The sequence below is a fragment of the Pleuronectes platessa genome, chromosome 19, assembly GCF_947347685.1.
Source record: "Pleuronectes platessa chromosome 19, fPlePla1.1, whole genome shotgun sequence".
Taxonomy (NCBI): Eukaryota; Metazoa; Chordata; class Actinopteri; order Pleuronectiformes; family Pleuronectidae; genus Pleuronectes; species Pleuronectes platessa.
The window spans coordinates 15,998,567-16,070,655 of NC_070644.1; the positions used below are offsets into that span (position 1 = coordinate 15,998,567).

The following is a 72,089-nucleotide window of genomic DNA, read 5'->3' on the forward strand; positions in this document are numbered from 1 at the left end:
TTGTTTGGCAGAATCACAAATATTTGCATCATTATTACCGCATGGAGGTCGTGTTTTCATCAGAGTTTGCTGGATTATGTTAAATCGACCAAACCAATTTACATTCAATTTTGTGGACCACATATGTGTTCAAATTAATGGGCGGATCCAGTCATTTATTTTTTACTTCCTTTGCAATGTTGTTGTTTTATTTAAACATGCGCCAGGTAGTGTAGTTTGCATCTGCAGTCTCTCAACATAGAGAACATATTGTAACATGAAAACATTTCCCAGTTGGTACAACTCTCTCCTCTCTTCTGTCTGTGCAGGACCAGAGCTTTTTGCAAATGAAAGAGAGGAAAAGTAATTCCATCTAAATCTCATATCAGGAACTGGTCCCATCAAGTTTTCTCAAGTTTCCTATTCATTCCCAATAATTTTTGGCCACATCAGAGAAAACAATTGACAGTGGCGTCTTCCATGCCACCATCTGTCCTGTCACATTCGTAGAAGAGAATACTGCTACAGAGGTAAACTTAAAAAGAGGTAGAACTGGGAAGGCTGAAAAATGTCCCCCCCCCCCACATTGATCTATGTTTAACTGTCTAAAAATAAAACTGGAAATGAAACATAATTATTTAAACCAGACGGTGGGAGACAACTTGATCACCACTCAGCAAATGTAGAACTTCTCTCCATCCATCTCTAGAATCAAATTAATAAAAAGCCACTTCTGCAAGGTGTCTGTTTTTTAAGGTCACGTCTTTCAGCACAGTCAGAGATTCTCTTCTCTAAAAACATTTAGTTTGCATTTTCAAATCTCGCTGCTCTTCAACAGTCGGAGAAAGTGCCAATCCAACCCATTCGTCTTTACCTCACTGCTCCATCACCCACTCGTATCTTTTCTCCTCCCAAATGCTGAAATAATCTTCCAAACTAAGGATTATAAAAAAATAGGTGCCCTGTATTATCTAAAAACCATTTCCCGGCCTACAGAAATGTACTGTGTACCTGGCCGTGAACTGATTCATGGATTTAGGCCTCAGAGGCAAGGGCATCAACTCAGGAAAATACAGATTCTTACTTTATAGCTCTTTTTATAATAGAAGTTTTAAAGTCCATTCCATTCCTTCCATTTAAAACTGCTCAATGGCGCATACGGCAGTAATATATTGCGTTTTAATGTTCCCTGAAAGTCTGTAATAAACCACAAAAAATCAACTTATTCTCCAGGAGTTCTTTCTGTACATTCTCATTTATCATCTGTGTGGAAATAGTTGTTTTTAAAACCAGAACACTTGAGGAAAACAGTCTGCTCACTGAATTAGGAGTTTTATAAGTGGAGAGGCTGATTAGGACTTTGTCCTTCTGAGCTGACGCAGGATTGTCCCATGTCCTGCAAGTCTGACATTGTCCACTTGGCCTTCTATACAAGTTGTTGTCTGTCCTGGGAAATGTTTCATTCAATCAATCAATCATTCAAATTGTATTTTCTTAACACCTTTCATGTAAACAAATCGAATTCATTAAAGAGCTTTAGAGGGGGCTGATAAAAATTTAGGATGATAAAAATGAATTACAGATCTAGAGAGACTAATACATACCGTAGCAAATAGCAATAGAACACGCAACAATAAAAGAAGGTTAAGAAAACAATCTGTTAAAGTTAATGACAAAATAAAGCACTACATAAAAGCCAGACTAAGTAGTCAGGTTTTTAATATACATTAAAAAAAATATCAAACATCTTCAGCATATAAAATACAATACAAATACAATTTGCAATGATGATTTATTGTCAACATGCAAAACAATATGCATGTTTGTGTGTGTGTGTGTGTGTGTGTGTGTGTGTGTGTGTGTGTGTGTGTGTGTCATGTCAATAATAATACAAATACTATTAATTGGGCTAAATAGTTAAGATCGGAGGTTCAGATTATGTAAAAAACTGAAAATAGTCGTGGCTTCCATGCAAAAGAAGAAAAGGGAAGAGGATGTTTTTTGAATTAACCCAAAGTTTAATTTATGATATTCAACATTACCTTTGTGCATCAGCTCTTTCTGAACCAGCTTCATCTCCCACTGGGGACATGGAGATGCTTTAAACCAAAATACAACGTGTTCGAACCTCAACACAACAATATCCTGAAAGAAGATTTATTTATTTTATTTTATTTTATTTATTTACTTTAATAAACCGGGGTCACCTCTTCAGTCCAGTTTCAACAGCACATTGCAAGTTCGATTCCTTCCAGCACATTCGACAAATATGAAAACGTGGCAAAAACACTACTCATGTAGAAATTCTCCGGTTAAAACAAATAATTAAATTTAAATATTTGCATGATTTGAATCTAAATCTTACATCCTGTGGTTTAAATAAACGTGCGTTTAACTGTGAGGAATCTGTCGTAACTGCTAACGGGTAAACACAGCTGCATCCACACGCTTTCCAACATGGCGGCCGCTGGCACGTAGAAGCTTGTTTTGCAGGACAACCCGACGGATTATCGTAATTTAAGGAGCACCTGCGAGCCGCTGGGTTTCCAGGAGCATCGCCGCCGCCTCCCGGAGGACCCTGCACTTCAACATACGTGGTTTCCACGAGTCTCCCGGGGAGATGTATCGTCGCGGAGCCGCCAAGAAGGACCCCAACAACAAGCCTGCGAAGAAGGACGTGAGTGACAGTGAGAAATACGCCGACCTCTTGGTGTTCGGCTACGCCTGCAAAGTGTTCCGGGACGACGAGCGGGCTCTGTACCACGAGCATGGAAAGCAGCTCATCCCGTGGATGGGGGAAAAGAGCATCACGATTGATAGGTCGGTTGAACAAACGTAGACCGAAAACATTCATGCTAACCATCTCTCCCCTTGTCCCGTTAGCATGTCTCACAATGCAAAACAAGGGGACCACTTGGGAGTTTTTCTTGTCTTGCAGAAGCTTGGGATGAAAGAGAAACAAACACACACACACACAAACAAAACTGTCAACCTGTCGACGAATGTTTGATTTCCCTTGTTCTGCTGATTTGTCTTTTTTGGACGTCTTTGAATCACAACACGTGGGAGTTTTGAAGTTTTCTGGCACAACATGCGATGATGCAAAACCTTAGCATCAGCCATGATGCTGAGCTGTCACTGGGACCCTTAAGGGCCAGTTTATTAGGAACAATAGCTTTAAACTAACCAATCCTGATTCTAAGGTTGGATTAGTTTGAGTTAGCTGCCTCTCAAACTGGCAACTTTGGTTTTTAAATTGATATTAAAATGTCATAATAAATCAATCCTTGGCAGCTTTGAGGTGGGCTTTGCATCTTGGCATGTTGGAGAATTTCCTCTGGAGACACATTTTACACTTTAATTCTAAGACAATAAAGAATTTGTTGCAACAAAGATGACCAATATTCCAAGTTGAACCAAAAAATATTAACCCGTGTTCAAATCAGACCCTCTGGGATTTCATCGAGCTGCACTGAAGTCCACGAGGCCAGAGCAAATTCTAACCAAGACTAAAGTCACTGCTGTTTAAGGTGATTCAAAATATCACGGTGCTAATATAAAATTAGTAACTTAAGGTTTAAACGTGCTTTCACCCTTTCTGCAAAGAATGCAGAAGTTGATGGGGTAATTCTTGTCAAATCATCAAACTTTCGGAGCCACACTCTCACAGATATTAACAAAGATGGACATTCTGATTTGGTAATATGAGAAACATTTGGAACCAAAACTTTGTGTCAGAACTTTTGCAATAGTTGGGACAGCATACTGCTCAGACTGATGGAGCTGGGATAAAGCTTGACCTTCTCTAAGGGAGATTTGACCAGTTTAAGTTACAGAGTCTCTCCCCCCCCCCCCCCCCCTTTAAAATCTCCCTTAAATGCAATCTGACACATATGATATTTAGTTTCCATATCTCATATGACCAAACCAGAATGCCAAATTTAATTAATATCTGTGAGTGCGCCCCAAAAGTGTAATGATTCAACCAGGAGGGGGGGTAATGTAACACCCCTGCAGAACATTTAACACATTCTTCAAACCTCAGATTGGTGCCTCTGTCCTTTTTGAATCACCTTCATCCGCAGTGGCCCCAACTTGTGTTTTATTTGTACAGCTTGTGTATGTGTGTCTTTATCACATAACCCAGTTCTTTCCCCAGCAAGGTAGGCTAAGGGGTCCTGCCAAACCCCGAATGCCAACCACAGCACCCCATTTCTTTGTCTTCCTGAAGAAACGGCATCTGGGAAGTGGCGTAGAGGGACGAACCCTGGAAAATGTCGTCCATTTGGGTTCTTACGGATAGGTATTTATGTGCTCGGGTTTGTGTGTATGTAACTATCTTTGCAGATGTAGAAGTAATCATGAGTGGTACAGGGGAGGGGGTTGAACCCTGTAAGGTAAGAAGCCAGTTGCTTTTGTTTGTTTTTCTTTCTAAGGTTCATGGTTTGTAAGACCAGCAGAACTTTTGTTAGGTATCCTAAGTTCGCTATTGACTTAATCAGTACGTTGAGACATTTTCATAACTTCAAGTATTTTACATCGTGAGAGACTAGAGGTAGAACATTTTAGATGTTGTAACTTTTGGGTTGTAGGTTTCCTTTCATTGGTAAGTAGGTCCATGTTGTGTTAAACAAAAAAAAGTTTGTTGAATTCGCTCTCTCTAATCCTTTTTATCATCCAACAGATACGATGGGCGTGGTCACTTACATGATCTTTCAGAGTACGACAGCGGCTCATGGAATACGTCCTACCAGCTGTCGGAGGAGGAGGCCAGGATCGAGGCGCACTGCGATGAGGAGAGGTACCTGGCTCTGCGCACGGACCTGATGGAAGAAGAGGCCAGGCAAGGTGGGCTAACTTCATAAAACATACACACGTAAATTTCCCCATGGTTGAACATGCAGCAGGACCCACAAGTAATGAATCACTCACTTAAAGTCTGCTGTAATCAACATAAGTAAATCTCGGTTGATTGATGTGATATCTACTCATCATCCAGTATTTGTTGGTTGCCCTGGGCGGGAATCATGAATTTAACTACATTCACCACAGTATACTGAGAACACTATGTTGTACTCTCTTTATCCTGATTTGATTATAAAGAAACAACAAAGCCTCAAGCGTTAAAAACATAATTGATGGACAAGGTTGTTGTCACAGATTATTTGTTCCTTTCACTGCCAGGAAAAATGATTTAATACTGGAAAGCTGTTGATGTAGTGCTCTTCTCCTTACGAAGGTTTACTACAACCCCATTAATTTCTCTAAGGAGACATGGTTCTTCACACTTAATGAAAGTAAACAGCGAGCCAGCCAAAGGGGAAGTATTTCAAACAGGACATGGGATGATTTTTTTACCCACACACATGACTTGCAACCTGTACGACAACAGTAAAGGATTCAAAAGCAGGTAAAAAAAAAAGTAAAGGGAAAATGTGTCTTTTTTTAAATTGCAGATTTTCTTTAGTCTGCAGAAAAAGGACTTTAAGGTAGAACATTTTTATTGGTGCATGTTAGTAAACAGTGATAGGTCACTGCTCTCTCACGGACATAATGACACTTAAGAATAGGTCGACAATCGTGTTCCACTGACAGATATTGATTCCCATCAGCAGCAGTCCTAAACCTTGTGTTTTACTGACACTGCAGGCGGCTGTCACTTTGTTGGAGCCAAGGTTACAGGGCAAGTTACACCTAAACATAAAGGCTACCAACCAGTGGCATGACTGCTGTCAAACGGAAATCCTCTCACAACTTTGACACTTTGTTGAGTTTTCTACGGAGTTTATTACCTTTTTTATTACTGATATCACATTATACTAATTACTTGATTCCCTCGAGTCATAATTTCAGTCCGTGTCAGTGATGTCTTACTGTTTGAGGCTGTCACTGTTTGAATTATTGTCCATATCACTTTTTTATTATCAGGCGTGTGTCCTCGTTTAACACTTGGGCCAATATGACAATCCCGTCAGTGCAAATAGAAAAGCGACAACTTTTCAGCTCTTTAATCTTGGCATCGTAAAATCAGATTTTCCTGAGTGATATCTCCTTTTTTTGAGGCATTTTCTCTATTCTATCTCCATCTCTTTAAAAATGAACTGGCTTTGACTCTGGGATCAAGAGCTGGCATTCGTAAGGAAATCACTTTCCACTCATCGAATGTATTTGCATCTCAGTCATTTCACATTGTAATGAAACCGGCTGTTTTGATGACAAAGCACCCTTCTGAATGATAGACTTAATGACTGTAATGGAATTAATAGCCAGATTTTTAAGTGAAATATGATGTCTTGTGCCAAAACTGACTGCACAGAATGCGTCAGCTAATGAAGTGTCACACACACACACACATACTCATCCCCCAGACTAGTTTGTCCTTGAATTTGAAAGGCCGACCTCATTCACTGAGGGTATTACCCATCTGTCCAGTGAGAGATCAGTGGGGAAGCACTGGAAATATTGAGAATTATAGAGGAATGTTTGCCCTTGCTTCTTTAACAAAGATACATTTTCGTTGTCGTTTGACATGAGTTTCAGTTTAGGGATTGGGGCCAAGTAACTACTATTACTATATCATTTTTATTGAAAACTTGTAAATCTAGGACTCAACCAGTCTGTGAATAGTTTGTGGAGTCTGATTAGAATAATCAATCGGTAGTAAAATCCTGTCTGCTGCTTGTATTTTTGTTTTCCACAGAGGAGGAGTACAAACGTCTGAGTGAGGCTCTGGCTGATGAAGGCACCTACACTGCAGTGGCTTTCAAATACAGCGCTGACTACTACGATCCCTCTCAGCCCACGGTGGAGGAGGAAGCTAACAAGGATGCTGGTGAGAATTCACTTCATTTACACACATTTGAGTGTGTCACTCCATTGGATAGAAATGAAAATGCACGAACAGGATGGCAAAACACACAGCACAACCTCTCAACCCCTCTCCTATCCTCTCCTTAAAAAAAATCAGCAGTTGTCATATTCCAGCAGTGGTCTAACGCCGCTGTTAGATGCTTGTATGGGAAAACTGAAATCTGGATTCATTGACATACCCCTTGTGTCTCTTGACACATTGCTTGTGGTGGGCTCTGTGTCATGTCCAAGTTTTCGCTGTTTGAATTTTTTTTCGCTGCTGCAGACTGCCGTGAAGAACGCAGCAGGTCTGTCTAATCCATTTCTCCTTTTTTTTTAACTATTCTTATCCAAGCAGCCATCTGCAGATACATATCCACCAGGGGGTTGCTGACGCTGAGTTTTTTGCCTGTAGAGCTCACAGGGAACATGTGAACTGTATGTGAAGTTAAACACAACATTAGTTGAACATCAAGGTTTTTCAGGACAGTAATAACAAACTCCGATTTGAGGCCCTAAAAACATTTAGCTCATTTTAGCCATGAGTGGAACGAGGTATGAAATTTAGACGGGTAATCATCTGTGAACATCAGTGTCAACTTTGGTCGTCGGTCATCAGTCATCCATATCTGACTAGACACAAAACAAAAAACACAAACTTGTACTTCCATCACTGTGAGGACGCTAATTGACATTCTATTTTCCCAAGCTTCTGACCCTAACTTTAACTATCCCAACTCAATGCCTACCCCAACGTTTACCTGACCTCTAACCAAATGATATCCCATACAACCCACAGTTAACCCTGGATAAGCTCTGTGCAGAAATGTATCAGATGGTGCGGACTGGCCAAAATGTCTGTGCTTTCACCACCATAAGGTCCAAGTCAAACTGGTCCTCACAAAAATACAATTACACACACAGACACACACACAGACACACACACACACAGACACACACACAGACACACACACAGACACACACACACAGACACAGACACACACACACACACACATTAAATATTTGATGTGGACTTTGCTGGAAGTACTTGGTCCCAGACACTAGCCTAACTGTTAAGCAGACTAGATGCCTCTCTCTGGGGAGGTTGTAGAATTGAGTCAAGTGTATGAATACATTTGCTAAAGCTCCCAAATGCCAGAGAAAAAAAGTCAGCAACGTCTCACCTCACAGTGGCCATTAACATTTTAAGCAATTTGACTTAAATCCTTTTTTTGCCAATTGTCTTTTGTCTCGCCCTTCACTTCATTAAAGACTGAAATGATCACAATACAAATTAATTGAACAGTATAAAACCGCCACCATGAAATGCAAATGAGGGCCATGGTGGAGAGTTTTAGGTCTGATGGATACAGAGACAAATTATCACAATATAAAACAACTATTCATCACTATTATTTGTTCATGAGTAAAAAGCAAGCTGGTTAATTCCACTATGATTTGTATTCAACTTTGTCGAAACCTCCACACTAATTGTGACTAATTAATTTCATATTATACCCGTTAATAAGGAACTGAATTTGATCATGCAGTATATTTATTACCTGAAATAATTTATATCTGCACACTTCACCTTCAATGAAGTAACCAAAATTCATAAAGTTGCTGCGTTACATTATTAAACATGTTAATTCAGTTTCCCTCTGACCTGTGTGCAGCAGATGATACAGGATGAACAGTGTTGTGGTATATTTATCTACCGGGGAGAAGGCCTTAGGCTTGTAGTTTCCCTCCATTTAAAATGCTTTCGGTACTCAAATCTTATCTGGCCGCATTGCTCAGCTGGGTATGTATCAAGCAAAGTATATTTAGTCTTTTGCTGACAAATGACTAACAAAGAATTGATCTCACTCTCTTTGTCCAAATATCTCATCACTTGTACAGAAGAGCCGGAGGAGAGTGAGGAACCGTTTGTGGCTCCCCCGGGGCTGGTTATCCCTCCTGATATGGAGCTGGTGAGTATTTCGTTCCTAGATTCCTTCCTCCAACTTTCTTTTGAAGCCTTTTATTTTGAGGTGTTATATGATAGTTCAGAAAAGAGAAACAGATTTTGATCCCAGTGTCCGTCGTTATGCTCAATTCTGTCTCAACTGTAGACTGTAAACTTATATATAAAATGTTATATATCGCCAATTAAGCATTTGCTATGTTCACTATCACCTCTTTAGGTTAAAAGTGTATATCATGAAAGTGCAGTCATTTTTATAATATTACTCCACCTCACTTTGTCCCCCTTTAACTGCATCAAATCCCTTTGGCAAAAAATAAACTCCAAGCTAGTTAGTCAGTTTCTCCTTGCACTGTTTGTATTAATTGCCGTTTGCTGCGTAATGTGAATAAGACTTTAATACCTTACCTCATCTGTGATCAACAGGATATGAACCTGTTTCACTTGCAAGGTGGTGTGATGCTTTATCATTGTTTCCTGTTTATTTTACATCAACATAAAATAATATATTACACACCCAGTTTCCCCCTAATGGCCAAGTTCTTTAATCAGAGTGAGAAGAGTCCTTGTATGTCAGGAAGTCCTTGGCAGCTCCCAATACAGTAATGGTCTGTGAGGGCCGGACGCTGGCATCTTTTTGGCCAATGTCTTGAAAGACAGTATTTATTATGACTTTCATCCCGATGAGATATGCGTGTTCTTTTGGAGATTGCTGCACTTCTCTGCGCTCTCGAAGTAATGACAATGATTAATCAGTGAAAGCACACAAGGGGAACAATAATGAATGAATAATGGACCATTTCTTGTTCCACTGATTTTCACCCCATGTGTATTTTCAGAATTTATGTCATCACAATGAACATAAGAGTGCTTGGCATGAAAATACTTTCCCAGACAAAATTACTTTTGTGAGCTATTAATGAACTGTGCGTTGCATCTTAATCTTGTGTAAAGCACAGTTCACCTTCACACGGTAATGATGCTTGTTATTCACTGTTGAACTATTTATTCCTTCAGAAACCAGAAATTGCAGTGACTGCATTTAGTTAAAGTGATGTTTATTTTCTTGTCTCATCTTTTTTTTTTTGTAGCCGGCAACCATAAAGACCCATAACATCGTCGAGCGGACGGCCAACTACGTGTCTAAGCAGGGCGCTCAGTTTGAGATAGTGCTGAAAGCAAAGCAGTCCCGCAACTCCCAGTTTGACTTCCTCCGATTCGACCATTACCTGAACCCTTACTACAAACACATCTTGCGGGCCATGAAGGACGGGCGATACGTCATGTTATCAGCCAACAAGCAAGAGCAGCAGCAGGGTGAGTCACAGGAAGCAGTCACTGACTAGTAACATGCTCACACAAGCTCTACATTTGCAAAAATCAAGAAGTGTCTTGTACTGTATTTATCATGTTTCTTTTTCTTATCCTACTGTAGACTCAAACTCTGACGATTCGGATGATGATGGGGATGGCAATTACCTTCATCCTAGCCTGTTTGCCCCTAAGAAGTGCTCTCGTCTGGAAGAGCTGGTGAAGGTAATGGAAACAGGCTACCTGGTCAATAGAATATTTAAAGTTGCGTTCCTGTCGTGTGAAAACAGCAGATCTTGAAAATGTTTAATATGCTATGAAAACAGCTGTTTTTCTTAAATGTTTTTCAAACCAGTGGTGTTTTAAACTGCTTATGTAGACTGTAATCTAATCCCTTTCATTAATACATGATTATCATTGGACAGTGAAAATAGGCGGCTCCTCTAAAGCAGTCAAACTGAAACAGGCTAATTATAATGTTGCATACAAATGTGTTAATTCTTATCAGGACACCACTGCCTTTCATGCGAGTCACATTCACATCCCGTTTGTTTTCCCCCATGTCTGCACTAACTGTGGTACATTTTTTTCTCGAGCACTTTCATGTCAGGACAGCCATTAGTCTCTGACTGAGTAGTGAGAATGGAGCCATGTCTTTTTAAAGACACATAACGAGCTCCTTTTAATAAGAAACTGGCGAGCAGTTGTCTCCCATCAGCAGGGAGTTCCTTTTCAAATCAGTCGCTCTAATATTCCTCTAAGGGCTCATATATAATATTTTATGGGGTTACCAAGGAAGATAACTGCGTAGGGATACTTGCAGAGTATTGCACATTTTTCGCACTGCATTCAAATACTTTCTAATGATTTCATGGCTTCTCGCTTGATAAAGCTTTTAACATGTGTATGTATATACACATTTTACAGCTCTGCCTCCTGCTTGTAGCAGGTGTAATTTATCTTTACTCTATAAAATATAACATAATGGTGTGAAAAAATTATCTTTATAACAAACAGCCTTGTGGTTTTGCAGCCTCTTAAAGTCATGGACCCGGACCATCCTCTGGCCGAACTTATACGAAAAACCAAGCAAGAAAGAAACGGCACTGCAGCAGCAGCGGTGGCATCCACACCAGTGCCGCCACCAGAGGAAGTAGCAGAAACGCCTGCTCCCACCACACAAACGCACTACACAGCTGACCGTGAGTATGGTGCCTCTAAGGTCAAACGACCACACAAGTGAAATTAAATGAGACCTTTATTGTTTTCCTCATATGTTTGGGTCGGTCAGTTTCATTTTGTGCCATCTTGACGTTTTCATTTCCTCGGCCAAGGAGAGATCTTCTTGTTCGTCCACCACTGAGCGCATAAATGGTCTATTTGTTCTGCCTCTGCTGGTTGTTCACTTCCACTCTCTTCTTAATGCCGACCACAGACTGCAAAGTAATATTAAGCTCAGTGGTGTTCTGGGACAGAGTAGAAAACTAGGATGCCAGCTAACTGTTCTTGGCTAGATCAGACTTTTAAAGATGTTTTTATTTTGATTTGGCTTCACTGTTATATTCTGACAGCGTGTAGTTGTAAGTCAGCCAAGTCGGCTAAGCTGTTTCTTACAGTTTTGATGTGATTTGCCAAACTTGTTGTGGATTTATGATCTGCCAGTTTCCTTTATCATGTCCGTCACTTGACTTTTGGGGGTCATCTTCATAAATTTAGAAGCTACTCAGGATGCTTGACGTTTTGATAGAGCTGTCGTAACTTATTCCGGTGCCAGTGCACATCGGTCAGGCTTTATTTGTACAGCACTGTTCATACAAACAATGGATCAAAAAATGCTTTACAGAACAAAGGCAATAAAAACAATACCCAAACCCTCATCCATGGACAGAGCAAAACAATATTAACAAGATTTGAGGAAATGCAATTGTAAATCTCATCAGGAAACACCAAAGGCGGGTAAACAACGATAAAATTATATAGAAATGATAATAAAACATTATATAGTGATCAGAAAAAGATAAAAAGAAAATAATAAAATCTTGAGAAGGATTTGAAAAGGATAAAATACAGATAAAACGATAAAATGCTAAAGGAGACGTGAGGAAAAACAAAATTTGAAAACTCGAAAGCCACTTTGTTATTCTGTGCATCTTCTTATTTATTATCTTTTTTCATATCTTCGCTCTCTTGCAATCTTTCTTCATTGATACTGAGTCACAGTCAACACTGAGGTAAATATTCAAATAACTACGGGCTTGAAATATTAAAACCAGATATCTCTTAATCCACAGACACTTGTTTGCTGCTGTTGTGACCCTCTCACAGATGAACAGCATTACAAAGAGCTACTTTGAATAAATCACTGTGAATATAACTCTCACTACTGAGGCTAATGTAGTAACTTGATCTTTCCCATGTATGAATTATATAATATTGAAACAGATATCCTTCCAATTGGATCATATTTTGGGTCATTATTCAAAATGACACTTTTAGGAATAAATTAAGAGAAAATGTAAGCAATAACATTTAATTTTCAGAAAAAATGGCTGTCTAAAAATGTTATCTGCTTATCCCTTCACTATAAGTCCCACCCACCCCTTCTCGTCTTTATTTTCCGCACCGCTGCTTAAGTAATCGGACCATGCATGTGTCCACCCTCCCCTGAAACAGTTTGTTTAAATAAACTCATGGTCGCTGGCCACTCTTGACCCGTGAGAGTTTACTTGGCCATTACTGCAATTTATTCATCTCGGAGACAGCTGTGGAGGGCGTCCTCTGATCTGATCCCCGCTGCAGATATGAAGCTGTTAAAGTTAGTAAATTGGTTGTGGATGACCTGGCTGCTTAATGCTGTTGATAAGTGCTGTGGTTCAGAAACGGGCTGTTAATTTGCCCATCCATGTATCTATTCTTGGCTTGGGTACAACAAGGAAGCCGTCTCCTGTGTTTTGAACATTTAGATGTTATTATAGGGCGTCAATTAGAAGTTGCTCCATTACCTCTTTTATACTAGATTGCCTCCCTTAGTGTAATGTATGCAATCACTCCCTCTCACCATAATGGAAGCTGTAAGCTGAACGTATGAGCTACTCCGCAAATACCAGCTAACCTCAACATCAATGTCGGTCTGTGAAATATATGAAGAGATCTAATCATCTATCTAAACATTGGATTTTGAATTTTCTTTCCGGCCTTCCACCAACACATCTTACGTTTTTATCTCAGCTCTGACACATGTCAGGTTTGTAAATGATTCTGCGCGGTTTCCCATTTTCCTGACAAGAGAAAATTGGCTGTGTGATCAAAGTCAAACAGCTCAGTGACTAATGTGTTAATATCACAGTTTCCACTTTGACGCTGACCATTTATTTTGTCCTTGTCCCTGTACTACCCCACCCCCCCCTCCTCTTCTTTGGAAATGTTGTTTTTGTAATACACTGATAGATGAGATGACCTTTCTGTAGATCGGTCACCTGTTGATTTCTGTTTACTTGCTTCTGATGTAAATGAAATACTGCGGCAGACATGTTCAATATTAAGCATAGTCTGACGGCAAACAGGAAAGTACACAACATCAACAAACTTGAGAAACTGGAGTTACATCACAACATTATTATGACCCCATGCTGCTTGCAGATTGCCTACACTTTTACTAATGACACAGTTTAAAGCACTAACACTTAATTAACTCTGTTTTGTTCAGTTTTTTAAACACTTTTTTTGATGAATTTGTAGATTGTAACCCGGTTTATATAAATCACCCACTTAGAGCACATGTTCATATTTACAATAAAGAGACGAAAGTTTTGATGTCACCTTCAAACTTCGGATAAATTGTATTGTGGTCTCAAATTACTATTTCTATTGTAATTACCTTAAAGGGGCAGATAAGTTCTCCCTGACCTGTTGATCTTCTTCATGGATATTGAAAGAGAAAATGTAAAAAGACGCCGAAATTAATTATTTAATCTTCTCTTAATACATCACCATTTCTCATATCTCAAAAATAATTCTTTTTATTTTCCGCATTCCTGCACAGAGGCATCCACCATACAATATATTTGCCTTTGAGGTCACCATAGACTAATGGATATGAAAATGGATTGAATTACATTGTGCAGTATGTGTTCACATTCACAAGCTGTTCATCCTTGAATTAAAGGGAACAGTTCCACCCATACATCCCAAGTATTGATGCATTCATCCATATATCCCACATGAAGTAACGTCACTGTTTGTCCTTCATCTGGCACAGCTGAAGCATATATGAAAGGGGCTCCATTTAATTCAATTGCTCCTCATTTGTTTGCATGAAATCCAACAGCAATGTACTACGGGTACTACATGCTGCCGGATGGAACGTTCTGCCTGGCCCCGCCCCCCCCAGGGATTGATGCCACCGCCTACTATAACAGTATGCCGACAGCTGGAGGGACTGCTACCCCCGCTGCTTCTGGGGTTGGGGCTCAGTTGGCAACAACACACACCCCTCCTGAAACTGCCCCCGTGGCACCCCCAGCTACAGCCTCCCCTCAGGTCACCAGCTCTGCTGCTCCAACAAGTGCACCAGAAACCAGGTAGGACATTTAACGGACTTCAAAAAGAGTAAGGTGACACAAGTAATATACAGATTAAAAAATACGTAACCTCTCTTTAAGTTAACAACTTTGATTTTCCCTGAAAACAGTTCTAAAGAAGAAGCTCCAGTGTCAGCACCAGCACCACAAGCCATCATCCCCCCACCACCTGACACCCAGCCAGTCATAGACAAGCTGGCTGAGTATGTTGCTAGAAACGGAGTAAAGTTTGAGGCCGGTGTTCGTGCCAAGAATGACCCACGGTGAGTCGCCCCACCACAAATAAATCTGTGAGTCATATCCAGGCTCATGTTTAATAGCTCAGTAACTTTTCCTTCATGTGCTGCAGGATCTCTTTCATCAACCTGTTTTTTTCGAGTGCTTACCACTGATCTTGAACAATATTCGATCTTCTTTCTATCTACTATAGGTTTGACTTTCTGCAGTCTTGGAATCAGTACAACAGCTATTATGAGTTTAAGAAGAATTACTTCATGCAGCGGGAAGGAAGAAGCACAGCAGAGGTAAGATTTATGTGTGTTGGCCTCTAATGACAAATTTCCCTGCCGATTAAATTTAAATCAAGACTACTCAACTCGTCTAACAATCAAAATTGAGCTCAATTTAATCATGATCACAACAACCGCAGGCAAATCATGTCATTGTGTTGCTAACGTTAGCAAAGATAGCACCTACAGCTTTCTTTCCTTGAAAATTAATGTCCTATGTGCTGTATGTGATTTTGCATTGCTGCTGTTTGCTGGCTGGCAGCTGCGTAAGATCTTAGACGCAACAGTTAATAAGCGTCGTACGTTAATAGGATATTAATAATTAGTTTAACAGACTGGTATCTCTAGTAATGACCAGCGGTAAATCATTTACTTCACTAATTGCTCACATCCTTGGTTTCTGTGAAAAGGAATTTGAGTGGTGGAGCTTATCTGTCATTCTTAGCAACTTAACATGGTTGTGCCCATGTTGACATTGGATTGCCTTGGATTTGTTAGATTCAGTTGACGATACAACTACTGAATTGCTATTACCTTGAAATGGGTACTCATGGTTGTTAGAATTGTAATGGTTATTGTTACAGCAGTTTTTTTTAAACTGCTACACAACCATAAATGACCAAAACTCCACATAAAGCTCTTAGTGCCTTTAATAAGACGTGTCAAGTGGCACACGAGTAATAACATTGCCATCGTGGATGCTGGTGAAGGATTTTTTTTACAAAACCGGTTAAGTCAATTTTCAGAAAGGTCAGAGCAATAAGGCTCATATCAGTCAAGCAAAAACACATTCAACGCTCCCATTACAACTGGCAGACCAACAATTGCACACAGAGCTGATGAAATTAAATGATAGCGAGTGGAGTTGTTGGAGAACCGACTGTCCTCTGCAAAATCAGCAGGAATTTGTTGTTGCACAAGTAAGTGCAGGGCTGGGCCCAAATGTTATTACCAGTATTAACACTGTTCTCTCTGTCTCCTGTCATGAAACTCACTGCTCTCTGTGTAGTTCTACATCTGCAGCCAAATCTTAATCTTGGAAAAAGGTTATCTAAGGATCCACTGCTCCTACAGTCAACCTTGAAATTAGCCACTTGTTGCTGATATTACTTTATACCTGCTGTGCTTAAAATTAGAGGTATCCAGATCAAACACCAGCATATACATTAAAAAAGACGGACCCAGTCTTCTGAAGCCTCACATTTGCTCCATGTGCAGAACAAGAACAGTAGATTTCTTACATTAAAGACACACTTGAAAGGATCCGTTGACAGTTTCACAGAGAGAAGAGACATTCACAGCAATTTAAATATTCACATGTAAGTATCTTTTGAAACAGACTCAGAAAGTATGAATTTATACTTTGAGGTTAATAAACCAGACGACAGGAGATACATCATATATCCTCTCTGCACTTGTAATATATCTTACATGCTGCACAAAATAAAAGCAATTATGAAGATGAATGGACTGTGCATTAGAGGTTTTCACCAGGTATTTGAGTTGTTTTATGGTTTTATAATTACAGCTAGTTTTCTTGGAGTTATTAAGCTACAACATCCAAGGTCAAAGTTTGAATATTAAGTTGATGATCAGTATATGAATAAGTTAATGTCAACTTTGCAGTTTGCAGGCAACTACTTATTTTAAGAGGAAATTTCACAAATATGCCTGGATTAAGCAATTTGAGTATTTCATGTTTCATAGCTGCGCTCTGGTGTTTGTTCATCCATTATATTTTGTCTCAATAAATCATTGGAGCCCACATTACAACATTTTCCCTCCCAGACAAGAGAATTATGTGATTTGAACAGTACAATATTGAGTGAATAGATGGACATATAGATTCCATGTCCAAATGTCAATACAGTTCTTTCAGAAAGTTTTAAAATACTTTAACTTTTTTCCAGAGATTCAATTATTTGATTCCACTGTTTCCTTATTCAATCTTACCTGAGTACTCCCCGACAGAGAATTTCATATAGGAAAACACTAAAAATACCACAGTGACACAAGTGTTCAGACTTTTTGCTGTGACACTAGAAACTTAGCTCAGGTGCCTCTCGTTCTCTTGGATGTTCTTTGAGATGTTTCTACACATTGACTTGATTCCATCTGTGGTAATTTCAGTAGATTGGACTTGATTTGGAAGGGCACACACCCGTTTTTATGGTTTATCAAAGCTGACGATGCATATCGGAGCATTAAGCCACCTAAGAACAGAGTGAAGTCTCTGAATACTTCTGTGTCTGAAGGCACTGGATGTCTATGCACTAACATACAGTTCAGAGTTGTTGAGTTTGGTGTGTCTTAAGAAAGGAGCGAGAAACGAGTGGAAAACAGTTTTGAGAGAGGCAATTTGTCTCCTGGTGAATCAAATCCATTAGCTTGTCAGAGTGCAGAGGAGTGTGGCCCATTACGACACAGCTCAGGCTGCTCCAGCAAACAGCTGCTGTGCTTTTCTATCAAAAAGCCTGCCTCGTGTTTGTGATTTGTGCGGTGCGTAATGGGATGCAGATATCAATGCGCTCTGTCAGTGCTATTATTTATGCTTTCAAAGTTAATGAAAAAGTGACAAAGGGGGCTGGAATCAGTCAAGGCAGACGGCAGCAGGTTTTGCGGCTGCTTTTTACGTAACACTCAAATCTTGTACGTTTTTGGAATGATGCACTTTGGGGGTGCCTAAATAAAATGATTATCCACAAAGGAAAACTTTCTAAATAGTACAAATCATCACTGGATTGTTTTATGTTGATATGCAGGTTTAAAGGACCTGTATGTGTGATTTAGTGTCATCTCGCTGTGAGTTGGCAGATTGTGAAAGAGGACGTGCTTCCTGTGTAGAGAGGGTAAGAAGAACTTAATCCTTAATATCAGGGGATACATGAATGAAAACAAATTATGAATATGACAAAATGTCTTTTATAACCCTACACACTAGTCCCTTAGTCCACATTCTCAGTTTTAAACACTTGCATTGAACGATTAGAATTATGTTTTTTGTCTGATCTGGAATGTAAACTATAACTCGTTCATGTGCTTTTGCAACATTTTTACTAAATTGATTTGTTAGCGTTGAGCACGTCCTATAACGCGTTCACTTTGCATCTAATGCTGAGATGTGAGCAGAAGCTTTAAAAAAGCGGACAAAAAATAAACCATTAACTTCCGTAATGTCCGATTTAAGACTGGGAGAGGAGTTGGCACCTTTACAAATCTATGGAGTCTCAATAAGACAATTGAATCTATGTAGGATGTAAAGCACTGCAGCTGTCATCTCTTCTGCCGTCATAGAGACAATTATACTCAGTACTTTGTTAGAGTTTTTCGCTGGAGATACTTATTACTGTTATCTGACAGTTTTCCTTTTGCGTAGAATGTATTTAGCGTTCATTGACGAAATTGAACAATTACTTTTTTGGTTTACTTTGAGAATTAAATATCTATTGAAATTAACCAAAGCAGACTTCCTTTGCTCGACAATATAATTCATTTGGGGAGACGTCAAAACGTCAGGCTAAGAATCCAAAATCTGGAGCAAGTCAAACATATTTAATTTGCACAAAGCACGTGTCCTTTTGAATTCCTATGCTATCCGACCACTTGTGTTCAGCAGTCAAGGTTTGCGAAGAGGTTTTGCAGGACTGTTATGAAATGCATGTTCCCATTCAGCATGGAGGATTATTACCTTCTGACCTGTCCTGTGCTGTGTTAACGAAACATGTGGGAATTAAAATGTCAAAGTATTCTAAATACTAAGCTTAAGGAGTCTATAGGAGTGCTATCAAGTTTCTGCAGATTGTCGCTGAGTTCCTCTCAGGATGATGAGTTAGTTTCTTCCTGCTGCGTCTCCTGTGAGCTTTGATTTGCGAGTTTTTTTTGGAGTCATGTTCTCTGGGGCCTCTGTTAAGTGCTTTGACTGTTGAAAGCTCTGTTCAGCTACGGCAGAATAGTGGGAATCTGCCTTTGAAGCCTTCTTCAAGCATGATAAAATGAACCCCGTGAGGTTCATGTTGTTTTTTCTTGGCTTCATCCCTGCTTTTCCCTCTGTTCTATCAGTCTTTTATATTTGGGATAGCGGCTGAAAGCACGTGGAGCACAGGTATTGGTACAGAGGGTTTCTGGTTATCTGGCCTATGCACACGAGCCAGCTTTAACAGCTCTGTGAAGGCACTTTGTTGATGTGAGGACTAACAGACCATTTAGTTGAATATTAGAAAGCCAATTAAGATACTTATAGAAATTTAAGCAAACTAAATAGACTTACACAACTAATTATACTTGTCAGAAAAAAGAAAGGAGAATGAAAAATGTGACCAAACAAGTAATACTGATATGAATTAATGCTTCCAAGGAGAGACTTTATGCACACAATGCAGTGACGTGCCTCCTTCAGGAACTGTTAAAACTACCTGATGTTGGTATGAATGCTCATATCATTTATTATTGTTATTAAATTTGGCCAGGGCCCCTTACCTTGTGATGACTACAGCTTGGAAAATAAAAGTAACAACTAAAAATAGATGCTAATTATATAATTAGTATTTGATCAAACAACCTTGAGGGAATTTCTCCTTTTTGACTCAAAGGTAAAAAGATTATATTTCGGTGGTTGAGGGTCAAGGTCGCTATGACCTCACAGTACTTGATGACATTTTCTATTGTATGTTTCACTTTGCCGGCAATAATTAAACTGCATTACTCTGGTATAAAAGTGTACATGAACATTTCTTCCAATCAGAATGGTTGGTGGAGGAAATGTGTGTGTGTATATGTATATATATTCCAGTTCAAACCATAAAGTGTGATTCGTATCCTCGGCCATTTTCTTGCTTAAATCTACCTGTTTTTTATTCTTATTCTTCCGTCATATTGGATTCAAAGAGCATTGGCAGTCCAGTGAGCGGTGTGTTTGTCCACCCATGTGTAAGAGGAGTTCATGTTTATGTGTGAGTGAAGCCGACCTGAAATGCAAAGTAATAGAGGCAAAAATGTGAGCTTTCCTTAAGACGCTTCCAGACACACTTTAATAAATTCCACTGTTTGTTTTTTTAGCTTCTTTTTATTTTACCTGCTGTGCAGTAACAGTGTTTCACAATTGCTTGTTTTCATCTCACTAGATTTGCTCGACTCTAAAGAGTTTACTGCTTTTGTTAATCCCCTCGCGACCTTTCCTGTTCCGCTCATCACCACCACATGCTGCCACAGGCAGGAATATAAAAGTACTGAAGAATATACATTGGGCTGGAGCCAGAATTTAGTTCTACACAGTTACTTTTATTTGTTTCGTAACAAACATTTCCTGTAGCACCACAGGGAGACATCTTAAAGAAGAGTGAACCCTGACCGTGGTTTGCACCCTGCAGATGATTGATTACAATAATTAAATGCAACAGTTAAAGTTTCATCGGTAAGCGATGCACAGGAGGAAAGAGCTGACTCATCCAAAAAAAGTTTTAACTGACGGATAGACGACTGGTTTTCCTCAATGCTTGCTTTAAAACTTTTAAACACCAACTTTTCGCACATATTGCTGCTCTGCTTCCTTCCTTCCAGTCATAAAATAACCTAATGTAAAAATGAAGCTGAGCAGGTTTCAACGAAATCTCATTTTCACCACCATCGGTCTGTTGTCAAAGTCGTACTGGTTTACCCACAATGTGAAGTCATTGGAGGAGAATACAATTTGGTGGTGTTGACAGTAATTTCACTGGTTTGCTGTATAGAGATTCAGACTAAGTACGAGTTTATATCTTCTTTTCGTTTTCTCTCTCTATATTTTCTTTCATCCAGACTGTGACAGTAGATGATGAAGATGATGATAAGCTTCAGGCAGACAAGTCACTCAAGGACTCGATGCTGAATAAAGGTAATTATTATTCTCCCACATTCATTCAGATGGAAAATATGTGTATAGGAGTTAGCAGGCACATATTTACTCTAGTGTGTTTGTTTGTGTGTGTCGTATTCTTATGCACAGCTGCCTGTGAGTCTGATGGTATTTATGCTAGCAATTTCATTCTGCGATATCAGGCTGGAAATGTCTATGCATGAGATGAAAGCGTCTGCTCACCACAACACTGGAGGGACCCATAAACATCCACATATATGCAAATGAAGGCATGCATTCACACGGGCTATTTGGAAGCGACAGGTCACGGAGCAGGGCTGGGAAAACTGATAACCAGCTGGAGTATCGCTCAAGTAAACTATATAACCTTCCACAATAAGAATCAAGGTCCTATATTAAGGTTATTTCTTCAGAGAACGAGACGCACGGTCGGCTCTTTCATTTCAATGGTAATACATGTGATTACAAAACTAAATCAATGTGACTCACCATTGATGCTTCATATCAGTTTTGTGGTTAAATCTCTGTTTGCCTCTCCGTCACACTGATTCTATTTTATTCGGCATCTTGTCCAGCCTGTTCGTTTTCCTGTCTGTGCGTCAGTGTATTACTGACATGCTCCTTTTTTATTGTTTCTCCTTCCTATTACTCCTTTGTTGTGTTATCTCATTCTCCATCTCTGTCCTCCAGCCCTTCCTTTATTCCTTGTCCTGCTCTTTTTTCTGTAGTTCTCATTCATTTTTAGTCTACTATAAATTTGTCAATTAAAAGAATACCCCAGAATGCAGTAGTCTGCATGCACATACAGTCTTCTGAGTCTGTTTTGTTCTTTATAAATCACAGTTTAACTTTCTGTGTGTCTCTCTGTACAGCCTCCTTTGCCCCCATCTGTTTCGCCATCAAGGCGAAGGAAAATGATTTGCTGCCGCTGGAGAAGAACAGAGTTCGACTGGACGACGACTCGGACGACGACAAGGTCAGGTTCAGATTTGTCTGTTAAACTAAGGGTAATTTGGTGTGGGTATAAAAACTGATCCTTGATGCTGTGGATCAGAAGAACGAAGGAGTCGTTCCTTAAACCAGAAGGTCGTGGTTCGATCTTTAAGTCCACATGCAGAAGTGTCCTTGGACCAGACACTAGACAATAGTGCTTTCACTGTGTGAATAATGTCTGATGGAAAAGCATTGCATAAAGGAGCTCAGTATAGACGTGTATCAATGGGTTTGCATCCTATAAGTGGTTGTTAAGTCTAAAAAAAGTGCTTTACATTGTCCATTTACCATTTTGAAAATATATAACAATTTTCATCCACATTTGATTGAAGTTGATGGACGATGCGGGACTGGAGGCCATGATAGGTGGAGCGGAGATGATCCTCAAGGAGCTTCCTCCAATCAGTGCACCAGAGGAGAAGAAGCCCTCGCTCAGTTTAGAAGAGTTGGAGGCAAAACAAGGTAACAAGTTCAGAAATATTAACTCCAGTTTTGACGGAGCCTTTTTCTGTCCCTCTGTCTGATCTCTCCCCCCCCCCGCCCTTTCCCATCGGCTCCGCGGCTTAAATGTGGGTGGGCAAAATCTAATTGCGGTGTCACAGCTTCAACAAATAAGTTGGACCCGCTGGCTGCTGCAACTTTCTGGGAGGGTTGGAAAACTGGAGGATAAAAAACAAAGAGGAGGAGAGGAGATGAATAAATCCACTCAGTCTAAATTATGCATTTCTTTTCACCAGGCTTCCCCGCGGTAAGATACATGCAGTGTAGTACAGTAAACTACCGTCATATATCTCTCCAAAGACCTAATGGAGATGTATTCTCTCCTTAGTTTTCTCTCTTTTGTTCAGCCGTTGAATTCAGTCTGTGCTGAAGTAATTCATGTCAAAAACAATGTGCTGCAATAGGATTATTTACTACTTGTACTATACTTCTATGGATGTTAGCATTGAATTTTTTTTTTTCATACATTCATATTTCATCGACAATCAATTTGAAAATCAATAACCAAAATATGCTGCTGCTCACCTTTTAGATTTAAAAAGCTTGACCGAGTCACCAGCCTCTGTTTTTAAATACCATTTAAAAACAAAGTTGTTAGCAATCATTATATAGGATGCGTGTAAGCAATTTTGCTTTAGACAACTAAAATGATCTTTAACCTTAGAGTAGCTGTTTGGCAGGATGGTTAATTAAAATTTACTGATTTTCCATGAAGCCATTTAGGTCTTTGAGTGTTTTGGAAGAAACACAAGAACCATTTTTATGCCATTAAATCTTTCTTACAACCAAAGATAAAAGTGAGTCACATTTTAAGATGTCTGTTATATTTTTTATAGCAATTAATTAATCGGGTTTTTTTGTGCAATGGATTTGAAAGGGCAACATATCCAAGGTACAAAATCCTGCAAGAGCTCTTGCTAGTAAATGTCCTGTCGTCATCTGCTTGAGATAATTCCTATCATTACGTACCAGACTGTACTCTGATGGAATAGAAAGAAGTTGCTTGTCAGACACATGATTGAGGTACCAGTCCTTCAGTCAATTGTTCACACAAAACCCCTAAAGACATTGCAGGCTTTTTGGACACAGATTTTTAGGATTTTATAAGGTCTGGAAGGACAGAACAATGGTGTTTTATCCTCCCTTATCGACTGCTCTAAAATAGATCCTGAAAGGAAGGACAGACAGACGGATGGTCAGAGACGAATATGCTACTTTACAGCAACAAGGGGTCTGACAGGTCCTGTTTAGGTTCAGTGGACCCGTGTTGGAGTATAATGGTGTCTCACTGACCTGAAAGGTGGCCCAAGAAAGAGGCTGGAAAAGCTTAATAAATAGCCGAGCGAATTGGCTGTGCTGTGTGGTAAAGTGGTTGTCAGTCAGCCGGCCAAACTCGATCAGATAGCAGGAGAATCAGTGGCAGACTGCAGAACACTAATCTGTACTGATGGGCTGGAAAACTGCGGCACACGCTAAATACGGCTCCCAGTGATAAGAACATGAATAGTTTAGGCTGCAAACATTTCCCAGTGGCTGTGCATGTTGAATAGTAGCGGTACATGACTTTGTTTTAATGCCTCTACGTCAACGAAGACCAGGGGCCAGAGGCATTATGCGTTTGTTGTCCCTCCATCCATCTGTTTCATTTTTATGAACACGATGCCTTGAGGGGGTGTCTTCACATTTTGTACAAACGTTCAGTTTAATTCAAGGATGATCTGAGTAGATTTTTGTGGTCAAAGGTCATGTTCGCTGTGACCCTGTGAACGCAATATCCCAGAAGCACCTCCGGGGTATCCTTTCAAATGTCTTTCAAATTTTCAGTAAATGTGGAGATGATGTTAAATACACTATTTAACACCTGAAGTTTATTAAATTCATTGAAGGGAAACTTTAATATTTTTGTGTGTGCTGTATAAATCCATATATTAGGCTTCAACTTATAATTATTTTCTTTATCTGTCTGTTACTTTTCAACAGTGGCTTAATCGTTAGGTCTTAAGCTACCACATACATTTTTTTTAAAAGGACAAAAGCAGCAAATTGTCACATATGAGAACAAATAGGAATCGTTCAGCTCTTTTCACATCAAATGTAAATGTATATAGATTACAATGCTTCCTTTATAATCCCACTGGACAAAAAAGTGGGATTATAGTACATAGAGATTTTGCTGCATCATGAGTTATGCCAAATGAGCCTGTAGATACAGTGGTGTGACTCAGACTGGCCAAGACTGTGTATTGTGACACTTTCTAGGGTACAGGGGGATTCTGCTCCACTAGACTGTTGTTCACTCTACACTCAAATATGATTTGCTCTGGCATCCAGCCTATTTTTAACCCTGACGAGTTAAGAGTAGCCCCAGCGGTTGTGTAACTTAAAAACAACTTGTTTTCCACGAGCACTTGCTTTGTACGTCACTGTCCTGTCTCCTGTTTCCCTCTCGTCCTCTTGTTCTCTGCGCCCCATTCTGTTCCTGTGCTCCCCTAACCTCTCTACCTCCCCCCCCCATACCCATCCCTGTCGCTTCATATCCTTTTCTCATCTCTAAAAAAAAAACTGTGCATATTTTCCACCCCAATTGTCACGAAGATGTCCGTCTCCTCTTCTCTACCCACGTTTCCTCCTACTTTGCTTTGTCTGTATTCCATGAAATTATGTATCACCAGAGACTGCATGCCTCATCATTTAGAGCAGGAACTCGACAGCAGTGGGGAAACTCCAGAAAAAGCCAGTCCTTCTTATTTAGATGTGATGATACAAGTGAAAATTACTCTCATTATCATGTCCTTCTTGTGTCTTTCTCTTTTTGTCCTCTTTGTCTCAATTATATATATTTTTTCCCCCACATTCAATTTTCTGTCATTGAGCCTCCGTCTCCTTAAACTCTCTTTCTGTGCACTCTCTTCTGAAATCTGTGCTTTTCTTTAAGACCAATAAACTGAGAAGCAGAATGCAACTTCTCTTTACCTCGTCCTTGTCTTTATTTCCATCATATTTTCCTCATTGATCACCATTTAGAAAAAGTAAAGTATATCTAGCTGCAGCAAAAGCTAAAAAAAAGTGACACTACCATTTTTCTTTCATGTTAATCCAACCATCGCTCTACGGCTTTTTACACTCATCTTTTTTGTCCTTAGCCAAGCAGAAACTGGAGGACCGTCTAGCAGCTGCAGCCAGAGAGAAGCTGGCCCAGGCGTCGAAGGAGTCCAAAGAGAAACAGCTACAGGCGGAGAGGAAGAGGAAGGCAGCGCTCTTCCTACAGACCCTCCGCGGCCCTTATTCTGGAGAGCCCGAGGCCAAGAGAGCCGAGCTCGACTCATCAACACAGCTTGAGGTAGGTTACTGCTGGGTCGGTGTTTGTAATTGTTGTATCTAAAATATCGACTTAACACTGTAACACTTCCATTTGTACTAGTAAAGAGTTCAAGTTGTAGTGAATATGCTCTTGAGTATGAGACAACAAAGTCAGGGATCTCCAGCATCACAAACCTCTTGTGTTAGTCATTTATTAAACCAATGGCTTATTTCTTAGTTTGTTAATTCTGAGCTACTGTAGAAATGTGGTGGTTCAACTAACCCTAACCCATGGAAGAGGACTCACTCCTTATGTAGACGTGAAAGATTTAATTTAAAGTAACAAAAACACTGCAATTCTCAATTTCAGATGATTATACATAAACATACACCTACAAACAAGTATTTTATTCAGTTTCTGCAAAAGGTTCCTCTTAATTATACACACTGGATAAACCGGTCCACACTCAGGCCTGAGGTCAGTGGCACATTATTGGGTGGGGCCGTGGCTCAGGATGTGGAGCGGGGCATCCACTAATCAGAAGGCCAATGGTCCAATTCCCATCTCCTCCAGTCAGCATGTCGGACGTGTCCTCGGTCGAGACACTGAACCCCAAACTGCCCCTGTGGATGTTTGATGTATGAGTGATAGAAAGCACTGTGTGAATGTGAACTGTAATGTGAAATGCTGCCAGTGGTAGATAAGACTCCAAAAGCAAGATATAGATGCAGTCTATTTACCATTTCACATTTTTTGTTGGCCCTGGATTCTCTTTTTGTCCTCTTAGTTTTTTTTGTGACGCTCAATAGGGAGAAAATCTAATTTTCTACAGTTGGTTCAGTGTCTCTTTACTGAAACGGCCTCATCTCATATGAGTAGAATTTTAACGTGTTGACGCCAGATGTCATTCTATGTTTTCCAATCCTGTGATGGTTTTTATTGGCTCTGCACGCCACTGTGTGAATACTGGTAAACACTGCACATCCATCCGGTAAAGCACGTCACATATTTTTATTGAGCTGTTGCTGCCGAGCTGAGTCCTTGCTTATCTCACTGGAAAGGTCAGTTCTGACTGCTTTTCATGTACAGGCAGCTTTACTCCTGTGGAATGACAGCAATGCCAGTTATGTAATTAGAGGTGGGGGATTGTTATGATGAAGAAATTGATCGCTCTTTAGCTGCTGGCTGTGATTATTAAGCGCTGCATCTTTTCCTTGACCTGTAGTGTTGTAAACAAGAGTCTGACCCTGAGATGGAGTTCTGGTTCGTGCTCAATATTTAAAAAAGCTAATTTCGTTGTTGTTATAACTTTTCTTTTTCCCTTTATTCCGATTTTTATTATTTCATATAAAGCCTGTCCATGCACATGCTTGCACCTTACCTCAAAAGGAATTTGTCTGATCTATTCTATTCATCAACTTCACATACATGTATACAAACTCGTAAGAGGGTCAGAAACTCGTTGTTTTCACTATGGAGCGTTTTAATATGATTTTAAATTGTTTATTGCATTTAATTATAATAAAACAATGCCATGCACCAAGACCACTTCGGCAAATGTAATGATTCTGTAAAATGCCCAGAGCGCAAACCGAGGAGATGGGAAACTAACCACCATGTCACCCACTTATTCACCAGCGCCTCTGTTCTCTGTTTCCGTCTCTGAAATAATTCAGGGTGTCTACATCTTAAAATTCGTAATGCATAATGCAAAACTGCCATAATGCAAATTTTAAAAGCCTTTGTCATTCATATTAAACATAACAAGGATTGGTAACAAATATACTTTAAAGTGCAAATAGGCCTTGTGATGGTCATTTGATGTGTAGATTGCATATCAATTTGATGGATTTTGATTGTCAGCTCCTCATGTGAGCCCAGCAGATGCTTGGTGAACTGGCTTGTTGCGCGTTAGGCCAGGTGGCACTGGGCCCACTCCCGTCACTGTTGCACCAGTTGTGTCACTCTTACCCAGATGTTCGGTGATGGAACTACCAACATTCAGATCATTGGTCGGCTGGTGAATAAACGGGCGCTGTAGTTCAACGTATTCCAAGTTGACATTGTGAATCTGATTGGTGTTCAGTAAGCCTTCAGAGGAGAAATTATTTTTGATCTATTTAACATCAGCAATGGAACCTTTGTGGGACTTGAGCAGATTCAACCTCAACATAAGATGCATAGTGATTCAAGAGCCTTAAGTCCATACTGTGCAGTACCACCCAAAACCATGGGTGGGCAGTGTAGCCTATAGTTCAAGTGAGAAACCATAAGACACGAGAAATTTCAACAGAGGTGAAACTTTTTGAGGACACACTTTGCGAGTTGGTGAGTCTGACCACCACCGCTTTGCCTCTTTCTGAAGGGCACATGATCTCTCTCGACTCTACGCAGCCATCTAGTGGATGTATTACTTTAAACCATGCCATCGCAAAGAACGTATGGAAGTCTGCAGTCACTGACGGTTAGGTAGTTATAAACAGATGTATCTCTTTTCTTACATAAAGGCAGGAGAAACGAGCCAAGAATCCTATATACGAATATTCGATTTTTGTTTTTGAGTTTTACTTTAAAAGTTTACAGAGGACAGGTTAAGATGAGGGGAGCTCAGTGAGGATATGTCTGCTTTATTTTTATTCCTTGATTGTAGGAATAGCAAGGTAATGAGCATTCTACTATCAGACAGCATGAAGGGATTCAGAATCAATGTTGAAATCAGATAAACACAACCGTACAAGCCTGCGTCATGATTCATTCATTAGCAGAAACACTTTGAAGAACCACTGTTACCTGGATTTGGAGTGAAGGGAGGTCCGAATAGATTCAAGGGGGATTAAAACTTGAAGCTGCAGTGAAAGTTCTGGCAGCAGCTCGCTGGAAGTTACTGCCGTATTTTGGAAGGCCAGAAAATTAGTGGAGCAGCTAAAGAGATGTTTGATGAGACGTGTGAATGCTGAGGCCAGGTCTTTGAGGGGTTGGCAAAATGAGCTGACTTGGATCTGTTGATGTATAAGCTCCATTTATCCCATATAGCTCATCATGCTGTTTATGCGACAACGACATAGGAGCAAGTGTAACTTTCATTTTTTAAATCATCATGATATAGTGATGGTGCTGCAAGACTTGTGCATTGCAGGGTCTGTAAACTGCTTGTGTTTGCCTCAGATTGTCCATTTGGACCAATTCTAGGCTTCATCCAAACCACTTTATTTCAGTTTGAAAGTTTACCACTGTCCTAACCCTAACTCTAAATTCACATCTGCTGTCCACATGATTCAGGTGTTTTTTATTACCTAAAAAGCTGCTGGCTCCATTTTATTTGGTTAACTCCAGGGCTGCTTTAAGTGTGGACAGACAGAGACTGAGACTTTTGGAAACAATAATGCAGGAATCCGCATTTTCTTCCTAATTGGTTCTTATTGTCGTCGGCCCAAGAAAAGAACCCCTTGCTCTAACATTTGGTCATTGGTCTTCTTTCGTTTGCATTCTTTTTTGCAACCTTCTGCAAAGCTAGCCTTTAAAACTCCAACATGGACTTCGCTGGATTCATCTGTCAGAGTGATGATCTTGTCAGTCAGACCCGGTAACTTCAGCATAAATATTTCTCACCTGTTCATTCAGACATGACAGAACAGAGAAGGTTGTAGCGTCACTGCTGAGAAGTGCTGCTAACTGGAAAGTAATGATGTGACCGAGCATGAGAAAACCCAGCCTCTCGCCTCGTGTTAGCTGGGATTGGTTCCAGCCCCTCGCGACCCTCAAAAGATAAGCGGTATAGATAGATAATGGACGGATGGATGAGCATGAAAGAATGTTATCAGTTCTTTCACAGGCTGCCATCAATGATGGATTCTAAAAATTATATTGCAGTTGAAGCCATTATTAATGACCACTGTGAGCAAGAGGTAAGCTCGCCTATTTCTCACTGTGACTTTTCTAATAAATTTACTCATCAGTTTCCTCATTTATTATAGATTCCTGCTGCCTAGACCTCTGTATAATATATTTCGTAGACGTAGAATGAAAAGAAATAAGGACTCATTAATTCCTATTAACTCACATTCTGTTGGCAAAGTTCTTTCCTGATTCGTCTTCCATGGCCTTGGCTTTGGTAGAAAATAAAGTAGAATAGAGGAGTTGTTTTACTTTGCTAGTCTTCTCCGACATGGGAAAAAGTTCCTTAACACTGTAAAACAGCTAATTTGCAATGTCTCATTAGACTGGTTTTATTTCTATGAGCGTAGGAGATGGTCATTAAGTGATGATGATTTATTACTGTGTTTTTCTTAGGCCAAAAATCTGTGTTTAATCTCTATGAATTTAATCTGTTTTACCTTCTGCCTGAACTCTATATGTTAATCTGAGGAACTCACTTCAGACTTGTGTAAGTGTTATGGAAATGTAACTGTATATAAATATGGACAACTCGTTTCCATTTCCTCCCACCACTTGAAAATGAAGCCGAGATATGCGATCATAATAATAACACATTTCATTTATGTGGTGCTTTCAACAATTATTATCAAAGACACTGAACATAGGTTAAAAAAACTGACAAAGTAAATTACTACAAATATATATTGTACTATAAAGTAGTTCTGTTCAACCAAACTGTCAATCATGACAATTCACAATTTGAACATATCATATAAGATTTTTTTTTATAAATTAACATACTTAACGATACACAAATGTTTGTATTTCCAGCTTCAAGACTCCTGATGTTTCTGCTTCCTCCCCCTCTTCCCCTCTTCCCCTCCTCCACCTCCTCTCTCACCCCGGGAACTTTTCATTGTTACTGTCCAAACTTCCGTATCTCGCCACAGCAGGTGTGTGACGGGGCGCCCATTTCCTTGGCCTGGTGTTGGGATAAGCTTCCCATGTGTCAGTCCTAATTTTAAACCAAACCTTGCTCCCTATCATTTCATTATCTCAGCCTCAGCCCCGACAGCAGATAGTGTGCAAACAGAAAGGTGTAATAAATATTCTTCCCTTTCACTGGTTCCCTGCCTGTTTTTAGATACTCATTGTTTTGTCTTCCGTCGTGAGCATTTCTCTCTCCTTTCTTTCCAGGCTCTACCTCTTAACCTCATTTGCCTCCTTCTTTCATCTTCTTCGCATCCTCATCATCCTCTCCCTCTCTCTTTTCATGCTCCACCCGTTTTGTAAACATTTTGCCGCCTAATTGACAGTTGAATGGCAGAGAGAACCGCTCACTTCTTAAGCTAGGAGAGTTACATTTTAATTGAGCTGGACGATGACACACAACCACACGCTCCCTTCATGGCTTCCATGTGCATTACTCATCTCTTTGTCAGACGTGCCATTCATGTCAAAGTTGGCTTTTAAATTAGGCCATTAATTATCCGTCTCCCTCACAGCATCATGAAGGCCTCCATATACTTTGTAGCATGGGGGGGGCCCCAGGAGCGATCTACGGCCTAATCCTAGAAGATGACATGTGACCTTGAAAGATTTAGCATCATGTTTAATCTGCTGATGGAGCGGGCCCCATCTTTCCGGTGTGAATCCAGCAGCAGAACAATCTAATGCGAGCCGACAGACCCACACTGGGGTAATTAGAGGCACTTTGCCACTGACAGTTGTAACTCAGTGTGTAGCCAGATGGCTGCACTGTGTTGTATAACCCGCACCATCTTTTAATCAGCTGAGTAAGGAAAGAATGAGTAATAATTTCCCATGAGACCAGGGGACTTTGAATCTCCCTGAGCCGTCCACTTATGATCCCATCCCTCTTTTAGCACTTTTAATGTCTTAAAAATAAGTTTTCCTGATGTCCATTTTTTTCCACCACTTTTACCTCTTTTCTACTCCGTATCGAAAAGATAAGATAACTTTTATTTGTTCTGTTGGATTATTAATCAAAGTATGGAAATATGTGTGACAATGTTTGGCGAGGTTTAGGAGTGAATGTCTCACTGGAAATCAAATGTCAGTTATTCTTTGAACCATTTCGAGCAAATGAAGTGTCATTTAACTTTTTCTTCAACATGTTAGTTGGATTATTCTCTAACAAGGGACCCGGGGGATTAAGCATGAATACATCTCTTTATTCCCTCAACCTTGTGCATCACCTGCGTCTCCTTAAGTGGCCGGGCCCCCATATTGATTGTCCGCAGATGCACAGAGATAATAAGCATTTGGGAAAGTGTGCAATGTCCCTAATGGCAAAAGGGGGCGACACTGACTGTTTAATTCAATCAATACATTATTTATGTTCTTTTTTTATCTTTGAACCAATTAAAACAGAGAAGATCCAGCATCCATAGTTGTCTGTAAAAAACGAGGCCCACACTGATGTTTCTTTGTTCTGTCCTCTTCATTCTCCCTTTGTCTCTAGATGCAAGAAGCCCTCTCTGTTCTGTCTGACCTTGCGCTGCCTCATCCTTCCTCCACACCACCTGCGTGTCTTCAGGATCAAAAGCCTCCCAAGGAGAGCCATGGATCCCATCGCAGCAGGGAGGCGCCGACCTCCTCATCCTCCCACAGAGGATCAGACCGAGACAGGGATAGGGACAGAGATAGAGACAGGGACAGTCACAGAGATAGGGACCGGGACAGAGGGAGGGAAAGGGATCGGGACAGAGAGCGGGAAAGGGATAAAGATAGGAATAGAGATCGAGACAGGAACAAAGGCAGGGACAAAGAGAAAAAGAAGAAAAAACACAAGCGGAGGTCAAGGTCAAGATCAAAGAACCGACACGCCCTCCCTACTGCCTACAAGAAAGGCCGCCGGTCCCGGTAAGACGTCATGCACACTCCCCTTTCTCACTCATTCACAACTGTCAGTGGAAGTGGAACAGTTGAGAATCTCAGCAAAAACATGTCGTTTTTGTCCTACATGACCATACGTTCACAATACCATATTTATTTACATCCATCTTGAACAAGTTAGGTTGGATACTAATTACATCTGAACTTTTTTTCAGATTTAGTTTAAGAAATGAGGACTTTAGAGAAATAATATCACAATTTTCTCACAGAAGTAGTTTGTAAAGTATTCATCAATTAATGCAACATGTAAATATAACAGCCGGTGTTGCAAGTAAACCAAAATGAATCCAATTTTCCTCCTAAAGACTCACTCACTTCACATATCCATGGTTGTTCTGAAAGATAAAATTCTGTTTCTTTCTGTACGTGAATCCAAGCCTTTCAATTTCCACAGACAATAAAAGAAATATGAGTGTCCTACTTAAAGAAGCCAGTCTGTGATTGCTGCTGTTAAAGGCTTGATACGTTTAATGTGACAGGCTGAGAACATGATTATGAATCACCCTCTGTTTGCCATTCCACTTCAGCTGAAGATGTCGTGCATAACGCACTTCAATCATAGGCAGAAAAAACATTAATGGAAATAAATGGTTCCTTCTGACCTTTCACTTGTTTCTATTTCTGCCGCTATGCTTTCTTTCCCTCTTCCTGCCTCTCCAAAAAGAGACTGAGAGGAACTAATGCACAGAAGAAATGCACACCCTGAAGAGGAAGAGAAGAACATATGAGAACATTTAAAGAAAGGTTTTAAAAGGGTCGAGAGACAGTTATTAAGATGGAAGTGCTTTATTTTTGCCATTTACCTGTCAGGCTGAATTGAACAATATCGACCAGACAGCTTTGTTTTGCCTCCACCGCACTGACTGATTTCCCTTCACTTGTTTGTCTTGGCTGGTTTTGTTTCTATAAAATAAATAGAATTTCCTTCGCTAACCCACTTTTTCATGTTTTTTAAATTGCATGCATGCTCTGCACATGAGCCAGTGGGAGAAATTAATTTAGCTGTGCCCTTTCTGGAAGGAAATCTGAGAATTGCGTTAATCTCTTACATAACCATTAATATTTAATACTGTTTTCTTTTCAGGTTCATTTAGAAAAACACCATTTACATATTAACCGCCTGTGTGATATAGTTATAAAACAAAGTAATTTACACACTTATGGCCTAGTTGCTTAGTACTTTCTTGTATAGTCACTTTTATATTATACAAACTAAATGTGCTCTTATAACTGCCTTAATGTGAACTGGGCCACATTGAGGTGCTTAGATAGTCCAATTGAACTTATTCACACTTTCTTTTAATCCTCATTGGCTCTTTGGTGTCTCTTCCATACTATCGCTGTTCTCTTCTCACTCTCTTTCCTTCATCTTCTCTTCTTTTTTCATTTCAAATGCTTCTTCCGAGGTTTGCCTCCTGTAATTGAAAGGCTTCCCGCCGTCTCACACCTCCTCTGTCTGTCCTCGTCTGGCCAGGTCCCGTTCCCACTCCCCGGGGAGAAGAGAAAAGAAGGGCAGCTCATCAGAGAGGAGACGTGAGGAGAAGGAGCGGGAGCGCCATCATCCCAGCAGCAGCAGCTCCGGCGTACCCAGGGGGCATTCGAAATCCAGGTAATGCTAACAGCAGGTGTCACCAGCCTGTGATCAGAGGGGGAGTTACGGGTCGGCGCATACAGCACCAAATGTGCTTTTTTTTTTTTACACCTGTCAAGGCAACGAGGGGCTTTGCCATTTGTCACAGTCTTTAATGTTTGATGCTTTCATTATTTTTTTCTCTAACCTAGTTGAAAACTGCTGATACTATGTGTGCATTTGCGTCGGCTTTACAACATATGACAAGATACTTAAACCCAAGTGACCCCTGAAGGAAGCTGCGATAGGCAGCTTCCACCTGGATGAATTTAAATCCAATCAGAGCTTTTGCTGAATACGCGAGCGCTGCCTTCAGAACATGTCCCCTTGATACACTGTGTATTGAGTATTGTTGCTGTCTGAATAGGAAATATTTCAACTCCTGCTTACTTCTGTCTCGCTTGGTACCTCTCAGGTCACCTTCTGAAAAGAAGAAGCGCCTCTTGTCGTCATCGGGTCAGACGCAAACTTTGGGTTCCTCTCTCTCTCCGTATAACTCACCCGGCAGAGTTTTATCCCAATCGGCTAGCCCCGCCTCCAGCCTAACCCACTCAAGGTAACCCTGTTATATATTTTCTTGGTGTTCACATGTGAAGTATGTAGAAGGTGATTGTCTTGGTGAGACTTGTCTGGGTAGAGCACGGAGGAGGCAGGATAAGACGAATATATTCCACTGCACAAGGCACAGAGTCAAAATCCCCAAAACTCTTGGATCTGGTATTTCCAAGTTGATCTTTTCGAAACAGAAGCCAGACTGACTCCAATTATTATCCTCTCTGTTTAGAACTCTTGCTCTAAATATGTTTCTCCTGTTATTTTTGTCCAAAAAATGATTGTAGCTTAGCAACCATTAACTGGAGACCTGTAAAGGTTTGGATTCCTCCACGTGTTCCACTTGCTCATGAAGCTGAATTAGCAATAAGCCTAAGCATTTGAAGAGTTTAAGAGGTTGTTTAAGATCAAACGTGTTCAGACTGGTTTAGAGTGTTTTGTGTTGTTTTTTTTGTCTGCTTTAACAAGAGCTGCTTGGTGCTACTACATCAGAGTGTCAGGAAACAAAGCAGCTCTGTCTTGCTCTTTATTGGATTTGGGAAAATTTACACTCCAGTAACCTCAGCCAAGCACGTTACCCAAGGTAAGCCTTAAAGGAGAACATACCGTTTGAAAATAGAAACAGTATGAACTAAATCTAACCTCATTTAGATCTCAAGTACAAACAAACCTTCTCAGCCACAGCCCTGTAGCTTGGGATTTAGTGTATAGCATCATTTTAAGACCCTTTTAAAGGTTTCTCCTTTTTATCAAATTTAATCCAGCCAAAGAGGCAGTCTAATTTGTATCCGTTTGTAATGTATGCCATCAGTATAAACAAGATGTGCGGAAAAAACAACTGTAATTCCATCTTTGTGAATATGAAAGTGGGTAAAACAAAGCTTGGGTCCTGTCACTGGCGTCGGAGGAATTCTAAATCCAGTAAGGATGGAAGATACTTATTTTAAAGAGCCAGTGATAGATTGGCCCGGAGCCAACGTCTTTCAGCTTCAAGGTCTTAAAGCACCAACATAATCTCCTCTGGTGTCTGGGCGTTGTTGGTTTGCTGCTTAAAATATATCCAAAAAAGAAAATAAAGATTTTATACATCAGTCTTTGAATGGTGCCGGGCACAATGCGGAGTCACGTGGACAAAAAGAATGAAGTCATGGTTTATTCATTCCTCGCCCTCCTCTCCCGTTCGGTCCCCAGATAAAACACACATCCATTGTACAAATGGATTCTCAAGTAGAGCGGACCATTTGTAACACCAGACCATTATGAATAAAAAAAAAACACCATTCCATTTTTATGAATTCAAAAAGAAATCACTGTCATGTCGACAAACATGACAAGAAAAATGGTCCCTGGTTTACTGAAGGAGATGAGCTGTAATTAATTCTTTCACTTTCTGCTTATTTTCTAATGTAATAGCATTTTCCTAGGAAAGGAACTTTTACTTTCCCTCTGCACCGTCATGTCCGAGGCCATTTACGTTTTTTTAACTTGTCGATTCTTCCTTCCTCATTATCGTGAGTCTCAGAATGTAAAATCTAAACTTGCAGTCAAAGTAAAACTGAATAGATTTTGGTGGTCAGAGTTCAAGGTCACCGACTTCACGTCTGTCCCATTATTTCCCACACGTCCATTTGCCGTTCTTCTTATTCCTCTGAGAGTCTGGAGGCAATCCCAGGCTGACACTGGGCGAGAGGAGGGTGCAGATGTCACAGGTGCTGACATATAAAGACAAACAACCATTCGCACTCACATTCACAGCCACAAGCGCTTTAGAGCCACCAGGTAAAATCACCACCTCTTGTAAGTGCATGTCTTTGAGAAACCCAGAGGAAACCGACCCAGTCACGTTAACGACATGCAAATCCCATACAAACCAGTGCTAATGACCGCAGGGACACCTGGTGCAAATTTCATCGTCCACTGGGACTCCAGGGTTTTGTGGTCAAAGGTCACTGTGACCCTGCAAAACACATTTTTGGCCTGAGTTCAATAATATATACGCAAGCTACACATTTCACACAATTGTCTAATAGAATAAATATCATGAGGTTTTATATCCAAAAGGTCAAAGGCCAGCTTCATGGTCATTACTCATTGCCATGACTCAGGCACATTAGGGGAGATTGTGACTTTACATCCTGAAACTTGACGTTTGCCGTCTGCATACAACAGCAATCCGATAATTCCAGTGGGGTATTTTAGCTTTTTGTTGCTTGTATGTATTGAATTATCTTTTCCCTCAGGTGCCAGATAAGCGGAATCATTCCTGGAGATTTATTATTGTGCGTTTACTGTGTTAACAGAAGTTCTGCATCACCTGCGTAGGCGGCGCACAAATAAACCATGTGAATGGATGTGAGCTGGTTTGTGGCAGTTTCAGGTTTTGCTGTCGACTTTCTGCAAAGAATGGACCCACGGAAGCATCATATAATAATCCCATGTTTTATTTTTACACAAAATTGACTGACATAGACGCAGGATAATATTTCCTGTGTAGGAGTGATGCCTGAAAACTCTGCAGCATCCATCTGTTCTGCAGTTTCCTTTCACCTGTTGTGTTCAATCAACTAGATGCTCACGCGTTTGTCTATTTTAAAAGTCCTTTGATAAATAATGAAATGTTAGATGCTGGTGAGATTAAAAGCTTCAGACGGAATCATGAAGTTGAATTTGAGGCCGATAATCTTGGCACCTTCCGCTGTTTGTCTACATGATTACACGCTCGGCTGCGTCTGACAGTGTTGACGTGATAGTTGTGGTTTTTTCCGTTTGTGTATTTGAGTTTTCGCAGGTCAGGTTTCTCTCTTACCTCTCACTCCTTCCCCCTCTCCCTCCTCCGCTCCCCAGGCCTGACCAGCTTTGAACTTTTCAGAAGACATCATAAATACTGTATGTCCTCTTCTGTTTTCATGATTGGCTTTCTGCCTCCTCTCCCTTTTTTTTTTTTTGTCTCCTCCTCACAGGGATGGTTCTCAGGAGAAAGACAAGACGGTGTCCTCATCCATAGTATCCTCTGTTCAGTCCAAAATAACTCAGGTACTTTCTTTGTTTTTTTTAAATCCCAGATGCTTCTGATGTCAAACTTAACAGCCGAGCCGGTAAAAGCAAAGAGTGCTGTTCTGTTTCCACCATGCATATGGAAAGGACACGCAACAAATATCTGTTTTTAAATACATCCTGCTTAAGAAGCATTTAATACATTTTTATCCCATCAGGAAATTCTTCATCATGCCATATAGATTTGTATAATACACTCAGACCTTAAAGTTTCTTCGGATCTCACACTTTACAACAAAAAAAGACAGTCGCATGTGATTCTTCAACATCTCGTTCCAAAACCCTGAGCTTCACTGTTCAGCAGCAACCGGCTGCGTTGCTTTTTGCTTCAGGAGCTGGTCCACGGGGATTTGATCCCATTCAGCCACGAGAGCGTGAGCGAGGTCGGCTGCTGACGAAGGTGGGCGATGAGGTCTCGCTCGCAGTCAGTGTTCCGAAATTAAATCTAAAGGTGTTCAAGGGGGTTGAGGCCATGTTGAAACAGGAAAGGGCCCTTCACTGACTGTTGCCATAAAGTTGGAAGGACACTTTAGTCGAAAAGTGTTCTCACGCCTATAGTTTGTTTGAGGAGTTTTTAAACAGGTTTTTAGTTGGTTCCGCTTTGTTTTTCACACAGAATCACAAATGCTGCAAATACTGCAAACCCCATGAGAAGGTCTACTCTCCTTATTGTTCATATGTGTGTGGGCAGGAGCAAGAAATTAATTAAGGAAGAAGGTTCATCATTCTGGACACGTGTGAGAGAAACATTGCACCAAAATTTCAAGAAGATTTTCATTCGCTCATAACCGTGGTTGTTATCTGGGCAATATCCAAGAGTCTTGGTTTAGGGCAATTGTACCTGATTTAACCTGACTAGAAACAAGCAATTATTCCTTTATATTCCAGTATTTCTGTATGTTTTAGCTTTAAGACTTGCTTTAGAAATGTTGTTCCAGTATCTCTAACCTGGGGTAGACATGTGTAGTGTTGCTAGACTCTTAGCAAAGACCCAGAATAACAATTTGAACCTTTCTCGGTGGAAAAATCCTCATTAAATAAACACCGTAAATGCAGTTGCCTTTTAAGATAACATTGAAGCCACAGCTGCTGTGACGCAGCTGGTGGAGACGATCCATTGAGCCGATTCCAGTTTTTGTAATTACTTTACTCTCCTACATTCACAAACATGGGGCCCAGGTTGAGAAACACCAAATACAAAAATGTTCTCCTTTAATAGAAACATAGATATCTGACCCAAACAATGAGAAACGGCTCCAGACAAAAAGTACACAGAAGCATTCAAGCTTGTCCACATACTTTTGTCCTTTTTATAGTGTATTATAATGTAATGACCGGGTTGTACAAATGTGACAGTTGAAATGAAGCTAAGTGGTATGTTGAACACCATGTTCCCCATTTGGCTCACAACGCCGGGAATAATGTGTCTGAATAAATGTTACACACTCATTAGTCTCACTGTAACCTCACACACACCTCACCAATGAAGTCTGACCCGCGGTGCACGTTCTCCCCGGTTGCATCTGCAATGTCCAATTTATCACTGCTTTCACAAATGCACCACAATCACATGCATGCACACGCACAAATGTTCTGTGAGGAGAAGCTGCAGAACGACTAGAAAAAGGCTAAAACACCGAATGGATTTAAGGGAGAGAGAAAACACTGGATCATTAGAGTCTTAAAAACCTGCTTGTCTTTATTTTGTATTTGTTGGTGTTTGTGTCACTACAGTTAAAAGCTGTCAATACTAATCTGAGCTGCAAGTCAATGCTCCAGCAGATGGAAATCACAAACTCCTTTTTCTTAATTCTATTTTTAACTGCTGTGGAAACACGGAGAAAACATTTCCGTTAAATGTTCAAACTCAATTACCTTGATTTTTCCAAACGCCTTTAATCAGTTGGAAGTAGAAAGACATTTCCCCGCAGCCGTCTCGACTTAAAGTTCTTCATTAGTTTATTTGATCAAATATTCCAAAATATCTGAGCTCCTCATTTCCAGTGATGCAATATTTTCTCTGCTATCGATTCTCATGCAACCAGTCTGCAACTACATGTGGGTGTAGATCCCAGTGTGTCGGTGTACACAGCAAATGTGACTTTAGTAATATTCTGCAAGTAAATATTTTATTAACATATATTAAAAGAGCATTTAGAAGTACAACCAAAAAATACCAAGACGCCGAATTTACAGAGGCTGCAGTGAATCCAAGAAGCTAATGGGATCAGTGTGTGAACGCAGGATCTGGATCATAGTTCCTTGTGTGTGTGTGTGTGTGTGTGTGTGTGTGTGTGTGTGTGTGTGTGTGTGTGTGTGTGTGTGTGTGTGTGTGTGTGTGTGTGTGTGTGTGTGTGTGTGTGTGTGTGTGTGTGTGTGTGTGTGTGTGTGTGTGTGTGTGTGTGTGTGTGTGTGTGTGTGTGTGTGTGTGTGTGTGTGTGTGTGTGTGTGTGTGAATCCCGTTGAGTTTCCCTCCTGACGCTTCTCTCAAACCAAAAAACATGTTGATTTCTTTCTCTCTCATTAGCGCTCACAAACAAACAAACAAGATCTCTTCCTCTCCCGCCTTCATCCCAACAAACAAACAAAAGCAGCCCCCCCCCCCCCCCCCCACCCGAAAAACACTGTGTTCACCCGCCGTCGCTTCACTACCTCTAACTTCTTATGCCCCATCTGTGATGTTTTACAAACACATCTTGAATAATTCAGCACATCCTCATCTGCCTAATGGCCTCCTCTTTCCTGAGGGTGCTCGGTCGCTACTTGCCTCATCCCGTCTCTTATTCTCCTAATGTTTGTCTTTGTTTTTCCGTCTTCTGTCTCCTCTCCTTCTCCGCCGTGTGTTTGATGTGGCGTGCTCTACCTAGTGCTCTTTGAGAGGAGCTCTTAGACCTGTAACGGGGCTAAAAAGAGAACGTTCGAGGAGAACTTATCCGAAGCGAGAGTGCGGGAATGTGCGAGTTGCAGACGGAGAGAAGGCTCCAGGTGTTGCGTAGCTCACTCGGGACATTCCTAACAGTGTAGTGAAGTGTAATCCTGTGAAGTCGAGTGAGGGGATGTTTGCAGCTAGCAGCGAGTGTGTGAAATTTCCTCCCAAGTGTGCGCTGCAGTTTGCTTTTGAACTGGTTAGGAACTCCTGTAATTTTTAGCCTGGGATGAGACAATGTAAGTATCAGTAAGTGTTGGAGGAAGTGGGGGTGGAAGCTGCACAAATTACTCTTGAGGTTAATTGCGTTTCCTTCTCAGGCCATCACTGGTGCCTGGGTCTCCATGATAAGCCCTTCCTAGTTTTTATCTAAAGTTTCCTATGTTGCTACACAAACTTTTAAATTGCATGAACACCAGCGTGTCATCTTCTAAGTGACACGGCTGCTCAATTTGGAAACTCCAAAAGCTGCCAGTGAGTCAAGCTGCAGAGGAGAAGCAGGTGGACTTCCTGTTGCATTGTGGGCTTTTCATATCCAGCCCTCAGTTCGTTCATGTCTGTGACAGAGTCGGTCATTTCAAATAAGTAGAACAGCACTCGGTGGAGAGCGCTCCTCCTCCGCTAGGGCCCAGCACTCCCATTAAATTTAATCAAACCTGATGGCTAACACAACAATGCAGATAATGAAATCTTAATCTCCATTGTGGGAGAATGGTGCGTTGATGAAAAGACAAACCAAATTAATTCAAATTATCTCAGCGAAGCATTGTTGGTGGCTTAAGCTTCGGAGCCTTGTTTTTCACCATTATAATGGCTGGAAAACCCTACTCTCCAATGAAACATTATTTAAATCTGCTGGAGACAGATTTATATTTGGATTGGCACCAAATTGCACAAATGTAAAGACAGCAGCCCCCTAAATATGCATGATTCTTCTCTTATCAATTTCCATGCATTATTTTCTGGGATCTATGTAAATAACATAAAAAAAAAATGCTTTTAATGTGACAATAGAGTGAAAAACAAATTCTGAATCCATTTCCAATCCTGCTAACAAACAAACCAATGGAAACCTTGGTGGTGATAATAAGTAAACATTTAAATTACAGTACGTTTACAAGTGAAATGAACCACATCTGATTTAAAAGAATTACTCTGTCTCTGATTGGTGCACAGTAAGTAGTTTCTTTTTAAATCTAAACTTTATTTAATGTTTTACAGAAGGTTGAATGATGAAGAATATTTAGTTTTACATCCTTTGTGTTTTTGAACTCTGTAAATGAGCTTCCCCCTCTTTAAGATTCATGATGTAACCCTCACTGGCTTCCCTGTGGGTGAGACAGCTGTATTGTAACTCTGGATGTAATTCTTTGCTGCTCTTTCATTCGCCACTTGGTGCTAACAAGAATTCAGCTGTTCTTTGAGCGTCTGTCCACTGAGTTGATGATAATTTGGAGTATTGCTTGTCACAGTGTGTGTCTGTGTTTTCAGTAATAACAATGGTTTGAGAGAGAAACCGCTTCTGAGTGATTTGATGTGACAGCCCCCTTCCCTCTGTGATTACAGCTGTTAATTTGTCTCATCTGTCAGTGAAGCTCAAGGGTGAATATTTGTCCGTGCTTGTTTGGATCACTCTTGGGAGGCAAATTAATTCTTCCCATTCAGCAGTGTAAGCGTTCGCCCCCTGGTCAGCAAGAAATCTACACGTCTACCTCCAGAGGGAGGGAGAGGAAAGTGAAATCCTTAATCTGCACTTAATACATTTAAAAACAGCTTTCATTTGACTGACGGAGCACAAACCTACACCAATGTCATTCAATCCTACTCGTTGGTTCTGTAAGTGGAAAGGAGGAGGTCTGAAATGTGTCAACTAGAACGGCCAATGGTCAATGGTCTGAAAAAATGCGACAGTCGACTTTTTGCAGAAAAATTAACTTCGGTTATAATAAAAGTATCAAGGAAAACACAAATCAATATCTTAACCTGCATCTGCACCGTCACACATTTAATGGTTTAATCCCAGTCCCCCATCCCTCCACCAATTCAGGATGAGATTGGTTTTTGGAGAGCGCAGGACCCAAGCCAAGGCTAATGCTCCGTCTCGCCGTGTTAGTTTCTTCCAAACGCTTTCTCTCTGTTCAGTAGTTTTTGCGTAAAGATCCTTCAGGAGTCAACACAACAGCTCAAACAAAGAGCCGGCAGCTGAATAGTGAAGTGCACATTGGGGAGTTGATTCCAATCGGAAGCAGCTTTACCAAAAGTTCTCTGACACGACAGAGAGTAATTAGACTTAATCATAACAGAAATGTTTATTAGTTGCGGCGCAGCAGTACACTTGTAATAATAACAGCAGAGAGTGAACCACATCACTTTCATTTGTTATTCCAATAAATAACAATAAGATCGAAGGTTTTTCCCTCGATAATTTCCACTCAACCTTTTCGTGGCTGTGCTTTTATTGCTTTTTTAGAAGAAGTATAAATAGATGATTTTGAGTTGAACCAGGACTCAGAGAACCTTCACCAGCTTCTGCAGGATTTAGAGCCAACAGCTCACACAGCCTGATGCAAACAGCCCTCAGGGCCTCATCAGGTTGGCAGCCGCTCTCCTTCCCCAGCCGGTGGTGGTGTTTTACCCTCAGGCGCTCGACAGCGTGCCCGTGTTATCGGTTCTGAACACCCACGCTCCTCACACCCGTGGTCCTCCAAACCCACAGCGCTTATATTCTACTTTGAGTTCATTTGATGTCACACATTCCTACAACTTGTTTTCTCCTCTGTTTTCAGGATCTCATGGCCAAAGTGAGAGCCATGCTGGCCACCTCCAAGACCTTCCAAGCCCCCAATTCCTAAAGAGGACACAGGCTTCCTATTCGACACGGCCACCCTCGGCCAATCAGCGAGCGGCGTTCTCCGGCTTCTTGGGAGATTAACGTGATCTGGATCTGTCTCCGCCGTGTTCCTGGATTCATAATTTTATCTTGATTTGAGCACCGACAGATTCGGGTCGGGCTGTGTCTTCTTCTGCGGGGTCGCTCGAGTGCAGCGAAGGAGCTCGTCCAGGTGAAACATCTGGTTCATCTGCCGGGAGATCACGTCGACAGAGCTTTGAGCGGAGGCTTCAACAATACTAATGTTATTTTGCATCCCGTTTGAAGACGCTTCTCCTTCCTCCCACGTGCTGACAGCCATTCTTTGCAGTATTAGCTGAGGCTGCTGGAGGTCTGTACTCTCTCCTTCTATGAAGGGCTGCTTTGTTTTGATCACTTCATTTCCATCCTCCCTCATCTGCTATTCTCCCCGCTGCCGTCTTCCCTCTTATTCTCCTCCCCCAGCTGTCGTCTCTCTCCAGCACCTCACCCGTCTAACTCCGAGAAGCTGTTTTAAATTTTTATTCTGCCCCTCAAACTGTCTAGTACGTGGCCTTCTATTTCTGTTCCTGGTTTGTACCGTAATGAATTTATTGCAGAGCTACTTTCTAATGCAAACGGTAAATAAAGTTTCAAACGTGATTTACGCCGTGGCTCCGTCTCCTTGTTTCCTTCTTCACCTTGATGGACTCCTCTGTGTCGTAATGTTCAAATCCCCCCCCCCACCCCGCACTCCTTCTCCTCACTGTCCTTCACTGATAAGATGGAAGAAATTATGTTTACTGGCCCCAAACCTTCACCTCCATGGACGGCGCCAAGTTGAGTGTCCCAGCCGATAAACCTGACAAAAATCTGACATTTGATCTGCCCGATATCCTGCAGGTGTCCACTGATACTGCCTGAGCCGGTGCCTGCGACTCGGCACAGGCAAACCGGGGGAACAGAACTTGTCGGTAGATTCCTGCTCGATTGACCTCAGGCAGAGAACGAGCTCATAAAAGATTAAATGTTCAGAAAGATAACACTTTTAAAGCCATACAGGGCCTTGAAGGAATCAATAAAATGCCCAAATCAATTAGAAATAAACAGGCAACCGATGAAAGACACTAAAGGAAGTGAAATGTGTTTTTGGCAGATAGAGCATCAGTAAGCAAGTCCTCTCTGTGCTCTCAGCCAATCAGATGTAAGTCTCAGCTATCAATCATTACAATTCACCCTGTCTTTAAAGCATCAAATAACTCAAACTTACTGAGAATATTTGCACTTGAACAAACATCTGTGGAATAAGCATCACCTAAAACGACAGAGACCATCCTTGAGGTAAATTGATGTGTTGTAGTTTGGTCCGTGTCCCTTCCACTAACATGGAGGAGACGGGGGTTCACGACCCACAATGCAGCCAGACATCAGACACTAATCTCCATGTTAACCTGATTCCACCCGTCAGCCTCCTGCAGCGAGAGGTTCACACCGAGCTCAACCGTCTCCTCTCTTCTCTTCACTGTGAGATATTCCACCGTAGCTCTTTGCTCTCCGCCTTTAACGAAACCATTAGAGCGTCTCCTGCTGCTCCGCCGACCTGGAGGCCTCGTTGGCACCTCCTCCTCTGCAGCTGTAGTAAATCCTGCCTCCCTCCACCGTCTGGGAAACTCCACGAGATTAGACACCGACAAAATAAAGAAGTGCTCCGAGCCTCGGGCCATGAGATCGCTGAATATCTCTTCCCTCCAGACAGACGTCAGCAGCTGACACACACACACCGCTGTTTGCAGTTATTTTTTATTTATACATTATATTTCTTGAATATTTTGAGGTTTTGAAATTATTATTCTATATACGCATTTGTACAGCAGCAAACAGAACCTGGGCTTTCTGTATCAAGCGTCGGTGCTCACACGTCTCCACCTTCGTTTGTGTTGTTCTTTGTTTGGTCAGTTACTGTTTAACAAAGATATTTATCAATTATCTTAAGGATATTTTATAATAATGTAAAACTTTCAAACATTAACATCAGTTGCTTTACATGTTAAAAATTAAGAATTTTATATAAAATTATAAGCCGTGTAGCGATCACAACATTAGAGTAGAAATGTTAGTATAAAAAATGTATATGATTATATATGTCTTGTCCAACATTAAGTGAGTTAGTGAAAACCAGAAAACACCAAACTCCCGCAGTCAAACCCCCCCCACGGGCTGTTTGTCAGCACCGATGGAGCCAGGTCAACAAAATAACTTCAGCTAATAACATTATCTCCATTTCGCCTGCAGCAGGTTTCTCCTCTCGGGATGAAAAGTGCTTTGTGTAGGATTTACTGTTTAAGTGGCAGCGGTCAGTGTGGCCCCTGCACACAAGACGGCCCCCGAGGTTCAGGAGGGGTTTTTATTCACCTGTAGCACAACTTCAACGCATCTCTGTCTGTGAAGATGAGCCGGGGAACGTGAAACTTTTAGAAAACAGTTTTCTGTATCTGTTTAATGCTCAACCCAATCCGTCCGTTAAAAACATGTCTACCTCTGTCACTTGCTCCTGTTTGGTCTCCACCTTCTCCTGAGGGAAAAAAGCAATTTGAATCTGTGAACGGCAAAAACATGGAAATATGGGAATTTATCTTGGGTGCAGTTCGGGCTCGGGTAAGTTTATCTTGAACTGCAGTCAGAGTTTGACGTAGTTGCTAAAAGTGTTGAGACTAAAAAATGTGGGACAATAAGGCCCAGGTTTGGAAAATCATGAATCATCAGCCACCACAAACCTAAACTGACATATATCACTAGTCAAACCATCACAAGATGTTTTCAGGCACTTCACATCTTGTAACTTTCAAACGTTGGTCCCATTAAAGCAATCAGACTTCAATATCTGCACAGATTTCAGCCAGGCTGGAAAATGAGGCTCGGATTGGTTTCTGTTAAATTCGTCTCCAGGAGTCAAAGAACTGTGTCTCCTCTCCTCTGGCAGCAAAGGACACGACAACACGAGCAGCAGAGGAATTTGATTAATATGAGAAAACATGTCTGAGACGTGTTGATTCAACTCAGAGCTTCACTGGGAGAAGAACACAAATATACCAACACTCCCACTCGTGTCATGTTTTATTGTATTTAATCAGAAATTATCTTAAACGATCAATTACAACAATTCTCACTGGAACATTTATCCAGTTATGTAACTGATGTTTTAAAATGGCATAGAATCGCCTTCTTAACCTAAAGGTCAATAAAAAAAATTAATAATAACAGGCTTTATACAGAACCTTTCAAAACACATTTACAAGTCGCTTTACAAGTTCAAAATGAAGAAATTGAAGGCGATAGGAAACAAATCACACAATATTAGGGTAGAAATATTAGATTCAAAACGGTAGAGACGACAAAAGAGTTAAAAGGTTAATTAAATAAAACATTTTTAAATGATTCAAATAAGATTTATATAGAACATGTTATGTATACTGAAGGGTTAACCTCAAGTTCTGAGAAGAAAATCAAACACTCTGAGGTTCCCACTTTACAATAGTGACATTTTCTTTCAGCTGGTAACATCAGAGTCCTCTCCGTACTTTCATTCCTCTGTTTCTTCACTCGAGAGCAGGGGAGCCCGACATCTCCGAGGGAAAAGGTCAGAGCGCGGTGCAGCTACACTGGTGCACATCGAACAACAGTCTCACATCTGACAGCACTTTTGCTTTTGTGCGCGGGTTCTTCAGGGCGGAGCTGAGAGATTTCTTTATTGATTCCACTCTGGCCTGTTAGATAACTGCCCGAGCTGCTTCTGAGTATTTTCGGAGAGGGTCCATGTGAAGTGAGAGGAGGCCGAGATGTCGACTGAAGCATCTCAAGTAAAATTATGAGTCAAGTTTGAGGCTTTTCATTCTGAGATGTAAGTCTTGAAATCAAAAAGAAACTTGTGAGAGGTGAAAGTATTTACCCAGAAGGTTGTTACATATCTTATTCACTAAAAAAATGTGTCTATCTATTTATGCTCATGTTAATTTCATATTATAACTGTCAATCCATTGTCTAAATACCCATTTTATTCTAAAATTATGCATTTTTCTTTCTTTATTTATGTTCTTACTTTAATTATTTACTGAACTAGTTTACTGTCGATGCTACAGAGCTTCCCTGCAAAGTTTTTTTATACAATTATTTAATAAACATCATGAATATTGAATCTTCAACAACTGAAAATCATCATCTTGTGAAAATTCAATAAAGCAAAGAACTGAACAAGATCCATGAATTACTTGCTGTTGAATCTGGGACAATTTTAAAATACATATGTATCTTTATATATCTCAATTGTGAAGAAAGTGATGAAAAGTTCCTGGATCCGCCCCCTTCGTCCAGATCGGTGCAGAAATGTGATTGGTTCTGTTCCATCCTTCCACAAGGTTTCGTGGAAAACCGTTTTTTTAATTTGTTTGGCGTAATCGTGTTGACAAACAAACAAACAGACGTGAAAACCTCTCAACTGAGGTAGAAGAACAATTTCTTGTTAAATGCTGCAAACAACCTTTAGACCCATTTTCCAAGGACCACTCTGCCCGGACCTCCCCAAAGAACAAACCTGCCTTTCCACCACAGGTTTGATGCTGACTCTGCAGAAGCCTTGAACATTTCAGCAGAAAATGGCAACAGCTAATTATTTTTCCCTCTACGATTCCTCTCATCATCACATTTAATGAATTGCTCTTTACAAGGTTCCCCTGTTGCACGACTGCTAAGAGATTTTACTCAACAGATCACAGATTGATTAATTTATCACATTTGGCCTAAAGGCCGTGAATAATGCAACGTTCCTCAAGGTTCCCGGTGAAATGTGAAGACGAGCAGCTCAGTGGATAAAGACAAGGTGCAGATAAATAAGGAATCCATTCATTAGTACACGTCAGGCTCAGTGTCTGGAGTTGGTCACGTCTCCACCGTGCTGCGGCGCATGACAAGTAAAACTGCTCCCAAATCAGACGAGGGGAAATTCATCATTTGTTTATGAGCTGATAAAATAAATAAAAAAAGGTCGGCATTCCTCCCTCTTATCAGCCGGGATTCTGTACGGGTCAAAAACAGCAGCCTGCAGTTCATCTGTCCGATCCGGGGGGGGGGGGCCCGAAAAGACACTTCCTTCATTACTTGTGCCCTTTATCTGTCTGTACAGCTGCACTGGCTCTGATAAGGCGGGCGGGTGATGCCCGATGCAGCTTTTTTCAGCGGATAATTGTGCCCTATCACTGAGGAATAAATAAATATGAGTCAAACAGAAGTCTAGTGTTGAGGATTCATATGAGTGATGAGCCTGGAATCCCTTTATTACCCGTCTCATACTCCTTCTGAGCACGTCAGAGGATTATTCCACATCCAGCTCCTTAGGCCCAGATTCCAGATGTCAAGGGGAGACGAGACAAAGGTCACTGGCGCAGCGGTCTGGAGTCGGCCTCAGCAGATCCCCCCCCCCCCCCCCCCCCCCCCACTCCTTTTATTAGTTCAGCATCTCACTTGGCAACTGGTGCACTGCTGATTATTCTTTTGTAGCTGTCACCCTAAATCAGGGCTAAGGCCAACAAGGTTAAAACATGCTTGTAGTGTTGATTGTAATACGTTGGCTGAATGCTGTGGAAAGTGAAAGGGAGCAGCTCGGAGCGGAGGACAAACCAGGTCATCTACATCTGTTCTTGTCATAGAGATAAAACTGACACACAACTGAGCTTTGTGCTGCGTTCTCACGTCTTTCAACTCATTGTTCTGTTGCTGAGGAATCATCATCATCGGAATTTCCAACAAAGCAAGGAGGTGTTTTCAGCCGTAAAGCATTAAAAGTCTCTTTCCCTGTCACCAAATGGTGGATGTGCAAACCAGGGAATTCCATTCTCTAAGAAGTAGGTGGAGACCAAAATGGAGTCAGACACATCTCCATATGAATGATAACGGTATATCTGCTGGAAATGTAAACCAGCAATTGTGTTTGCAGCGTGTGGCCGAAAACCACAAAGCTATATTTACAAGTTAAAAAATAAAAACATTGACATTTTATAATTGCCGGTACAGTTGCCCAAACCGAACCTGATATTAGACAAATACAAATGTCAACCTCAGTCTGTGTTGGGATGATCACAGAGAAATGATGTCAGACCGGTAAACAGTGAGTTAACATAGTGACGTCAAGGCGAGAATCTGTAAGTGACAAGTTGATAACGTGTTCGCCAGGAAAATCATTACTCAGACCAAACATCAAAAAAAGAACCAAACCAATTACGGCAGTTCTTTTGATCTTGACACCAGCGAAAAAGTCAAACATATAGGAATCACCCTGCTCATCTCACAAACGGCTGAAGTTCACTTAGAGATCACAGGAATCCGATATGCCGTGGTTGATCATTGAACATGTAAACACAGAGAACCATGACCCGTCTCAAATCATCTATCAAGACAGAAGTAACAAACTCCTTTAACGCTTTAGATTCGCCATCGTTTTTAAGGAAATACTTTAGAACTTATAACCCTGACCCAGCAGCGCCAACAGCTCATCAATAGGTCATGTGATAATAGCCTCTTCAGCCTCCACCCCCCCCTTCAGTAGGGGCCATAATAACAACAAGGCCTCGGCCAAACATTAAATCACAATTTTAATATGTAATCAAATCGAGCTCATCACATCTGCACTGATTGATTCTGGAATAAATTGCTGGCGTCCACACTTTCATTAACTCGTGCTGGCAGCGACAGACTGCGAGTGTGTGTGACTGGGTCTTGGGGGGGGGGGGGGGGGGGGGTTGACTTGGGAAAACAGTAAGAGAGAAACACGAGGGCAGGCGAGTGATTTGTTTATTGTTACGGGAACTCAACGCATTGTAACTCATCGCGACATGTGAGGAGATGGCGGGCAGGTGGGGGGGGGGGGGGCGGGGGTAAGAGAATTGGGCGATAAAGACAAAAGGTTCCGTTGTGAGACACGATTTACGTTTATCAAAAATAATAACGCTCTATTTTTGTGACTTTATGGCCAAAATTAGGATGATTCAGTTCTCGGGGGGGGGGGTTTGTGAGTAAGTGTCGAGCTCATGCTTTAATTGGAGTGGCAGATCAGTGACGTAACATGTGACGTGAATTGGATTCCGACCCGAGGATCTCCAGCTCGTGTCCGCCTCTGTTTCCCTCGTGATGAGACGCCGCCGTGCCGGAGTGTAATCTCGGTTCACGGGTCCAATTTATTTCTCCCGGTCGCCAGCAGTGGCTTTGACAGATGTGGTCTGACCGGCGACTCGGAGGAGCAGGGGCTGCTGCTCGTGGAGCGAGGACTCGGGGCACCTTGGTGGAGGACGCAGACAGAGACACAGTGCTTTAATTAAGACTCGTGGCGAGAGGAGAGGGAGTCCCGGTGGTGACCAGAGGTTCGGATGAGATGGAAGTAGAGATCTCTCCCGTGTTCATATCTCTATTTATCTTCTGTATCTGTTGTGGAGCCTGCTGCATGGAGACGATATCATGTCATAAAGAGGTTTTATTAAATAAAACTCCACCTTACTGGTTTAAAAAAGACAAGGTGTGGAAAACACACATGTTCTAAAACATATGGAACATGGAGGTAATATAAAGATGGACGACACGTCTCTACCTCCTGCTGCAATCCTCAAATGAAGTGAAAAAATATCCTGAAATACGAACTGAGCCATTTTGTTTGGAGCCACGGCATCAAAGTCCTGCCATTAGACCCTGTCGACCAATCGCAAGTCAATCTCAGCTGTCAATCATGAAGTTTAAATCCCTTTTTTTTAGAGCATCAAATAACTATTTAAATTAGACTATTTAAATAAAAACTTAACAAATACATGAGTATGAGATATGTACGTGTACTTTAACTTTTATACTTTGATCCAAATCCCAATTACTAACATGGAGGAGGCAGGATTTATGACCTAAACTGAAGCCCACCACCAGGGGGCGATCGAGGCACTTTCACTTCCACGTTTTGCTATCACTTGAAAAAGAAAATTGGTTATTAACTTTTTTTTAAACTTCCATTGGAAACACACAAATTAAAGGTCACAGTTGTATCACTTTAATCTGTTTAATTGATTTAATTTGTGTGTTACCCACTTAAGTAATTACTTTAACAGCAGAACTCCCTGCAGCATGTCAGGCACATGGTTCCAAAGGGTTGAACACAATCTCTTAATTAATCATTGGTATGTTCTGGGTGTAATCGGCAACACACCAATCACATGGTTATCTTCCATTCCCATTAAAAAAAAACCCAGATGCACCATCCTCGGTTGATGTAATCGATGCTATTGGTTTATTAGAGCTGAAATAATACAGAATGTACTTCAGAGGAAACGGCTCCGTTCAATTACAGTTTATCGCTGTGATTGGTCAAATAATTACAATGATAGCAACAATACACCTGATATGTGTGTATCAGAGGTTGTTATGATCACACTTGTGTTTGCAGGACACGACCGGCTTCACTTTGGCATTCTCGTCCCCTGTGTGATTGGCCACTCGTTACTGGAGTTGTTTGCAGTCGGCTCAGTTTGATTCCTCTGCCCGTCACCTTCTCTCAGTTCCTCTCCGGCTCTGTTTGCCTCCTCATCCTCTCTCCTGTCTTTGCTCTTCCTTCTCTGGCCAATACGCAAACATACATTCATGTTGCAACGTCTCACCCTGTGTTACCTGCTTCCTCCGTGTGTGCACTGGACTGGCATCAGGGTCCAAGTTACAAATGCACAAAGAACCTTACGATACTTTTTTGAACTAGGTCAGGGACTACATCCTCAGGGTGGAACGCGGAAACAAGAGGGGACAATCTTTCCTATTTTGTGTCACTAACTCTTCCTGATTTGATTGTTGCATCATGACTTGGGGCCGTTGCACTTACTGCAGCTCTGCCACCTGCATTATTAGCTTGTTAGCTTTGTCCCCATCGCACTGAATCAGATCTACACGCCCATTTAAACCTTGGTTAATTAGGGAATGTGAGGACGCATCTGTCGGCCACGTTTAAAGGGACCTTTGAAATTAGACAGCCAAGTCGTGCTGCTGATATGAAATCAGTCGTTGAAGGGTGTGCCCTCTGGATTTGGACACAGCTTGCGTTGTGTGTAGACATAATCATTTACGCCATTCCTGTCTGCTTCCTGCTGCTCTTCTGAAAACCTGTAGTTTTCATCCCTCATTAGATTTTAATGTCCGGCCCTAACCTGTCTTGCTTTTCCCAAGTGCAAAGTCTGTTAACTGCCTCTAAAGTCCTCCTGCTCTGTGTCAGTGTCTATATTAGGATCAGAGAACCTGGGGTCAGTCGACCTCAAATGCTGCTAGAGACTTTAATCTTTAATCTTGATGATATTTTCCTGCACCTGGCATCTACTGCACTTCTGTCCGTCCTGGGAGAGGGATCCCTCACATGTGGCTCTCTCTGAGGTTTCTACGTATTTTTACCCTGTTAAAAGGGTTTTCAGTAGTTTTTCCTTACTCTTGCTGAGGGTTAAGGACAGAGGATGTCACACCCTGTTAAAGCCTTATAAGATGAATTGTAATTTGTGAATACGGGCTATACAAATAAAATTTGATTGATTGATTGATTGATTGACCTGAAGTGACCTGAGTCACAGGGCCATTTTCCATTTTATAGAAAGTCAGGAGGATTTCTTTCTGCCCATCTTTCAGTTGTATATTAAAAACGACTTCAATCCAAGAGAGCAGAACCTTTATTTAATAAAGACTTTGGCATCGAATCCGTCGATTAAGGAGATCTATGGCCGATAGACCTGTGAATAGCAGCCAATCTGAAATCCCTGAGGAAGCCTCAGATGGGGCCTTGACACCGGCGCCGGTGGAGAGGCGAAGTTAGGAGCGGCGCAGACGGCAGTGACAGCACAGAGAGGCGCTTTTAAAGGTTCCTCAGCGAAAAGAGGTGAAGCCTCAGTGAGACGCGATGCAGATCACACCGGCTGACGCTTGTCTTCCTGCTTGAACTCCCACCGAAAGCCTCATTTCATTTTTATTTACACGTCGCGGAATGGAATGCCAGAGTAAAATATTTATCACCGTGGTGAATATGTTGGGATTTAAAAATAACAAGACACTGAGACAAAGGGGCTGAAAAACCCCGGAGCGGGAAAGAGTTCTATCACAGGGATGGAATTTATTTTTATGTTTATACGAATATTTTCCATCATAAGCTTTTAAAAGAAGCCGTAATCACGTAGAACAATTAGGAGTTTTAATACTTTGCATTAATGTCTGATACTTTACTGTCTTCTCTAATTTGTCTTTTAGTATTTAGTATTTAAGATAACTGCACAAACAAGGGGTGGGGGGGGGGGGTTCAAAAGGTGTGTATCATTTGTACTGTAAAAAGGCTGAGGGCTAAATCTGCACCAGAACTTGGGAGGTTGGACATATAATTGGCCCTCCGGTATAAATTGTGGCACCTTCATGACCGATTATTTTGAAAAATCCTACATCTGCCTCTGGCCTTTTATGGAGTTCAGATTCTTTGTGTGGACCTGGTTTGGATTTGTGTTTCTATTTACCTCAGTTTTCATTTTATGTTCTTTTTGAACCGCCGGAATATAGATTTAGTGCTTGGAAATCTTCTTGTGTTTAGACTTTGGTTTTGTATTCATGTCTCTGTTTGTATTTTGGATTTGTAAGTTCACTTTGAAGCTTCTTTCATTTCCCGTCTTTGCACCGACGTGTCACACCCGAGTTCAGTTCTTCACCTCCCTCAGTCTCTGTTTGTTTGTTAAAATCCCAGGAATCCCAGGTGCTTTGAGGGGTTTGTCTACGTGCTTGGATTTCCTGCTGTTTCCGATCTGCTCCGTGCTGCTTCTTTGTTTGGTTCCTCCACCTGGAAACTTCACCGAGAGTCTGTTTCATATGTATGAAAACCACCGTCATCGATTCCTGCCTCGTAGTCTGGTCAGCTTGTTGAAACCCTGCAAACCCCCAAAAAACGACAACTATTGTCTGTGACTGTTACAGTAAGAATCCCGTCAGAGCCTTTTTCCAAACATGCGATTGTGTTTGTGTGCGCGACACTCCAGTGACCTCTTTGTGTCGCATTCGTCACAAATGAAATAACATTTGTTTGAAATCAGTCAACTCGAAGATTTGTGGAGCCGCAGACGCTTGTGCAGATTATTCATTCCCCTGCTGGCAGTGTGACAAACACACACACACACACACACACACACACACACACACACACACACCTGTCGTTATTCCATTTATATTTAGTCGCATCACATCCTCGCTGCAACAACAACAGGATAATAACCCACGGGATCTGAAAGTCAACACGCTTTTCTTTTTGTCAGATTGAAGAGTGGGAAAATAGACTGGAAACCACAATGTGGTGGGAAAAGACAAGTGTGTGCCTAGAATGAAAAAACAAATGTTGTTCTGAGCTTTGAACAGTGGATCTGGACTCACACTTGATTGGACGGTGTCATTACTACAAGTTTGAATTGTTTCCTGAATCCTGTGATCTGATCTTGGCTCCGCTGGTGATTTACAGTCAACAGACACTGTCTGTGCTGACGACTGTTATCATCACAGCTCACTTGTCTGTCTGAGCTGTCATCGTCCCACGGTTATGGTTCTACCTCAGAGAACGATGAAGTGTTTTATTGACTGAAAGAGGAGTTAGACAGGACGTGCTGTACATGGAAAATACACCTGCTCATAAAAATTAAGGGAACACTTAATGGTGACAGTATAAGTCAGTTAAACTTAAGGGCAGAGAAAGGGACCCCCCCCCCCCCCCCCCACAGACAGTTGCTCTCTCCTTATCCTTCCCTCTCTTTGTGTTCTGCTGGCAGCATGAGGCCGGTACCTGCAGCCCAATCAGGTTGCACAGGTGGTCCAGCTCCCCCAGGAAGGCACATCCATACATGCAGTCTTAAGAGCATGGAGGAGGTACCAGGAGACCGGCGGTTAAAGAGCTGGACAGGGGTCGCTGAAGGGCATCAACCCAGCAGCAGGACTGGTGTCTGCTCCTCTGTGCGAGGAAGAAGAAGAGGAGCACTCCAGCAGGCTACTGGTGTGCATGTTTCTGACCGAACTGTCAGAAACTGACCCTCTTTAAAAACAGCAGGCAAATAAATAATCATAATAAACCTGTTGCCGCAGGGTGGACACCATACACAAATTTACGAGGCAGGCTTTTTATTTTAGAAGCTGCAAATCTTGCAGAGAATCCCGACCCAACGTCAGGGACACGGTGAGGAAACAGATCTGTGGAGATGGAAGTTGGAGAAGAAGCGAAACTTCCTGTCAGAAATCCATCTTTATATTTTCACATGTAAATGTTTGATTAATTAAAAAAAGTGAATACATTTAGGCTGCAAAACTAAATATAAATGTGGATTTATGGTTATTTCCTTTGAAATTTAATCAGCTGCAGCTCTGAAGAGTCGAGTGGTCACCTCCTCCTCGGTGGCTTGTTCTCTGATATGTTCCAGCTCCTCTCGTCCCACTGGGAGATGCGATCTCTTGTCTATGCAGATGTCGCTCGGCCTCACCTGCTCCTCACACGATACTGCTGCTTCCTCTCTCCGGCTCCGTCCTGATGTCACTGTGCAAGCAGAGGAATCCAAAAGACAATTGGTGTGTGTCAACATTAGCCGTGCACCACTCGAAACGTTACTCTGATAACTTGTGTTTGTAAGTCGTCGATTAATTCAAACAGTTCCGCCCTGCAGACAGAAAATCTCTCGATAAGTCCTCTGTCTATACACTGTATGTCCAGAGGATTTCCGTTGTGCCTCAGTACTCTGTGATGAGGAAAATCCTGCTGATCATGGTGTTTGTACAGCATCTTGAAAAGTTTGTTGGAAACTTTCAACCTCGACTTTAAAAGCTCAGAGGAGTGGAACTGGACGATATCTGATTGTGTGATACTAACAAAAATCCCTCGAATGCCTGTTTCTCTTGAAGTGTGATTGTTTTGTAAACACATCACTCTCCTCATAGTGCACTTTGCTGCAGCTCCTTTCTTCAGCCTCTGTCTGAAATGCTTGGTTTTAGCTCCTGTCTCTTTAAGGCCCTCACTTAAATTTTTTTACTTTGCAGAGCTTTTATAACTTTAACAAACTATATAACCCCCCAGGGGAAAGATATCTGAAAAAGCATAATATTACTCCTTCAGCTGATCCTAAAATAACTCCATATTCGCCATGTAGGAGTCAAACAGCCACTGAAACATTTCATACTAAAGCTGCACAGTGTCGGATATCTGTAACAAACACAAGTCCCTAACCAGTGGTAAGGAGAGAGAGTGTGTGTGGGAGAGAGAGAATGAAAAAAAAGAACAATGAAAAATCGTACTTTTAGCAAATTGAATTTCTGAAAGGCCACAGCCGGTCAGCAGCTTTTTGTTTTCTGGGCCAGATTTACATTTCAATGTGTTTGGCCGAGGTTGAGGTTTCACCGAGGTGAGAGCGTGGTCGGCGCTGACGAGGAAGATCAGAGGAGACGCACTCCTTCTCACCTCTGCCTACATTTTATCGACAGCCCCGAGAGAAACCTACAAGGAATAATTTTGTTCAGCAGCCGTTTGACCTTTTTCTGTAACTTAAGTCTGCAAAGAAGCATCGTTTTCTGACACACACTCGTGCACCAAGCCTTCGTATGTGAGACAAATCAGAGACACACAACAGATACAGGACTGTTTCTCTCTGCTGTTCAACAGTCAACCCCCATCTGCCAGGGACAAATGCCGACTTGTAGAGAGACATCAGAGGATTTCAGTCCCATCCCCACTAGAAAGGCAATCTAGTGTTTACCGGGGACAGAGGTTGGTCTCGGTAATGATGCCCGTGTGGAGAGGAAGCAAATTCTAGTTGACAGACCATGGAAGCTGTCAATGAATATATAGTAGCCTGTTATTTGGGAGTGGAGGATGGCACAATGAGGGAGGTTTGAGCTTGGTCTGTTTCGTATTGACTCGCTGTGGTGGTATGGATTTTGTTATAATAGGTCATCTGCTTGTGTCTGCGCTCTCGATGAAGGTCGCTGCCGAGATTATCCTGGAATGAACTCCATTCTCAGCTTCCCCTTTTCAGCTGTGCCCTGATTTGGGCCACGTCCTCGTTAGAACTTGGTTGGAACGTTGCTGTGGAAGGTTTGACACTGGATTTTTCAGATTGTGTTGTAAAAGAGCTCCTAAAAAGGAAACCCCAATAAGAAAGACAGAAAGTTCTAGTCCTACAGGCCCATTTATGCTCAATGTTACATTCAAACATGAGGACAAATTGAGCCTTATATCCAGACTATGCTCTCATTTCGTCCGTATGGGTTCACATCTTCAGAAAGCTTTCGGGTACGGACAAAAAAGTCGAAACGGAAAAGTACCACAGGAAACCATGGAGGAGCAGTGTAGCCAATAGTTAAAGAGATGAAAAGAAATGTGATCAATGGCAGATCTTCTTGGGGAGAGACTTTGCAATGCTGCCATTTTTTTTAAATGTTTGTTGTCAGAAACTCGACTCTGCACTGCCCTCTAGTGGATGCTTTGCTTGACAATCACTTACGTACAGGTCGTATGGAAGTATACGATCAGTGATGGTAACTTCATTTGAAACGAACATATCTCTCTCGTATATAAAAGCAGCATAAATAAGGCTGACGTTCAGGTGCAATTTTTTTTTAGAGTCGAAATATCTGATGCTAACCTTCCATCCTGCTAAATCAAAGTGCAAATATCTTCAACTTCGTCTATCATTTCCAACAACACTGAATAAGAGCGCGAGCGAGCTGCATTCCCGAACCAAGTCCTGGCCTGATTTCAGAAAGGGACTGCTGATTGCAATCCAGAGTGGCATCTGAAAAATGCATAGCATTGTGTTTTGGCATTGATTTCCCCTTCGCGCAGTCACAAGCCAAGATTGTAGTCAAAGAAAAGGAAAAGTGAAGGATGAGGAAAGTAAAAGAAAGGCATGGGGGGTGGGGTGGGGGGTGAGGAGGACGGGTGTGCAGACGTTCTTCAAGGAAATAAATCCCTCATTAGTGAAACATTTGGCTCATGTTTCCGTAACTTATTAGTCAGAATCAGCTTAATGTCCAGCAAATGTCCAGTAATCTGTCTTGATGTCCCTGCTGCAGTGACTTTAATCATAAAGACTGAAGTCGTTCCATGGAGAGAGCAGCAGGCTCGATATGTGTTTACAGTAAGAGCCGGACACAATAACACAAACAGCCCAATTAATTAGATCCATGGTTTATAAACTGTGACAAACAAACAATGTGAGCCGTGCAAAGTGGAATTTGTTGTATTGGTTTTGCGTCTCAGTGAAGAATGATGGCATCTTATTATGATTAATTCTGTGGCTGTTAGGAAGTCAGGTGACATATCGTCTTCATCAGAGAAACGTGACACTTTTGGTCCTATTTTCATTTTTAGAAAGTGGAGAAAGGAAAAGAGATGTTGACTATTTTTACACTTCTTGTCAAGACTGTTTGTGCAAATATTGACTGTTCTCTTGAAGCCAGAAGTAGAGTAATATTGTCACGCGGCCAAGAAAACCTTCAGATAGGAGTTCAGAGAGGATGGGGGGGCAAATATGTGACTCCAAAGAATATCCAGGTCACGGTATCTGCAGGAGTTGTACAAGTGCACAAACAACAACAGGACTTACTTGTGTTTCTTGAGATTTCACCTCTCATCAAAGAGGCTTCTCCATTTCTTACTCAACTCCTTCCAACTCCTAAAACAACGACACACTAACACGCTGTTCTGAGTAATTCTGCAGAAGCCGTTATATTTATTTTGGACCGTGACAAAAACCTGTTCTGTTGTTTAAATATAGTTTTATTTAACGATATATCCAGACTTGTTTTTCGCACCATAGTTTTAAACAAGGGGCTGTGTGAAGCTGCCAGTGCATCTTCCTCACCTGCATTCTTTTCCTTTTTCCACACACCCTTGCCAAGACTTGGCATCTTTACCTGCCCCCCCCGTTTGAGAGACCTCGGCTCGGTTCCCACTCCTCCACACGTTGCCAAATTACCACCGAGAAAATAGCAGGGAACGTATTGATGCTGAAATGGTGTTGACACAGCTGCATGCAGGAAAGCAACACTCGGTGTCGGTGGGTTCGCAGGTAAAGGAACCGAAGAGCCTGACTCAAGGGGGCGGATGAAAAAAAAAGTCTTTACAAGTAAAATAAGCAGGAAAACATCCAGAAGGAAATGGGGAAGAGGAAATGGATCAGTATGTATCCTGATGAAGAGGAGGTCAGGTGACTCCACAGATGGGAAAGAGAGGAAGGTGTCAGGGTCCGAGTAGAACATGAATATCAACAAGACTGAAATAACGAAGGAGACGATTGAAACTCAAATGGTACATGACTTTTTTTGAAGTGTTATTTTAGGTTACTGCCAAAGCTCTGCACATCTGAACTATCCCTTAAAATGTTTTCATACAGGAAACGAACCAAACCAGTGTCTAGTTTGACTGGGATGGAGACCACCTCTTATGGTCAGACTCAATTTTGACCTTTTTTCCGAGTTGTGGTGCAAGGAACCTTCCACACCTGTTATTTTGGATTGAACCAAAAAGCCAGACGACCCGGACCAAACAAGGTGGAATCATGTTGAACCTGTGCTGACCTGCATGCCGGGGAAAACACAATACACTCAACACAATCATGGGATGCCGTCATACATTAAACATAGCTATACTTACACCCCCTGATACCCTGACACGTGTAAGTACAGCTGTGAACAATGCTCTCGACTTTATCTACAATTTTTTTTTTTTTAACCTTCCCTCTCTTCAGCGTCTGTTTTGCAGCTGAAAATGTCTGAGTGCCGTGAAGTGCACGCTCCAGCCGCTCCGCTCCTCTTAGCCGAGCAGGCGCAGCAGGGAGACCTCCTCCCCGGTGCTTTTAAAACCACTTACCCACTCCGGCACTCTGTACACACAACTTTTTTCTACCATTAGATTTAGTCCTTCACTTGTGCACTTTTAACTCTCATTATGAATGAACTTTTCTTTGTCTCATCGTGTTCTATACCTTCCTAACTTTCTTACTTCTTCTTTCCTGCTCCTCTCCTTTGTCTTTCTGACGACTCGTCTCTTTGTGGCACTTTGTCCGTCTTTGTGTTTTCCTGTTTGCTCCACTCACTCTCTGTGTTTGCTGTCGTCACTCCTTTGTATTCTAAAGGGAGATGCTAAATGCGGGTTCTCGATGGATGCATTGTGTTTTTCTATCTGAGAGCTTTCTCAAACCCGTTTCAGCCTGATGGCATCTCGCTGCGCATCCTATTTTTGGGGCCTTTTGTTCTCTTTTCTCATCCCGTCTTTCCCCTCTCATGCGAGACGGCCATTCAGACTGTGGGAGGTTTTTCCGCTGAGTGCGAGGACATCATCATCAGCACCGCTCCTGTTTCCAGCCCACTCCTATTCACCCTCCTGGTGTCTGTTGCTCTCTCTTGGCCTGTTCTCACAGACAAAACCGCCCCCCCTTCCCTGAACCCCACCCGGTGCGCTGCGGCCATTGTTCCCCCCGAAACATTAACTCCCTCATATCCGTCCTCCCGGGCAACGAACCCTGGAACACGGACAGAGCCCCTCGAAAACAATGGCGCCTGAATAACCGTGACATTGGGCTCCGCGGACAGTTCCACCGTAATTGGAAAAAGATCTCTAATGAGTGAGGCTGAATGGCCGCCGAGCCTGGAGCCTGGGAGTTTGCATTGTCAGTCTCCACTGAAGGCTTTGGATGGCACAACTTTGGCATCGTCTGTGTGTGTGTGTGTGTGTGTGTGTGTGTGTGTGTGTGTGTGTGTGTGTGTGTGTGTGTGTGTGTGAGTGTGTGTGCTCGCATGTGAGGATTTACTGGGAGAATATACATTTCGGGGGAGCGGGTCATTCCCACAGTACACATCCCATCCAATGGTCTGGGCTGATTTGCTTCCACGCTAACGGCTCCTGTTCACCGGTCTCTCTCATATCCTAACCACCTCCCTCGGAACACGCATGTGAATCTTATATTCCTTTTTCCAGTTCTCTCTCACCTCTCCGTGAACAGACGCGGTCGAGGACAGGCTTGCTGAGGCAACGCCGCTTTTTAAATAATGAGCTTCCAGTCAGCGGAACAGCCCAGTCACATCTAATATCCCCTAATAAAGGTAGAGTGGTTGCTTCCTTCTGCGGTGAGGGCCGCTCGGAGAGGAATGCCTCTTAATTAAGGGGATTATTACTCCTGAGGGACCAATAAGGATCCCGTGGGTCCCATGTGTTCATGTCTCCTGTCGACCTCTGACCCCAAATACCGCTTCATCTCGTAAACTTTGTCTTGGCACCAAAGCGATAAACCCATTTCGTATGATTGTGTATGCTTGAGACTGGGTACGATGTAGCGGGGGGGAATAGTGGCCGGTCTTGGTGAATTTGTTGGATTTATATTTTTTTCTAACCTTATTTGCAAAGCTCAGGGAAACTGATTTACATGAAAGACAAATGCTTAAGTGATCAAATATCTCTATCTGCTTTAGAGACTGAGAAATAAAGGGATTTTTAGCAATTCTTTCAGCTCCTCAGAAGACCCTCAGGATTTAGGGTTTGGTTTTATCCGGTTTTATTCGGTTTTATTGGGTCAAACCAAACTTCCCTCTTCCTGGCAGCATAATTCCACGTTCTATGTTTCTGCTTCTTTCTCCCGCAGCAGCCTCTGTCTCCTGCTTCAGCTCTGATATTGCACGCCAGCCTCACCACGTTCAAAAAAATAAGAAAACAGTGAGGTCGCGACCTGTCTGGGCTTCACTCTGACTGGCAGGCGCTGCTGGGTTTCCTCTTTATCTAAGTAGCGTGCATTCGATCTGGCTTTTGACCGAGCGGCCATGTGTTGCGTCTGTCACCGTCCCAAACCTGCACCACCAACCGCACAGCAAGTCAATAACAACGCTGTGACACTGAGTCCCTCCGGGTTTTCATCAGAGAATAGATTTCTTGTTTTTTGTTCCTGTTCAATCTGATGACAGCTTTATTGACCCGTTCCCCTGCAGTGCCGCCTTTTGATATAAATATTATGAGGTAAAGACACCATATTGTGCACAGTTAAAATATTACGGGTGAAAATACCTCCTCCTGGCAAATCCTCAGTGACAGAACGTGGCGAGCTGGAGGAATCAGCATCGGTGTTTCGGCGACCAGCTGTGGTCTTCGGGCGGTTGGGACCACTGAGGGTTTAACAGCCATGTCAGCTCTTAATTAGAAAGCCAGACCAGAGGAAGCGGCTCGTGTTCCTTGTTCAACACGCTGAGGGCCATACGCTCAGAGCTCAGACTGTCTGAGGGTCAGCGGGTCAGACCGCGGCGGTGATGACGTTTCCTGAACGTGTTTTCCTGAGTTCGTCTGAGGCTAAGTGTGAGTTGGACGCCTGGTTTATTATTCACAGGCTGAGATTACAGCCCCCGGCACTGAGTCAACACCGACATGAGAGAAACACCATCGTGGTGACTTGAGCTATCGTCCCATATCAGCCGTGTTTCTTGATTTTGAATCTGTAGAAATCAAGGAGTCGACTTATCTTTTCTTATTTGACGCTGAAGCTCACTGTCCATTGAGTCAAGAATGTTACGTCTGCATTAAGCTTCTCCTTTCAAATAAAATCCAGATGCTGGTTTAAAATGTATACATTACAAAAAAAGTAGGTGAAATAAACCTCTTAATCTGATTTGATCTAATCTGTTTAGAGCTCAGAGGTTAACTATGAATAGTTATAGATCTTATACTTTACATCTTGTATAAATTATACCAGGTCGTCTCAGTTAAACACAACTTGTCATACTTTTCTGAATTTATATTCTTAGACCAAGTCCTTTATTATTCATATAACAAATATTCTCTTTTGGATTCTCGTCTGGACGGAGTATCAACTCAATATCGGCCAAAGCATCATGCTTGGCCAGTAGGTGGCGATAAAGTCTCCATCAACGAGCCGTCAAATACTAGAGAAGAAACTGCGGTTCAAGTAATATCGGTCGAAGCTACTACACCTGTGATGCCAGTATTTTGATTCTAAATTTAACCGCCAACTTGTAATTAGACCTAGCGCTGCTAACCTAACGCAGAGAAATCTGTATATTTAGCTGTTGTTTGTGGTGCCTGCTTGTTTGATAAAACAAAATGCTCCATTTTACATGTGGATACACATAAACTGGAGTTTTTGAAAGTCTGCCTTTTGCCTTAGTGAGTTTGCATTTTGGGGAAAAGTTTGTCTCCGCCGTATGGACCGGGTTTGCTTCTACGTACATTCATAAACCAAGTGAGTAAAAAAAACTAGGATGATAAATAAATGTTTATGGCTGTAGCCTATTACACTGAGAGTGTTAAAAACAAGTGTATAACTCCACAGTGCCAACCTCCGAGGAACTCACTTCTATATGAAGAGAGCAAACTAGTGAAACTGAGAATAAACTGTTTACAGGGGCTAATTCATGCATGAGACAGAGAGCATTGAGTTTGCATCACAGCTCGATTAGAGAAACTAAATGTGGTCAACATCCTTTTTTTGTTTTTAACCAAGCAGCGACCTTGCTCATCTCACATTTACCTCAGTGAGAGCACTTCTCCTCTGCAGCTCCACGGCCCACGAGACCATTGTTGTGCGTAATGACCCGCGGCCCTGTTACTCTTGGCTGATCCCTCTCTGCCCTCCCCGGGGTGTTTTTATGTTTTGCCATCCCCCCCGATCGAGCCGGTGCAGTCGGTTGGATCCTCCAGACAAAGAATCGTAAAAAAAAACTTTAATCTGCGATGAATCGTCCGCCTGGTCCTCTTCCAAATCGGCAGTTGAAAAAAGTTTGGAAAGAATGCGTTCCACTTGGGATGCATGTCGTTTCATTCATGGTTAATTATCAAATGGGGGGGAAAACGGCTTTGAGAGTATTTCAGATCCTACATCTAGCGATAATCTATCTGCTGGGATAACTGAGGACTTGGACATTGTGATATTTTAAGTATTTTATTCAGACCTGAAACCTTATGTCTTTCATTTGAGGCATTTTTGTCTCCCTACAACTTTGTCTCCAGAATACTTCGATGGATCGTTCTTACCTTAATCAATTTTGGGTCCTTAATGGAAACATCATTGATTCACTCCACAGACCCGTAAACTATTTTTTATGATTCTTTGAGATAAAGAAGATTTAAATGAGTGGAACAGGGGAATAAGACTTAACTGATTAAACATTTTAATTATCTAAAGAGAGTTCAACGGTCACGATCACAGAAAGATAACATTTGAACCATGGGGTTAAAATGAAATAAACCACAGCAAGTCAAGAAAGTGTGGAGCTTGAAATATTTCCCCCGGATTGACTGAGCTGCTGTGAATAGAGTGTGTGTGGGGGAAAAAAGGTCTTGTCTCTATGGTGGAGCCAGGAGGAAGAACAGCCTGAGCCGATTGATCAGTTCATCTCACAGACGAGAGACACGAGTGGCCGACAGCGCAGCAAAACGCTGGTGTTGAAGACCTCGGCGTAGCCTGGAGGCTCGGGAACGTGCGCCGGCGCCACAGGTCTGAATCCGACACAAGCTTCCAGGGGAGAGAGGCTGCAGAGGAGACATGGAGCGAGATGAGAGAGGAACATGCTGCAGGGTTCTCTGAAGGAGGCCGGAGGGCTGAAGACGCTCAGGCAGAGATTCTTAAGGGCACTCATGTTTTGGATTTTTTTATAAAGCCAAACCAATAACCCACTAGATGATGTAATGGGATGTTATGGGTTTCTTCTCTAACCCATTACTCATCGTCTAAAAAAATACATACTAATCTGGCAGGATAGATTATATTTGCACTGCAATCCATCCTGTAGTTGATGAGATATTTCAGTTAAAACAAAGATAAACAACGTCTTTACCTTTCTCTTAATTTTCCCACCTCACCGCAAAAAAAACTATTTTCGGTTCCCAGACCAAAGCCGTACTTTTACCACAGATCAGTATCCTACATGAGCTGCGTCACGGCCTCGAGGGAACGATCACAGACCTGCTCCTTGTTTGCCAGCAGGTAGGAGGGAATAATTGTTCTCAATTTCAAATGGAAATGTAATCAAAAGATAATGAATGCATCATAAGTCTTTGTACGGATCAATCTGCATCTAAAGCCTGTGTCGCTCAACAGCGTGCGGGTGTTGTTGATGATTCAACTTGACTCATAAGCAATTGTTCCTCAATCAAGCCGTGATGTCTCTTAAACAGTCGCCTCTGAATGTTAAGTGCGAAAGCCCCTGGGCGGCAGAGACGACGTGGTTTCACCAGTGACAGACGAGTGCGTGTTTATTCAGACAGCCCTTGGTTCGTCCTTGCAGATGCACAAGACCAATGATTAACCTCAACCTCAGCAGTGGCTCTTATCTAGTACGTGAGTCTGGGCTCCGTGCAGAAGTTCGTCTGAGAGCTCTCCCCTCAAGAGCGGAGGGAACAGAGAAGAGCAGTCAAATCCTCTCCTCTGATCCCACTGATGTCTGAGCTTAACTCTAATTGAGGAGGTGCTTCACTCGACGGAGGTGCGAGTCCCTCAGATATATCTCCACTGAGCAGCTCTTTCCTTCAGCTGGAGAAGATGTCCTTTCCCACTAATGAGGCCCCAGGCCACTAAGTTTCTGCTAAAAGCTTCATAGTTTTCAAGGTTTGGATAAAAACTAGAACGTCTAGGTGTGCGTGTGTGTGTGTGTGTGTGTGTGTGTGTGTGTGTGTGTGTGTGTGTGTGTGTGTATGTGCTTGGGATGGTGGTGGTGGAGGTTTGCACTTCAACTTTACAACTTTACAATCAATGTTTGCAGAATGGCCCCAGGTCCCTTATGTGTCGAAGTTCCCTTGAAAAGCTGATGGTTAGGAAACAGTTGCTTATTTACTCACTCAGCAGGTACATAGCAACATGAGCACTAATACAAGGTTGTGTTTCCATCTGATAAGTTTAATATTCAATCCTGAGGGAAGCATCCAGCACTTTTTCTTCCACTTTCTTCAGCCACTGGTCAAACCTTCTCTGCTGGACCAGTTGGGTACAGGGTATTTTTTGGGAGTTTTACTAAAAGTAGTATTTTGTAAAAATCATGAGAGTGAAGAAAGTCAAGAGCGTAGAATTTGCCGTTCATCACAAACATACTGGGTTATAAAAAAATCACTACAAATCCTAATTCTTTGAGATTTTAAATATGTTCTGTATCAACACTGGAAATTGGATTATTAAATGAATAAACTGAATATGAATCAGTCAAGTTAAATTAATGTAATCTTCAGCAGAATAAAGAAAAAAGTGTGAGTTCTCCTCCGTTCTGTCAGTTCAACAAGAACATGAGGCAGCACAGGAACATTCAATTCCCCACAAATGTCACTTAGCACAAAGAAAGGTTTTTTTTGCTCCACAGGTACATACTTGACAGAGCTTTTATTAACTAACAACTCACCTGTGAAGGATTTCCATTGTTGCCCCTCAGCTGGAAACAGACCTCCTGTACACGGGGCACAAAAATAAAGTCAATCTCAGGGAGTCCATCAGTGGAATAAGGAGTGACGCTGCGCTGCCAGCAGCACCAGCACCGGGAGAGAGGGATAAAAGATGACTCCTCACAGAGCCTGTGGGCGACTGATCCCTCCGAGGGGAAAAGCACAGATGCAATCATGAACTTGTCACATAAATGTGATGTGGCGCACGGGAACCCAAACACCACGAGACAGATGCTCCAAATCAAGGAGCTCGCCCAGCGACCCACACGACAACTCACCACTGGATTAAGGGCTTAAGGGTTCAAGGGTTTTGAGTGAGCATGATCTTTATACGTGTCCATGTGGCAGCATCACACACCACGGACCTGTCATCACCTTGATATCTTATCACCACAGACTGAGACCTGATAAGTGCTGATATAAGTCTTTGAGCAGCCTCCTGTCTAGTTCTCAGGAGATGCATCATGTAGTTGTATCTCAGATCCATTCCACCGTTAACACTACTGTTGCTACACCGAGCCACCGGCCCATCACATCTATTATTCACAGAACCATGTGCTAGCAGCTGTTTCCAGACTCATTAGATAGTGATCCTGCCTGGACCGATGAGACAAGCTGTTGTGGTCCGACTTGTAAGGTTGTGTAAACACCACAACCCTCATCCACACACACCGTTTACTACACACTGATACAAACAGATGGAGCGGTGTGCAGAGACGCTGTTTAATTTTAATGAACTTTTTTTGTTGTTCATCTTTCTTTGTTTTTCTCAGCAACGATGCATTTTGATTGGAAGACGTCTTATGAATGGCAAATGATGATTGTGCATCGTTTGTAAACATTATAGAACTGTTAAATTCTGAGGATGTTAACTCAGTTTGGAGGTGAGCAGGTTTTACGGGAACATAATGCTTTTTTGATGTGCGCTGTTTAGTTGGAGACGATCACGAGCTGGAGGATGATCCTTTAGTTTAATTCTGTAATAAACCAAAACAAGGAAATACATTTGTAAGATGTTTTAAATAAAATCAACCCCAGATAATCTATTAAAATCGTGAAAATATGCAGAACATCTCGTCGGTCCTTCGTTTGCTTAGTTGCTACTTAATCAATATCTGTTGGAATCCTGGTGCATGAGAAGCTAACGTTTGTTGACAATAGAAAAAGTAATGACGGGGATTCAGCTCATTGTTAATATCAATACAATCAGTTACATGCTTATGAATGAGGAAACCACTCAACATGGATTATTCATAGACTAGATGTTTCTGGGGAATGAATTAGATGTTTATCTACTACATAATACATGTGTGCAACACACTTATTAAATTGTCACAGAGTGATTGTCGACACATTTATGCAACAATTAATGTTTTAAAAGAGAGTGAAACCTGCGATTGATCTTTGGCATAAACGTCTTCATCACATCCTACTCATCATCGTTCTGCATTGACAAACAGCTGAGAACATGGATTTCAATTAGTACAGGTCCATAATTGAAAATAGGGAGTCACTAACATCTATGGATTCAATAAGAGTGATAACATAATTAAAAAGCTGAGATGGAAGCCCACATATAAACTCTGCTGATGGGGAAATCACCTCTAGTATCTGACACGCCTCCTCGAAGGAGACCTGGATAGATCTGAAGCGTTAAAGCTCGAGCGGGAGCTCCAGTCAAAGCGTCTGCAAACAGTCAGACAAAATAATATTTGACTGACAGCATGTGGGGATACTTTTCCCACATTTGTTTCATTTTCCAAGGCCGAGGTCGGGCTTCCTGAGAGACTTCCTGCTCGTCTCAGTGAGGCTGGGCCATTGCTTCTGTTGATTTGAATGTAGATCTACGTCCAAGCAGTGAGGTTGAAGCCTCTGGCTATTTGGCTGAAGAAAATCTAAGCTTCTCAGATGTCTTGATGGAACATTTAATGTTCCTTCAACAGCATTTAACAGAAATGATGGGGCTTTGTTTATTCAGCATTTAGGATAGTAAGTCTATTTTAAGTTATGGTGCTTAAATCCAGCAATTTGCATTAATGTTAGAACGCAGCTTAAGTACAACTACAAGGCACTTCTACTTTAGCTGAGTATTTATATTTGTTGCGACTTTATGCTTCACGCCGAAACAGGATGGTAACCTGATTCCAGTCATTTTACTGTTTGATGGTTTCAAACCAAATGTCTGGACTGGGAAGATCCTGAGAGGACCACTGGGAATCCAGTTTGTCACGGTTCCCTCGGTAGGTTGGGGGCAGGGAAACTGCATGGGCCATGTTCAGTTTTGGAAGCAGTTGCTTGGTGTTCTGGTCAGAAAGGTCATCAAAGAACCGCTTGAAGGACATAATTAATAAAGTAGGACATTGAGGTATGGGGCCTTTCAGGTTTGGTCACTGAAGCAAAAGGGTTAGCCCAAACTATCAGGTGAGTCAGGAAAAGGAGGCAGGACTTGGATAGTCAACATATGACCGGCCCCACGGATGATAATGTCAGGGTGGTGGAAAAAGTTAGAAGACTCTGGTAAAGCTGTGGTAGAGGTCTCTCATTCTGTCAAAGTCCCTGGGTGACTTGTCTTCAGTGACAAGGCTCCAACTTATCAGATTCAGGGGGACAATGTGCATTCCTTGTGATTGTAGAGTTCACCAACTCAACTCACTTTTCAGAAGATTGGAGGGTTCATGTGAGTTTACTCGATTTACTCTGCATGTGTTTTGTGGACTGGAGAAAGCTCACAGCCTTGTGCCCCTGGGGTGTCTTGTGCTAGGTGCTGCAGTAGTATAGGGTAACTATGGGGCCATTGCTATGAGTCACTCAGTCCTTAGGTAAATGGAGTGAGAGCTATGTAGCAGCAAGTACAGCAGATGTGAGGGAAGGAAAAGCCTAAAGGTCAAGCTCTCAATTTACTAGTTGATATTTGCTGTTCACTTTATGGTCGTGAGCTTTGTGTTGTGACTGAAAAAACTAAATTATTAGTACTAGCGACCGAAATATGTTTCCTGCACAGACTGAGCTCAGCCTTGCAGACTGCTGCTCCTTAACATCGGAGCTAACCATCTGATTAGAAAGGCTCTGGGTTTTTGGGGCATGTCCAAGAGGCATTTGGCTTTGTAACACCTTGAGGCTACCCAGGTGGAGCCGGTTAACTAGACCATAAGCAGACAGACAAGCATTGGAAAATCAATGAACAGGGGAAGTCTTTCCTTCACCTCACTTTCGTGCCCTGTCTCGCTCTCAGCCGTCCCATGGGGCTTTGGTTTCATCCTCAATGACCGTCCCATGTCTACTGTTGGGGGTAAATTAATTATATGCAGTGACTGGAGTCATTCCTCAAAAAGGTTCAAGCACCTAGAAAAGAAAACACTCTAATTGGACCAAAGCAATTTACTGTCTACTCTAGCCTTGATGGTTTGTCCTGCGAGTTCCACGGTCCACAGATGAACTGATCTAAGGTAAGGGAGCCTCTGCAACATGGAAAGACACAGTAGCTGCAGAAAGTTTGGGCGTACTAATCCTCTTGCTGCTCGGGTTATGTTGGTTCTGGAGTTTATTACACATGCTCTTTGATGCCCCTCCTGTCTCCTCAGATGCCGGAGTTAGTGGGGTAATTAAGGAGAAAGCCCAACCTCCCCCCCCCCAAGTCCTTTCTGCTGCGCTCCACCCTGCCATTTACTTGTATCCAGCTGCTAATTAATGAAGTGCCGTGAAAGGGTTACCCAATCAAATCAGTGGACACATAAATCAAAGACTGTCTCTTTTTTCTCCTCAGAGATACTGGCAGCACCGTCAGAGCAACTATTCAGGAAACTCATAAATTATGTTGATCAGTTTACACGGCTGCTTACATGTGTTTGTATGATCCTGGGTATGCGCTTAAGGACAGGGACGTTTCATTTGCAAGCTGTTCTCAGTTTAGAGAAGCATGAGTGTGCATGCAGACACACTAATTCATGTGTCGCTGCAGAGGCACATGCTTGCGCTTAAACTCTTTTTGCAGGACGGTACATATACACGTCTTTGTGGCACTGTCTCTGCTTGGTCGCACAAAAGCTGGGCCCATTAGCCAGATTAATTTGAGAGATTGGATGAACATGGAAGGATGGATGAAGGGTGGAGGGAGACGGGACATAATCCATGACAGCGAAGAGGGAAAGGGAAGATGAGATGGGCGTAGAGGATGATGGATGGCTGTGTGTGGGACACCAAGGCTCAAGAGGAAGGGGGAAAGTGCAATGATGTGAAGTAGCAAGGGGGGGGAAGACGGGCACATGGGAAAACAGGTGGGCGGCAGAGGAAGATTAAAAGTGAGAGGGAAACAACGGGGATGTGGATGCGGGATCTTCTCGTGGAGAATAATGGCAACCCCTCTCCTCTCTCCTCTATTGCTCACTGAAGGGCACTAAGTGTCTAATGTGTATCACAGTCTGGGCAGCTTAGGCAATTTCATGGAGCTAAAGAAGATGATGATAATCCAGTTAAATTGAAAAATGGGAATGTCTATGGATCCTCGTTCATCCTGTAATTAATCCTTTCTTACATTCATGCAGCCAGATAGTTTATACGATTAGGATTGACTGAGGATAATACTTCCCTCAGTCCGGCCCTGATGAAACACCACTCGCTGCCCTGGGATGTACCACACTGACGTTTCTTTCAAGCTGTGCATCGAGAAACATGGACCTGTGTTTGCACTGCATAGTTTATAAGTGTGCTCCAGTGATGCTTGGCCATAAATAAATCACTACATTTTGTGGACCCTCTAGTGTTTAACAGAACTGTTAACTGGAGTTTAGACAAGAGAGCTACTGTGTGTGTTTGTGTGTGTGTTGCGTCATCAATTTTGCACTAATCAGTTAATTGCAGGCCAAACCAGTGTCCCCAGTTTTCTTTCTGGGGTTAGAAAGAAATGCTGACACAGCATTGAATGTAAAGTCAGCAAAAACTGTCTTTGTTGTGCTGATGATACAGTTACTG

At 41.9% G+C, this 72,089-nt stretch overlaps 1 protein-coding gene across 2 annotated transcripts; it reads left to right on the top strand.

The window, feature by feature from the left end:
- Window positions 1-2,423: 2,423 nt before the first annotated feature.
- Window positions 2,424-44,313, top strand: sfswap (splicing factor SWAP). 2 transcript variants are annotated; one of them, XM_053411133.1, is made up of 20 exons: window positions 2,676-2,799; window positions 4,211-4,282; window positions 4,664-4,827; window positions 6,680-6,811; window positions 8,731-8,801; window positions 9,886-10,111; window positions 10,230-10,330; window positions 11,139-11,307; window positions 14,433-14,685; window positions 14,796-14,948; window positions 15,116-15,209; window positions 20,988-21,063; window positions 21,918-22,021; window positions 22,371-22,500; window positions 25,683-25,879; window positions 32,202-32,602; window positions 34,110-34,244; window positions 34,681-34,821; window positions 37,778-37,850; window positions 43,584-44,313. In XM_053411133.1, exons 2-20 carry the CDS (start codon window positions 4,254-4,256, stop codon window positions 43,647-43,649), a joined length of 2,715 nt encoding a protein of 904 aa, XP_053267108.1. In that variant the 5' UTR covers window positions 2,676-2,799; window positions 4,211-4,253; the 3' UTR covers window positions 43,650-44,313. The 2 variants fall into 2 exon arrangements, with proteins under 2 accessions (XP_053267107.1, XP_053267108.1); XM_053411132.1 differs by lacking the exon at window positions 4,211-4,282 and having other exon boundaries at window positions 2,424-2,799.
- The last annotated feature ends 27,776 nt before the right edge of the window (window positions 44,314-72,089 follow it).

Excerpts from the sequence above, each read along its gene's own strand:
- sfswap (XM_053411132.1), top strand. The coding sequence starts at position 2,600 with ATGTATCGTCGCGGAGCCGCCAAGAAGGACCCCAACAACAAGCCTGCG. Across the intron at positions 4,828-6,679 it reads GGAAGAAGAGGCCAGGCAAG|AGGAGGAGTACAAACGTCTG; the intron begins GTGGGCTAACTT and ends TGTTTTCCACAG. Across the intron at positions 34,822-37,777 it reads TCCAGCCTAACCCACTCAAG|GGATGGTTCTCAGGAGAAAG; the intron begins GTAACCCTGTTA and ends TCCTCCTCACAG.